At 36.9% G+C, this 72,089-nt stretch overlaps 1 protein-coding gene across 1 annotated transcript; it reads right to left on the bottom strand.

Annotated features, from left to right (window-relative positions):
* Positions 1–24,805: 24,805 nt before the first annotated feature.
* Positions 24,806–69,785, bottom strand: cbarpb (CACN subunit beta associated regulatory protein b). The gene is made up of 10 exons (XM_680490.10): positions 69,717–69,785; positions 64,432–64,508; positions 57,608–57,753; positions 50,933–51,012; positions 48,342–48,504; positions 45,518–45,689; positions 43,172–43,324; positions 40,066–40,300; positions 34,417–34,606; positions 24,806–33,484 (listed from the first exon to the last, which is right to left on the bottom strand). The coding sequence occupies exons 2-10, from the start codon at positions 64,480–64,482 to the stop codon at positions 32,053–32,055; spliced, it is 2,622 nt and encodes an 873-aa protein (XP_685582.5). The 5' UTR covers positions 64,483–64,508; positions 69,717–69,785; the 3' UTR covers positions 24,806–32,052.
* Between the last annotated feature and the right edge of the window lie 2,304 nt (positions 69,786–72,089).

Genomic DNA, 72,089 nt, shown 5'->3' with positions numbered 1-72,089 from the left:
TTGGAAATCACCAGGCGACCCCCCTTCATTGCTCCGCGACCCCTCGGGGGGTCCCGACCCCCACTTTGAGAACCACTGCTCTAGAGTGCATATAGGCACTTAAATCTGTGATACAGCGATCAAACTGTGCAGTTTTTGTACTCTGAAGAGCAATTAAAATATTTTGTACTCATTTAAAGTAGTTGTGGGTATCCTTTAATCTTTTCACACAAGTTTGTAACAAAGCTTTTTGCTAGGTCTCATGAGAAAACTATTTGACTTAGCAAAAAAAAAAAGCAACAAAAAAGAAGAAAAAGAAAAACTAAACCAACAAATGAAGAATTGACTTGTTTATCAGACAATACAAAAATGCTTAAAAAAATTTATAATAAAAAAATTCAGGCAAAAATTTTCCTTAAATCACGGTTTTGAAATTTATCATAAAAATACAGTAAGAATGGAGGACAGAAGACAATTGCTCTCATATCTAGCTGCAGCATATTGAAGTCTAAAAAACTAATTTAATATATATAGACTGTTCACAACTCTTGTAAGCTTGCTAGCTCAGACGGTCAGGACACAGTTGCCATGGCAACAAATGACTGAAGTGTAATATCCTCATGCCGAGGACTGCCTTTGAGTTAGTGTGTCTGAGCGAGAGCGCGCGCTTTTCCCGCTTCTCACCTTTCGCGCTCTCGCACTGTTTTGAGATGAAGCGACCCGACGACCTGTTAATGGTGTGAAAATCATAGACGAATTAAACGCTCTCGACTGTATTTTTAGCTCCAACACGGAATGACGGCTATCAGCACTGTATCTGTGGTTGGTAAGTGATGTGAGTGACAGGTTTTCTCCCAGACTAAATGAATGTAGGACACTTCTAGTAATGTTTTTGAAGTAACTGATATTCAATTTAAGTAACCACTGTGTGCTATTTGTATATCTTATTACCTCAGAAAGTATGAAGTGAGAACACAAGGCTTTAGAATCGCTTAAGAAAGTAAAGCTTAATAACACAAATATAAGTATGGTTTTGCTGTTGTTTAACATTTACATTGTAGGAAAGCTGCTTTTATAAAACTAATAATCTGCCAGAAGATACTGGTTTACAATAATAAAAATAATGATAAATAGAGTTACTTCTATCCACAAAAACACAATATTTGCCTCTAGAACACTAGCCAGGGAAAACTTTTGTCTTAAAAAGATACTGAATATTTCTTTCCTAATAGAATGAATGATTATGGACCAGTAAAGCAACCAGAATTGTTCAAAAGCCCTATTCACTATATCCAATCAGTTTTAGTTCTATGCAACTTCATTACCATAATACAGAATAAGCAAGGATGCAGCAGTTATTTACTGTCTCCCTCTATGAAATAAATTACCCTTCAATAACAGGGGCACATCAATAGGAGCAGGATATGAGCTAAAGGTTGGCAGAAGAAAAAAAAACTTTATAAATATTTAAACAACTAAAAAGGGCAGACGGGTCTTTAAAATTAACAGCACAGCTCCATGCAGATATCAGAGTTAAGGGGATTTACCGTAGGATGTAGGCACCATGCTGAAACATATGCATATTTAATGAATTCTTTCAGAAAACGTCCTTGTCTTGAGCTGCAATGTTAAACACAAAGATATTTTACATATGCACAGCATGTGAGTCTATGTCCTTTTTTATGTTCTTAGCAGTACTGAATAACTTGGAATATAGTCAAATCCTAGAAACGTTTCACTTTTATGGCTTTACATCCTTGTTTATGCATTTGTGAGAGTGAAATTTACATTCTGCATGATTAACATGGATCAGGTGTAGTCTTTACATATTCATAAAGACCATGATGTCTGAATGAATCAGCTGTTATCTGAATTCCTCATCAAGAAACTTTTACCTTACACCGTATTTGCATCTGTTTGGGACTGAGCGGGTCTGATGACTCACTGTGAAACTGGCAAAGTTCTTGCTGTTATTGTTGCAAGGTAATGGTTAGGGAACATAAACATATACACATTCTGTGCTCACACACACTTGTGTAATTTTGTTGCTGACGTTAAAGACCATATGGTCAGAAAATAACCCATTACCTACCTTGGCCGACTGAAAGTAAAGGCTGAATTGTTCCTCGGCATGATAATATTTCAAAATGTGACTCATTTCTGTTTATTTTCATGCTAAATATGCTAATCTGCTCTCCTCGGACTTTAGAACATTTTCGTGATTAGCTTTTCCTCTCAAACGAATCACCCTCAGAAGTTAATGACTTTTGGTTGGAGGACATCTGCTCTGGCAATCAGTTCAGTTTAATTGAGAAAACACTGCAGCTTGTAGGTTTAAACTAAAATAACTTGCGCTGTAGAGCTGCAGGATTCTGGATGAGCTCAGAATCACAATTTTCTTGTTTAATAAAGTGACATGTAGAATTTTCTATTGGAAATAAAACTAAATACACTTTGAAAGTAATCAGCAAATAAGTAAATAATATGAATAAAGATATCTTATCAAACAAACTAAGGCTTTTCCTGTGCTTTCACCTAGATTCTTTCTTGGTTAAAGGCACAAAATGAAACAATATCTAGAAACTACTAGTACTGTTTGCTGACTTATGTACTTACACTATCCCTAAGGTTTTAAAGATCCCCTAATATGCATTAAAAAAGGTCATATTTTGGTTTTGGGGGTCTTCAACAACAGACTGATATGCATGCAAGATCAAAAACACGTTCATTGTCTTATAATATGCATTTATTTTTACGTAATTATCCCAATGACTCCTATTTGATTCGTTCAGCGATTCATTTGTTTGAAACCCCTCGTTAGCGTGATGCTAATCTGCGCTGATTGGTCCGATGACCCAGTTTGTTGTGATTGGTTGACTGCGTTCAGCGTATGATAGATCAACTATCTAACTCAGGGGTGCCCAATCTCGGTCCTGGAGGGCCGGTGTCCCTGCAGGGTTTAGCTCTAACTTGCCTCAACACACCTGCCTAGGTGTTACAAGTATATCTAGTAAGACCTTGATTAGCTAGTTCAGGTGTGTTTGATTAGGGTTGGAGCTAAAATCTGCAGGACACCGGCCCTCCAGGAACAAGTTTGGTAATCCCTGATCTAACTTATCAAGTTGTCAGAATGCAGAGTAAATGTGTGAGCCCAATGCAGGAGTGCATTAAAGCAATGCAATTTAACACCAGCATATTGCTATATTGTTAACCTTAAGTAAAACAGTGACACACATTCAGTATTAATCCACACAGTGAACTATTTTAAATTTTTTTTTAAACTTGACCACTGCACGTGTATAGGAACAGCTGATGGTGGCCATAGCAATGGCAGTGGATTTAAACAAAGACACATTTAAACAAAGTTGCACGTGTCACTTTTTCACCGTGGTTTTAGACACAATACCAGATACAGTACAAGTGGTTACAAGTAACAAAAAACAATTAAATAAATAATTTGCAAGCAAGAGAAAACAATTAGGCAACCATTTTAATCACACTAACTTACACTTGTGAAATGCAGGAAGAAACTGATCCATGAACTGTGTGCTGTAAAGTTCCCCTCAAGCTCTAAGAAAGTCCCATATATCTATAATCTTTTCTGATCCTTCCTTTAACTGCCGGATCCAGATTTAACTTGTTCCAGCACAAATTAAGCCCTGGGTTTGAGTCTGGCAAAAAAAAGACTCCAGAAAGCAGATAAAACAAAAAAAAAATAAAATAAAATAAACAAGTAAATAACAGTGAGAATGTGGTGAGATCTGAAAACGGTAAAAATCATGGTCGGTCGGTCAGTCAGTCAACAGGGACCCCTGGTGGACTTACATGAGAACAGCAGGTGCAAATGGAACTCGCGAGAGGAATTTGAGATCTGAAAAAGCATACACAGCGGCCTCTGGTGGATTTGCGCAAACAAGTACTGCAAAAAACATACTTACTCGGATGTATTGTGGCATCTTCAGAAATGTATATAGGGGTATGTATCAATAATGAGCCTGGGTTGTCCCTGGGAACTGAGCCTTCTAGTGCGAAAGCCACTATTGTTTAGTTTTCTGGAAATGAAAGCTTTAGCTATAGTTCTACCAGGGAGACTGAGATGTCACGTCATTCATAATAATTATCTCGTCAGCCTATAACAACAAAGCAAGCCATGTATATAAGCCCATCTAAACAATCTGTTTCGCTGTACTCAGATGATGTCGCGGAAGTTTCTCTCCACCCCCCCCCCCTTCCCCACCACCACCAGGTCGGCCTCGTCTCCACTCAGGGGGTTGGCTTCGCCCTGCCTTCATCTTCAGGCAGGATCTGCCAGCTCATCCAGAGTTCTGCACTATAGACGGGGCTTACGCCAAAGAACTTTATGAAAGGATCGTAATGAATTCGCATTCATGCAAACCATTCACAATAAATGTTCAATCGTTTATCTGCCTCCTAAAGTTTTTCTGGTAGAAGTCAGTTTCCAGATATAAATTTCTAATTACATCATGAATGTCGTCAAAGACTGCAACGTAAGATAAGTGTAGTCTGAATCAACACCAAAATGACAATATTTCATTCCATGTGCCCTCTTTGTTTTAGCAGCAGCACAAATGCAGATCTGCTGCGAGTTTACTTGTCAACGGGTTAATAGACAAAACCAAACCATTGCCATTTAGGAAGAGTTTGTGTGGGTGTTTAAAACAAGATTGCAATCTTTTACCGTATAATTGTACAGCTGTACTGCATGTTCTTTTAAATGAAATTATTTGCCTGTTAGATGTTTTCTCTCTGGCTCTCTTTCATTCTGCTCTTTTTCAAATATACGGTATTATTAGATTTGTCCTTGGTGAGATATCTGAAAAGCTTTTTTCAGCGATCTTTGACTTTCTTGTATCCATTTGCTTATCAAGGTTTGTACCAAAGCACACACCATTTCAGACAGACATTATTCCATCATTTAACACGTAGCATCTGATTGGACAACACTTTGAGCTTTATTCACCGGCGACGAGGTAAAAGCAATATTAGTCATAGTTTGTATAATGCAGAGGGCTGGCTAGAAGACTTTCTTTGAGGTCATGACGCACGAATCGCCAGCATCTGCTGCTGGGACTAAAAAGGTATCAATTTTAAACTCTCAAGGTGAAGCTGGACATACTGTGTATATTAAAATGAATCTTTTTAATTTAGGAACACCAGCAGGGTCTTACTTTTATCTGCAGGTTGATTTCAACTGCAGCCTGGCAGGTTTTCACATTTTGATAAAACATTGACTGAATAACTGACTTCAGACTGTTTTTATGCAATAGTATATGAGATTCAGTGCATAATATTTACTTCACAGCAAAAAATCAGGCAGCAGGGAGTGTGTCAGACAGCAGTGTGTTATTTCACTGTGAAATTAAATGAGTAAGAGTCATTCAGAATCTTTTTTCAAACGTATTCACCTTTTTTCATCATGATACAAGGACAGTTGCATTTCAGACTTACTTAAATACTAAAATAATTTATAATTAAAGCATTGAAAACATGCATCAAGAGATGATGGTATTTAAGATATTACACATATGAATTTGTATTTGGACATTTTTTTTACGATGCTCCTAGTATTTTTTAAAGACTCCACCCATACCTTCCACAGTCTCTTCTAGCTCTTGCCATCAGGAAGAAGGTTTCAGAGTATTAGAGCCCCCTCGACTAGACCACTCAACAGCATCTTCCCTAAAGCCAACCCAGACTCATTCTGATTCCTTACCCCTATAAACATTTATGGAGAGAGCAAAATACATTCCAGGAGCTATGTTTTTTTGCCGTTTTTATTTTCGCGACTCAACCAGAGGCCGCTGTGTACACTTTTACGGATCTCAAATTTCTCTAGCGAGTGCCATTCCCTCCTGTTCTTGCGTAAATCAACCAGAGGCCCCTGTCAACCTACTGACTTAATGACTGACCGACCGCCAATGCCAGCACCCACCCCCTTTTCTAAACCCAACCAATTGTGTTTTTTAAAAGCACCTATTGACCCGCCCACCCCCTTCCTTAAACCCAACCGCATTGTATTCAAAAGCAATCCAGAAAAAAAGCCCTCACAGCAGCCTGATTTTCACCACGTTTTCAGATTTTACCACATTCTCACCCTGTTATTTAAATGTTAATTGTACTTTCTGGCTTTTGTTTTGGTCTTACCTGCATTCTGGAACTGTGACTTAAACCCCATCATCATGGTCAACATCTCACTGCGTCTCAAGTCCACAGACATGCATGTCGAGCTATCGGACAAACTGGTAACAGAAAAGCCGTCCATACGGAGGTAATTGGTCAGCTTTCAAGCGAGAAAAGGAACGGCATCATACTGCCCTGTAGAATTTATTTTAAAGATGAAATGCAGCCATATGTACTTAGGCCCAATCCCAATTCTACCCCTTAGCCCTTCCCCTTATCCTTATCCCTATCCCTCGTTTTACGCGTTCACGTGAAGAGGTAGGGGTGTCCCAATCTCTTTATCTCGAAGGCGTAGGACTAAAGGCTGATTTATACTTCTGCGTCAAACACAGGCGTATGCTACGGCGCTTACGCATAGCCCTTCGCCGTGGCCATCGCCGTCACTGAAGTGCACCGCTCAAAAAATGTAACTACACGTCGCAACGACGTGTAGCGTAAGCTCTGTGATCGGTCGGCTTGGTAGCGCTGATGAGTCTGGGCGGGACCGAGAGCCACGCGAATGGCGCGAGCGATTGTTTACAAGTGTGGAGTCCTGTGAAGGAGCTCCGGATGGAAAGTTTTGTTTTGTGTTTACCTCATAGTTAAAGTTGTTGCATGTCCACCGGTTCCTGCCTCAAAATGAGCGAGTTTGAGCCACTTGTACATCCCGGAAGTGTTCAGGAAAAGCAAAAAAGCAGAGAAGAAACTGGACACAGAGGAACATTTACACCTCACTGCCAATTAGCGTTTAGGAAGTGTTAATGCAGACCGACAGAGACAGCGTGCAGAAGTATAAATGCACAGCCACGCGCGTTGCATGCGCCGTGGGTTACGCCGGTCACCTGAAGCAGAGGTATAAATCAGGCTTAAGGGGAAGGGGTAGATAGCCCTCGAAATAGAGATATTTCAGGACCACACTCGAAACCAAGGAAAGAAAATTTCCCAGAATACACCAGCTACAATGGCTGCATAACAGCACCAGGAAGTAATGAAATCCACAAATTTGTATTTTTTTGTCATTATTATGAATTTTTACTTAAACAAGCACATGTTTTAATATAATTTATAACCATGTTCTTGTTTTACCATCATGCTTTGAAAAAAAATAAACTCTAAAATAAAAACCTCTAAATTTCCACTAATATAATCCCTATAATCATAACTCCTGTACAGCAGTCCCACAACATTCTGACACTCGATGACACTCGAATCCCCTGTCAGAAAAGTCTAGTGGCTGGGAATGACCTTTTTACAGTGTCTAGAATAATGATAATGTTGTTTTCGTGTGTTTACATTGATGAAAATGGCCATGGTGTAAATGCACACTACAGTTACAAGCTTTTTGCCACATTAACACGATAACATATTATTGTTGCCTTCAGTGAATTCATGAAGAAAAATACCAAAAAATAAAGCAACTAGAATAACTACAGCAATCACCATCGTCTGATCTTATATGAAGCTCACGAAGACATATAATGACGTGTGCAGGGGTTGTAGTGGTGTCCCATTTCTTAGGGGTAAATTTTGAAGCACTTCCCCTTCACACTCTGTTTAAAGGGTTAAGTGGAAGAGGTACAAAAATAGAATTGGGATTGGGCCTTAATATGGCGACATAATTTGCTATCTGCAGAAATGTATACAGGGCTACGTTTTTTAGAATGAGTCTATGTTGCCTAAAGCTGTTAGACGCCTATTACCCTCTGAAATCAAATCCACAACCCCAGCTCTCAAAACCAGGATCCATTCTTTTTCCCACCACTAAAAAAAAAAAAACCTCTAAACATATTCAATCCAGAGTGTGCCTCACACGGGCGAGTGGTCTGAACAAACCACCTGTAGAAAACAAACACTTTCACCTTTCAATGCACAAGACACTTTCTTACAATCACTGCATATCTTTAGGAAAACATTGTGCATTTCTGAGTGTGCTTCATACAGTTGAGTGGACTTGACAAACCACCCGTAGAAACACGTTTCTCTCTAAATGCACAAGACACTTTTCTTAAAGGACTTGATAAAATCAAACTTTTATTTTTTGTATTTACTTTTTTAACATTTGTTTACTTGTGAATGTATTAAAAATCGTTCTGCACGACTTTTTCTGCTCTGCTATTTCAACCTTAAATACCTCTTTTTGTACAAAATCTTGCACAATATTGTACTGTATAATGTAAAGTACTTGTATATTCTGCCTTGGGTTGTGTGTTTATCTCCTTATTTAAAGAATATGTATGTTCAATTACCACTCCAGCATGTAATGTAAGTAGAGGTTTAAAAGTTAGCTATTAGGTCCAGTTTTGTGTTTGTATTTATTCTTTTGTTTATTTATGTAGCATCGTGGTCATGCAAGACAAGATTTCATTCCACCTCAGGACGACACAGAAAGACAGTAAATCTCAAAGTCTTTTTCGTATTGATTCTACACTAATTGGGTTTTTTTAGTGTTCTGAATTAGCTTATTTTTTATATTCTTATATTAATTATAGTTGTGACGCATTTTCTCATCTGAGATTTTAAATATTTTTGTGTAGCTTTAGCTTTAGTCATTGTAAATATGTTTTAGTTCAGTTAGTTTCTGACCATTTCGAATTTTACAATTTTACATAAAATGTTTTAAAACATTTCTAAAATGTATACAATTTTTAACATCATTAATAATATCATCAAATTTATATAGATATTTTTTTAACTAACAAAATGTTATCAATAAATTATCAAAAAGTTATCAATAACTAAACTGATCTGAACAAAAAGTCATTTCTTTGACCCAAAACATTACTTTCTTAATAGATAATCTTTATAAGTCTGCTTATTTATTCATTATAGAATTTAAAATAATAAATTCAAGGTTATTTGTAAGCCGTCTTGCCTAATAAACCTCAATGTGGTAAATGGAGACCTCTGCAATAGTTCATCCTTTCAAAATGGACAAAAAAAAAATGTTAAATTTGTAGATCTCAGTTGGTAATATAACATAATGGCTTTTGAGGTCAGAATGGGCCAACCCATTAGACATTTCATTATGTGCACTCGGCTCCTAATCTAAGCTTGATTTTCTTAACAAATCAGGTTGCAGTTTTTGAAGAGTGCCATTTCCATCTGAACTGCAAGTAGGCTTGAATGATTCATTTGTTCCTCAATACAAAATGCTAACGAGACACCTAAAAGCACATTTTATTTTTGGAAACGTGTTACTTTCTCAATATCCTGTTTTGATTAATTAAAAATTCACTCTTGGTTCGAGTCACAGTGCGTAATTTAGCGTAATCTTGTTCTGCTATTGATGGTCTGAGTGGTTTATGTTGCATAACTGTTTTTAAGTGAGCTTTTACACATTCAATTGCCTGACCCAAAACTAGGTCTTATTTCTGGCTTCAGTTTTTCATGTGGACTCAAACTGGATGACGACAAACATGATGTCTGTTATGTAGCCATTCACATTAAATGAAACATTTCAATTGTAACTGTTTCAAACAAAATCCATAATCTATCAAATCAAAAATAATAACTGTATTATCAACCACACCAAGGTATGCTAAATAAGGGATAAAATGCATCAAGGGAATTGTTAACTAAACCTGAATTATTTAACAGCGTTGGGCCTGATAGGCTAATCCAACACAAGGGCTTTATTCTATGAAAACATGGATTTACTTTATCCTCCTTATGCAGTTAATTGCCACAAAACATAAAAATTAGACACAAAGATTGTACTGAGCCTTTATTGGTTCTTTAAACGCAAAGCTGACAGAAATGCACACGGCTGAAGGGAGCATACACCTACCTCAGTAACAAAAAAAAAAACAAAAAAAAACATCGGCATACCTTTTAAAGCAGGGGTGCCCAAAGTTTTTTCTATAAAGGGTCAAAAACTCGATAAAGGGCTGTGGGTTGAATATATAGAAAACCATATTACAATAAATTTGCCAAGGGGAAATTTGCTAATTTATTTAATTATATATATATATATATATATATATATATATATATATATATATATATATATATATATATATATATATATATATATATATATATATATTAAATCATATTAACTAACCCAGTATCATTTTTAACATTTTAGAATGAACTTACTAATGTACAGTACAGACATAAACAATCACATTTATGACACAATGGAGTTCAATGCTGAATACACTAGTCGAGCTGCTTCTGCCTTCACCTTGATTTGCTCGCAGGTGACTTGTGCATTGTCCTCTATCTGTCAAGTGAGGGTATTTACAGTTTAAAAGTCTGCTTCATTTACAACATTTAATTGAATTATTTCATTTCAGTTGGCTTTTTGTAGCTCAGCAATAAAACAAAGTAACAAAAGGTTATGTTAAATTCAAAATGACGATCACTGTCAAAGGCATTCGCCCCAAACAAACCCAACTTTTCAGATGGACGGTGACATCTACCTACTTTGGGCATCACTGTTTTTAAGTCTTGTCAGTTTAAACTACTAATTTGTGATATTTATAGTACAGAGATAAAGCCTGCATAAAAAGGCTGCTGTCAGAATCCTGTATTTACAGTGAAAAAAATAGGGTAACACTTTATTTTGATGGTCTGTTTGAGTATTAGTAGACTGTCTGCTTAATATCTGCTGATTCAGCTCCTTCAACAGACATTTAACTGACTATAAGGCCCCATTTACACTAGTGGGTTTTAGTTTTAAAATGGCGTTTTAGAATGAAAATGATCTGCATCCATACTAGCGTTTCACCCAGCGTTTCTGAACAACTCTCCGTCTACATCAAAACAACTGAAACGCACATCACGTGACCACACACACACACAAAAATAGAGAGCTGTGCTCGTCGGACTGCTCATCAAGCATCTCCCGCTGGATCTAATCTTACTATATTTGTTAAACGTGATATATAATTCTTCTTGTTGTCTTTATCTAACGACATATTCCCAGACTTTGGTCTTTTGAATCTATTACTTGATCTCAGGTAACATGTTTTGGCTGAGCGCAAAGATAAGTTAATAAGTTCCTTAAATCATGTTTTCGTTTTATTGGGTGATGTGAATGAGGTTATAAAGTACACTGTTCCCTTTGAAAATTTACCAGAAATGTCCTCGTGAGTTTTTTTTCCAAATAATACTTGCGAAGAACTGAACTGTGTGGGTCGGCTACATAATATTGATGAAAAGCCCTGTCTCCGTTTTCAGATGTCTCCGTTTTCCCCCATCCACACTGAGACGGAGCAGCAGAATGTTTCAGAATGAAAACGGCCTCTGCGGCGTTTCCAAAACGCTCCGTTTTCGGTGCACGAAAACTCTGGTGTAGTGTGGACGGATGGCTTAACCGTAGCAACACTTATGCGTTTTAAAACAAAAATGCATTAGTGTAAACGGGACCTAAGAAACTTTATTAACCCTAACCCCATCCTAACAGTCTACTTAAAATCTATTGAGAATTAGTTAGCATGTAGATGCAATGTAAGTCAAATTCAACAAAAGGACCATCAAAATAAAGTGTGACCAAAAATAGGACTAAATCACCTGACAACTTGTAGCGCTGCATTAAACAGAGGCTAAGAAACCAACGTAGGAAATGCTGCTAATATTGATGAAGATTTTTATTTACTAAACCTATATGAAGACACATTTAATGGGGTGAGTGGAGGGCCCTATGAATCTGCTATTATATGTCTTTGAAAACAGGTGACAGGTTAAGACAAAGGGGTCATAAAAGAGCACGAGAGAGGACTTCGGGATACAGTGAGAACCATCTGTGTCAGAAAAGCATGAAATGTATAAAACATATGTTGAAACTGTCATGTATGTTTGAAAAGACACATACTGTATGGGAGAGAAGAGTCCAGATTAGATGTTTGAATCATAGATACTAGTCATGAGTACCAAATGCGAACTATATGTGTAAAAACAGTGATGAATACATTAGATCTTTACATTTTGAGTGCCAACAAGAAGAAGGGGCTTTAAATTGGGGTCATAAAGGAGTAGGAGCTGGGAGAGGCCTGTTGAACCAGTAAACAGCTGTGAAAACACAAAGGTGGGAGGAAGCAAGGATAAAGGGTAAAGCACACTTGAGGAACATTAGATTGTCCTGGAGTGACACTGGAGATGGGTCTGCATATGAACGTCTCTGCTTTTTTGGAAAATATTCCAATAAAGTATATTCTTCTGATATTCATATATATATATAACCTCCAGACTGAGTTTGATTCATTAAGAGAAAAGCTGAAAACCATGACAATATTAGCTTATAACGTATACTAATATCAGTTTAATTAATGTCTTTTAATGTCTTTAATACTGTGCCAGTGTTTCATATTGCATGCATTTGCCCAGTAAATGTGATATTACATTACTGTAGTTCCTATTGTGTTGGGTTGGACCCTGGTTCTTGAGACCTTCCTTCAGGGTTCAGCTGCAACCTTGATTAAACACACCTGTCTTATTTACCAAGTGCTTCTTCAGATCCTACTTATTTGGTTTAATTGTGTTCGATTAGGGTTGGAGGTTGAACTCTGCATGAAGGTACAGTAGGGCCCAATCCCAATTCTATCCCTTAGCCCTTCCCCTTACTTTTGCACGTTCATGTCAAGGGGTAGGGGTGTCCTTATTCTCTTTAGGTTGAAGGCGTAGGGCTAAGGGGAGGGGCTATATAGCCCTTGAAACTCACATTTTTCAGGACAACACTAAAACTTTTCCCAGAATACACCATCTACAACAACATCATGGCTGCACATGGAAGTGGGGAGATTTACAAATGATTGAAAAATAATAATATTGATATAATGAAATCCATAATCCCTAATAATAATTCCTGTATTGTAGTCCCACAACATTCTGTCAATTGATGACACTCGAATCCCCTGTCAGTAAAGCCTATTGGCTGGGAATGAGGTTTTTACAGTGTCTGTTATAATGTTTTTTTTTTTCTTTTTTTTTTTGATGTGTTTACATAGATGAATATGGCCAAGGTGTAAATGCACAATACAGTTACGATATTATTGGCACATTATGTTGTTATGATAACATGATATAGGCCTTCAGCAATTTCCTGATAATAAATACCAAAAAACAGAGCAACTAGAATTACTACAGCAGTTGCCGTTGTCAATCTCATATGAAGTGAGAGCTCGCGATGACATTTAATGATGTTTGCAGGTATTGTAATGCTCTCTCATTTCTTAGGGGTACATTTTGAAGCCATTCCCCTTTAAACTCTGCTTTAAGGGCCAAGGGGAAGGGGTAGAGGTACAAAAGTAGAATTGGTATTGGGCCTAGATATCCAAGAACAGGGTTGGACACCCTTGGGTTGGACCCTACTCTGGAGTAGGAATGAATTTAGTTCCCAAATTGGCATTTCAAGAATTAGAATTATTACCAGTTGAACACACAAAAAGCAGGTTGGCTACTTCTGTCGATAGTTCTAGGAATTTTGACAACATTCCATCAGCTGTTATAATAAACCATCATCTGTTGGTGTGAATGCAACATAAATGTATCTTTATAAAGCCTTAAGACTACAAAAAGATCATTTTGTTCCCGTTTTCCACTGTGATGTCATCATTCCTGTTCCATATATGATCAAACACCTGTCAAAAAGTGCAGTTTGTTAGACTTTTCCCCCTCAGCGTCATTTTTGTCCAGCGCTGTATGTTGATTATTTCCGGCATGAAGCATTTTACTCAGCTCTGTCTCTCTCTGTCGGGCTGTTGAAATAGCCGATTAGAAAGTGGTGAGTGGTAAAGTTGCCATAGCAACTGTGAGTCATTCTGCGGCAAGCGGAATAGTCACACTTCTACAATACAATCTGCTCCCCTTTGTGTCTTTCTCTCAACAAGGCCACATTTCTGCATTCTTTTGTGCTTTCCGGTGTCAGGCACGGTGAGATGACTTTGCATAAACCACAGGTGCAGTGGTCAGTTGCATTTACATGGACACAATGAATGTGGCAGAAATGAGTGCTGATGTTTGTGTTAGACAGGCTAATATCTCATGGCTAGAATAATCAAGCTATTCCCCAGGATCTTATTCATTACATATGACTTGTTTGGCAGATTTTATTAAAAAAAATTGTGAGTTTAATTAATGAAGAGCTGTAGAGCTGCTTAGCTACCCTCTAACACTACAACTCTAGTGCTGCTGTTATCACAGTCGTTTACAATTGTTTAATTGCTGTTGCTTGATTTCCCTGCTGAAAAATCCAGCTTAAACCAGCCTAGGATGGTAGGCTGGTTTTGGCTGGTCAACCAGTCTGGTTTTAGATGGGTTTTGGCCATTTCCAGGCTGGTTTCCAGCCATTTCCAGCCTGGTCTTAGCTGGTCAGGTTGGGAGATGTCCAGCTAAAACCAGCTTGACAAGCTTAAACCAGGCTGGTCAAGTTGGTTTTAGCTGGTTTTAGCTGGTCATTTTCCAGCCTGACCAGCTAAGACCAGACAGGAAATGGCTAAAACCCCTTTAAAACCAGGCTGGTCAACCAGCTAAAACCAGCTAACCAGGTTAGGCTGGTTTAAGCTGGATTTTTCAGCATTGTAGGTCAATCGATTACATATGTGAGGATTCACTCTATTTTGTCTGAATGGACATTAGTTCTGCTAGGGTCATGGCACTACTGAGATCTATTCCCTGTTTTGAATGGTTGACTCATGTTGGCACTGCTTACCTTACAAAGATGTACAAATAATCAGAATAAAAATATTTAGGTTTTTTTGTGTGCTAATATAAAATGCAAAGACATTGACTTATGATGCATTAATCAGAACTGATTGTAAACGCAAACTATTTTACTTAACATGTCCTGGTTTTTTAATAGTATCTGGATGCAGCCTTGATGATGCAAGCTGCGACTGCATATCTCAGGGAGGCAATGTCAGACACAATGCACTCAGTGGAGCTAGTGACATAAAAGTGTGGTTAGGTGAGCGCATTAAAAAGGATTAGATGCAGCTCAGATTGCACTCAACTAGGTCTGCATCCAGACCCCTTTTCCTGGTTTTAGAGTTAAGCACAGTCCTTTGTTTATTTATAACATTCCAACATTGATTTTCAGTCTTAATTGTCTTAAGGTAAAGTGAAGAATAACACTGTTCTGCAAATTTTTGCTGTTTAAATTTCCCTGTGGGTAAGCCTCACTGCCTTGGCATACTAGCTACTTCTTCCGTGTTCCTAATAGCAATTGGCATGCCTACATTCTATCCCATAGTAAAGCTTTCTTAACGAGTGCACTGTCTGATGGTAGAGGATGCAGTCCTTGTTAGTGTACCTGCCTCCCATGCAACAGATGCCACTTGTCGTTGTTTGAGTAGAACTAGAGAAGTGACATTGGTGCCGTGACCAAGGTGGGAGTGAGTTTTAGGAGCAGGGGTAATGATGGTTAGCTAATAAGAGCAGTGAAATTTAAACCTCACTCATGAGGCCTTAAGAGATGTGTTACACATTGACACTAGAGAACGCAGTCTTTAGCATTTTTTTAATGCACCGGCCACCCATGCCAGCGACACCAAAATGATTCCTGCTTGTCGTAGTGTGAGTTCCAATTCTCAAGACCGTAAGAACAGAGGACACCTGAAAGTTCCTGGATGTGTTCTTGATGTCAACATAGGCTCCTTCTGTAAAAGCAGCCCTATATATATTTCTGGAGATCGCGAATTATGTAGCCAGAAGTACGTATGGCTGCATTTCATCTTTAAAATTATAGATATGGGGTGGTATGACACCGTTCCTTTTCACGCTTACCAGCTGAACGCTTACCTCAATGTGGATGGCTTTCCCACTGTTACCAGTTTGTCCAGTTAGCTCACCTCGTACGTTGGCGGACCTAAGATGAGTTGACCACAGGAATGGGGTTTGATTCCTGCAAAAAACGGATCCAGAAAGCGGGTAGCAGAAGCCAAGAAAAAAAAAAAAAAACTGAATAATAGGGTGAGAATGTGGTAAAATCTGAGAACATGGTAAAAATCAGGTGAGGGCTTTTCTTTTTTGGACTGCTTTTAAATACTGTTGTTGGGTTTAGTAAAGTGGTTGGGTCAGTCTGTGCTTTTGAAAACATCGGTTGAGTTTAGGAAAGGAGGGTGGCTCAGTCGATCGGTCAATCAGTCTGTCATTCAGTCAGTCAGCTGACAGCAGCCTCTTGTGGATTTACATGAGAACAGCAGGCATGAATGGCACTTGCAAGAGAAATTTGAGATCTGAAAAAGCATACAGAGCGGCCTCTGATAGATTCGAAAAAACAAAAACAAAAAAAAACGTACCTTCTGGGATGTATTTGAGACTCTCCAGAAATGTATACAGCGGTACGTTTTCAGAATGAGTCTAGGTTGAATATGAATCCCACATTTGGTTTTGAGTTTAACCTAAGGAATTGGTTCTGTGACCAGGAGTTTAGAGGTTGAGGTGATGGAGGTCAGCCAGTAAGAGCTGCAAGAGTAAAGCTTTCTCAAGTGGTACACTCGTGTCTGAAGGTAGAGGATGCAGTCCTTGTTAGTGTACCTGCCTCTCAAGCAACAGATGCCACTTGTTGCTATTTAAGTGCTGGAGTGGTTACATCGGTGCTGTGGCCCAGGTGGGAGTGAGGTTTTCGGGCAGGGGTAAAGAGGGCTAGCTAATAAGAGCAGTGAGATTAAAACCTCACTTTTGAGGCCTTAAGAGGAATGTTACAGCTTGACAGTAGAGGATGCAGTTTTTAGAAATCTATTTGATGCACTGGCCTACCATGCCACAGTCACCACTATCATTTCTGCTTGTCGTAGTGTGAGTAGATCCCAAGGGGGTACTTTGGTGCCATGACCCAGACGGCTAAGACAGCGTCTGAGTTATTGATATGAATCCCACATTTGGATTTGAGTTTGAAATGAGGGATTGGTTCTGTGACTAGGAGTTAAGGGGTGGGGGTAACAGTGGCCAGCCAGTAAGGGCTGCAAGAGTAAAACTTTCTCAAGAGGTGCACTCATCTATGTTGTTATAGGATGCAGTCCTTGTTTGCGTACCTGCCTCCAATGCAACAGATGCCACTTATCACTGTTTGAGTATAACTGAAGAGGTTACATTAGTGCCGTGGCCTAAGCAGGAGTGAGGTTTAGGGGCAGGGGTAAAGAGGGCTAGCTAATAAGAGCAGTGAGATTAAAACCTCACTCTTGAGGTCTTAAGAGGAGTGTTATAGCTTGACAGTAGAGGATGCAGTCTGTAGTATTCTTTTTAATTCACCGACCTCTCATGCCAGAGACACCACTATGATTCCTGCTTGTTGTAATGTGAGTAGATCCGGAGGGGTTACAATGGTGCCATGACGCGGATGGCTAAGACAGAGTCAGAGTTGCTGATTTGAATCCCATGTTTGGTTTTGAGTTTAACATGAGGGATTGGTTCTGTGACCAGGAGTTAAGGAGTGGGGGTAATAGAGGCCCGCCAGTAAGAGCTGCTAGAGTAAAATTTTCTTAAGTGGTGCACTTGTGTCTCGTGGTAGAGGATGCAGTTCTTGTTAGTGTACCTGCCTCTCATGCAACAGATGCCACTTGTCACTGAGTAGAACTGGAGAGGTTAAATTAGTGCCATGACCCGGATAGAGGAGAGAGTACCAGTGACACTGGTTTGAGTAGAACTGAAAGAGACATTCATGCTGATATGCAGCAGGTTCAAATTATGCAAAGTTGCTGCATTAATTGAACTTCATACAATTCTATTCCTTTGAAAGTACACTGTGAGCCTTTTCATCTGTGAAATTTAGCCTAAGTGATGAAGTGATGAAGAATAACTCAAAATCTTTTCATGTGAATCATTGCTTTCTGGTTAAACATTTATGTGGATAAGCTTTCTTTAGATTAGCACCATTCAACTATATTTTTTACCACAAAAGAAAGAAAATCACAGAAGAATGACGCAATTGGGCTGTTACGGAGGTGGACGCAGACAAGAGGAATCCTACGCTCATCATCTTCATAAGAGGAGGAAGAAAAGCGGAGGAGGGAGGGAGTGTGGGTGGATGTGTGGGCATGAGCTGGATCCTAATCAGCTTTCCAGGGATCTCTAACTCTATCTTTGTCGCTCTTGCTGTAACTCTCTGTCTCCCCCTCTCTTTCTTTTTGTCTCTTTATATGTCTCCATCGCAGTGGCACCTGCCCATTCATGTGGGCTCCACTCCCTATGACTCATTCATAAGCACTGGCTCAATCTCTTAACAAGTTCCCACTTTTCTCTGCCTACCCAGCCCCTTAGGAAAGCGACTGCTAAAATCACCTCGTTTCGTGCTCCCTGTGCAGCCATTACCATTCATCATGGTCAATGTAAAAGAGAGTTGAGGATAACATGGCAGGAAACATTAACATCCTGCATCTGGGGGAAAAGCACAACGCTTCAGTACGTTTAAAGTTACAGACTTCTCTGAATGTCCATCAATAACTAAGTTTCCATCCAAAGATGTGAATTAAGCTTTTGCACAAAACTGAAATATCACATAAAACTGGACTGACACAATTTCAATTTACTAGAACTTCTATGGTAAGCTGTGTTTGATACCATCTACATTGTAAAAGCGCTATAGAAATAAAGTTGAATTAAATTGAACATAAAACATTTGTGAAAAATGTTTCCATCCAATGAGTCAAATAGAACTAAACAGTGAGTTCCCGCTCGTTTGGAGCTTTTTATTTGCATTTTAAGCGCATCTTGGCTTTTCCATAAAGCAATTTTTATGTGATATTCCAAAATGCACATAGAAATAGGTGGATGGAAACATATAACATAATATAGCTGCAAGCAGCAATTAAGGGGTTAAGCAGTACTGAGCCAGAATGAGCAAAGCAGTCCAAAGGCTGAACGAGAAAAGCAACAATATTAGTAAGCAGCATCAGACTAACTATGTTGTTAGTAGATAAACTGACCCAATAATATTTTGAGGATGTTTCACTTAAAATATCAGAAAATCATGAAAACAGTTGACATATGAATGATTTATTGGTTTATAACTTTTGAGCAATAGGTGGCAGAGATACAAATGTGATGTGTTGTGGTCAGTGTTAAGGCTGATTTATACTTCTGCGTCAAACACCCGCGTATGCTACGGCGCTGACGCATAGCCCTTTGCCGTGGCCGTCGGCATCGCTGACGTGCACCTCTCAAAAACTGTAACTACACGTCGCAATGACGCGTAGCGTAAGCTCTGTGATTGGTCGGCTTGGTAGCGCTGACGAGTCTGGGCGGGACCGAGAGCCGCGCGAATGGCGCGAACCCAATGGAGTGATTGTTTACAAGTGTGGAGTCCCGTGAAGGAGCTCCTGATGGAATGTCTCAAATGTCTAAACTATGTCTGACATAATGGAATGTCTAAACTATGTTTACCTCATAGTTAAAGTTGTTGCACGTCCGCCAGTTCCTGCCTCAAAATGAGCGAGTTTGAGCCACTTGTACATCCTGGAAAAGTTCAGGAAAAGCAAAACAGCAGAGAAGAAACCCGACACAGAGGAACATTAACACCTCACTGCCTACTAGCGTTTCGGAAGTGTTAATTCAGACCAACAGAGACAGCGCACAAAAGTATAAATGCACAGCTACGCGCGTTGCATGCGCCGTGGGTTACGCCGGTCACTTGACGCAGAAGTATAAACCAGGCTTTAGGTGACAACGACGCACTTAAAGTTTTGTGTTAAGAAATTTAGGCATTGCAAAGAGATTGTTGAAGCAGCAGATGCAGTTTGGCGTTATACAAGCACATTTGTTGGAGCCGTGAACAAAAAAAATGTTTTGTCTATTTGCACAAATTTCACAACACTTGGTCATCATTGTCTGACGATGATCCAAGTCACATTTGGTGATATTTTGGTAAAGGGCCTAGGAGGAGTTTGAATTTTTTTTTAACAAAATCAATATGGTGGACAGGAAGGTTAGCCAAAAATGGCATATTTGGTATCAATGTTCTGGGCACGACCCAAGGAACAAGTTGAGTTTAATTTTTATCAAAATAAATATATGCAGTCTAAAGTTATTTGCAAATTTATAAATCATTATTGATGTTTAGTGAACGGTTTATAACTCTTGACCACTAGGTGGCGCTGTTACCATATTTATGTGTTGGGGTCATTGCTAGTTGCCCATGACACATCTAAAGGTCATTGTCAATATGTTAATGCATTGCAAAGTCGCAGCCTCAGATGTACTTTGACATCGTGCTAGCGCATTTGTCGTTTTTTGTTTGATTTCCATAACTTTTGGTCAACATGATCTGACAATGATCTGAGTCAAATTTGGTGACTATTGAATCAACGGTCAAGGAGAAGTTTTTGGAACAAAATCAATATAGCGGAAAGGAAATTTGCTTGTATATGGTATAATTGGTATCAATATTCTCAGCATGCATTTATATATAAGCATATAACCTATACACAGGGTGCAACATTGTGGCTCAGTGTTATCGCATCACAGCTAGAAGGTCGCTAGTTCTCAGCTAGGCCAGGAGGCATTACTATATATATATATATATATATATATATATATATATATATATATATATATATATATATATATATATATTCATGGTTAGTTTAATGAAAATACATTTTTAAAATGAATTTAGCTGAAGAGATCCATTGGATAACAAAGAAATACATAAGATATAAAAGAGTTCTCAATTGGGATTTATATTTCCAGTGGGAACCAGTTAATACTTGGCACTTCCATTCTTTTACCTCTGAAGTCTGGTACATCGAAAAGACCGCTAACCAGTTTTTAACATTTTCATCACAGCTTAATTGGAGAGGAGAGCCTGAATGACCTTCTGATAAAAGTGTGTCTTATCCTGTCTGAGTCACTGGTGTCTCCCACGCATTTTATCTCTCTCGCTCTCTTTCCCTCATAGAGGGGAGTGGGGCGATTGAAATGTTGATGCTGAGCTCTCACAGAGTACCATTCTGTCTGTTGATGGGATGGGGTGGGGAGCGAGTTACATTTCATCTCCATTAATTTGTGCATTGCTGGTGACTCACTGGCCATCTCTGCTTAATGGATTGCACAGGATATCGTGTTTCACGAAGCAGAGATATTTCAGACACCACTTGTTCCTACGACTTCGGTTTTAGGCTCGGGTTGACACTTCCATTTTAGGAAAATTTTGAACTGTGCACAAGTCTGGGCAACCCATGCCCTTGTCTTTGGTTCGCTGAAAGAGACAGTTTGCTCTTAGTAGGCCACTATGAAATGATAGTGTTAGAAGGCGCCTTCCACTGAAACCATATGTGCTGTCACTACGATGAAGAGAAGCACATCATATTCTGTTGCCTCGAGCAGTGCATATGTACTCTAAGCACGCTTCGCGGAGTACAGTCATCCTAATGAGTGCCAAGCTTCGAAGAGCGAGCAGAGGCTTTTTTCTTCCCTTAGTATTTATTTCCAAGTATTAAATGAGCTTTCAGATAGTTTAAAATGCAATGAATTAAATGTGTGACCATGCAGAAACTATTCTATTCAAATAAGATTTAAATAGTGCTGTTGGTGCTGGGCCATGCTAGCATATTAATAGGTAAAATGGACTCTAAGCAAGTTAATATCAAGTTAAACTGTTCAGTCTATCGAATATTATGATGTCATCCTGAACTACAGCGGTACCTTAATTAATCGCGGTAGTTACATTCTAAAAATAACCTGCAATAGACTAAATCTGAGGAAAAATATTTTCTACAATTATCATAGATGTTTTAAGGCAAACATTTTCACAATTATCTCGCTATTTTAAACTCTCTCAAAGTTTAAACTTTTATGGTATTTTTAAAGTATTATGGAATGAAACCAAAGATCAAAACCTGTTGTCGGGCGCAAACATTCATCGCTGTCAGCAAAAGGTTCATAAAGCGTTTTAGCTTTTGTGTGCGGATTCTGTTGGCATACAGCGTAATGTTCTTTTACCGCAGTCACTGATCCACAAAGGTAAAGTAGACTCCATCCTTAAAGGCTGATTTATACTTCTGCGTCAAACGCCGATGTATGCTACGGCGCTGACGCATAGCCCTTCGCCGTGGCCGCCGCTGTCACTGATGTGCACCTCTCAAAAAATGTAACTACACGTCGCAACGACGCGTAGCGTAAGCTCTGTGATTGGTCGGCTTGGTAGCGCTGACGAGTATGGGCGGGACCGAGAGCCGCGCGAATGGCGCGAACCCAATGTAGCGATTGTTTACAAGTGTGGAGTCCCGTGAAGGAGCTCCGGATGGAAAGCATGTTATCTCAAGAGTTCACACTTAGCTGATAATTGATTATAAAGCTTGTTTGGCATGCTGTCCCAGGAGAAAGCCCTGAGCTCATAAGATCCTTGAGCCCGGAGCTCACTCCAGTTGCAAGGCGAGAGGGGAGTTTGAGCTCAGGTAGATCTCGAGAACTCCCTTGCTGTAGTAGCTAATGAACAGAAAATGATTGCTCTCATGAGATAGGAGCATGTCTATGGTGCAGATTTGAATTAGTCAATTAACTTAAGTTGCATGGATGGTGGGAAGATAACCAGGGGTTATGAGCCCACATAAACCACATGAGCACAGGGAGAATATGTAACTTACACCATGTAAAACGTTGACTGGCTTGGTAAGGACAAAAACCAGTGACGTTCTTGCTGTGAGGTAGCAGTGCTAATCACTGGGCCACCGTGCCACCCCTCTAGGAAAGGAGGAGGAGTAGGGGTGGAAGGGGGGATTCTTCAAAACGAAGATGACTATTATATGGAACTTAGGGTATTTATGGTGACTTCGGAATCGTCTGATTGGAGAATCATGATTTGGCTAATGATGGACCAGCTGTGTTCAATCATAAGTACTTGATCCTCTCGTAAATTAGTTTATAAATAAACTTCACCTAAAATGAAATTATTCAGATGGCACTCTGTGGCGCGCCAGAAATTCGAACAGTGTCCTAAGTCTTAGCTGGGCACTGCAGACACCCGCCGACTTGCGGTGCCTTATGCATACCCTAATATAAACCTATGTTTACAATTCTAAAATGGATGGAGCTGCGTGGTGCGGCGCATCCGGTGTGTGACCCCCTTTACAATGGTCTTACTGCAGACAGTTACAACCCTTTTTGCATCCTTGTTGGAACTCACATTGCTAGTGATTAAGGATTTATGTTAATTTGGCAAGCTGAACGCATTGTGTACTGTACAGGAGACATGGAGAAGATTGATTGACGAAGGTCTACAGCCAATCAGGACACAGAACACAATGCTCTGTAATAAAAAGAATGTCAAATTGCACTAAAATAAATTTGCGAAACTTAAAGTTCACAAAAGGTGAACTGCGTTATAACGAGGGAACACTGTACATTGCTTTTTGTCCGATCAACTGCTATCTATACTTACAATGCGCCGCTTCCTACTAACACTTGCAACTAACAAGTAGTAAATCATGTTTTATGGACATTATGGAATTCAGAGATACTATTCTGTTCACATACTATACAGTACGGAAGTATGCAATTTCCGACGCAATTTATTTTTTTTTGTCCAATCAGATGCTGTCTAGAATTAGAATGCCCCCTCTCCATATTCACCAACCTGATTTCACCAAGTAGGTTCCTGGATTAGCGTCTGTGTTGATCCTGGAACAACATTCCAATCAGCCAATCAGAATTAAGATATGTTTACTGTTTATGTTAAGTTTAGGTATTTGGTTAGGTTTCTGCACTTCTACATGATTGTTATTCAACTATTAATCCCCTTTGATTTGTAAAATAATTTACAGTTATGGTTGGGTTTAGGGGTAGGGAATAGGTATGGGTTAGGAGGATTCGAACAAAAATGATGTTCCAGGATCAACATAGATGTTAATCCAGGGCCGCATTGTACTTGGCAGAATCATGACGTACTCTTCGTATTAACAATTCCAACTACAAGTAGCAAATCATGCATTGTAAAACCCAACAGTCAACTTTATCAAATGTAAAAAGTGTAGGTAAGTCAAAATTTACTGAAAGTTAATTCTACTCATTTGAAAAGAGTTTTGAACTCAGTGTTGAAGGTAATGAATTAATTAAATACAGCATTACTTAAATGGAGTAAGTACTTATATCGTTTAGTTTTTTTAACTCAAATGGTTTGTTGCAATCGGTTTCTTCAAACAGTTTGAGCTGCCTTCACTTTTTGAGTTTTACAGTGTGGTATAATTTGTAGCTAAATGTTGTTGGATATTATTGTTGCTTTCAGTAATGTCCTATTTCTAAAGTTGAAATGATGGGTAGGTCATGTTCAAGTGATTTGTTTCCAGAAAAAAAACAAAAACCATTTGGATCCCAATTGGAAGATGAATCTCTAAAGCCTATGACACCCATAGGGTGGGTCATCTTGAATTCAGATGGGGAACATTGAGTACAGCACAGGGACATGAATAAATAGGATGTGTCAGTGGTGTCTTTGTTCGCACCGTCATGCGAATGATTGATGGAAACTATCACAAGAGTAAAGGCCCTTTCCCATCCTCCCTGGTTACCAGGGGTTGCTATTGATTTAGAATCATAATGACTGTACAGCCATCTTTAATTTATTAGCTTGGCTGATATGAATATTTGATGTACCCAAAGGGATATTTCAGCACCTAAGATGGAGAACGGTGGGACGGAGCATAGACAGGTGCTGATTTGCTGAAAATCTCACCATCTTGAGATGGTAAAAAACTAACAAAACAAACTCAGGCATAGTCATAATGCATCATTCTTTATTGACTAGTTGAAAAAACATAACATGAAAATAAATGTTTAGATTGGTTGGTCCCTCAAGGCTCAGTAGATCTAGAACAAAGAGATCCAGGTAAACAAACACATTCAGAAAGCTTCCCTCTTTCTCTCTCTTCTAACTGAGTAGTTAGTCGAGCAAATTTTTACAGATTTTGTTTTCTACTTGGAAATTTGCACATAAATATATTTTCTCTTTCGTCGAAATATACCCAGCAATAGAAACGATACTTTTTAGTCCATGAAATATGCAAAGCTTCTAAAATAACAGACTGCTTCAAAATACTTTACAATATTTTAGTAGCAAGTCTATTTCTCTTCATTCTCGGATTCACACCGAAAAAAAATATCGCTCATTTAGTGCTTTGTTTTGGATCTGCGAAACAATAATTTGTCATCACATGCAAATCTATACACAGTAATCCATCAACCCACAGGCTATTTGATTGTGCACATATCACCCAAAAGGTCCCAACTAGATTCATGTCAAATCAAAGACAGACTATTCTAGTGCCTGCAATGGGACATTATTGTGCTTATATACAAATCTATGCTATCCTTTGTACAGATTTAGCTGTCCCTGACATGTTCTGGATAACGGTTGGTCAAATCTAAGACAAAATATGCAACGGGTAACCCTTGTGTTGTACATGTGTTTAATAATGCCATGTAAATGCACTACATTTCAGACTTCCATTTACGCAATGTAATAATGTTTCTTGAATGGGGTATATGCACTGAGACTTTTAATTTCAATCAGCCAGCCCCTGGGCTGTCATCCCATACAAAATTGCTGCGTTTAAGATTTGATTTCTTTTAAAACAGTGATCTTCACAGCCTGGCTGAGATGCAGTATTTCAAGAGTTCACACTTAGCTGATAATTGATTATAAAGCTTGTTTGGCATGCTGTCCAAAAAGAAAGCCCTGAGCTCATAAGATCCTTGAGCCCGGGGCTGCCTCCCATTGCAAGGCAAGAGGGGAGTTTGAGCTCAGGTAGAACTTGAGAACTCCCCTGCAGTAGTTGCTAATGATTGAGTGATTGGCGATTGCTCCTAAGAGATAACTACTTACTAGGAGCATGTCTATGGTGCCGATTTGGATGAGTCAATTAACTTAAGTTGCATGTTTTTTGACGTTAGGAAGAAACGGGGAACCTGGGAGCACAGGGAGAACGTGTAAACTCTGCACAGAAACATCTGCTGGCTTGGTAAGAACTAGAACCAGAGACGTTCTTGCTGTGAGTTAACAGTGCTAACCACTGGCCCATCGTACCACCGATCTAAGAAAGGAGGAGGAGTAGGGGTGGAAGGGGGGATTCTTCAAAATGAAGATGAGTGTGATTTGGAACCTAGAGTATTTATAGTGGTTTAGGAATCGTTTGATTGGTGAATCATAAATTGGATTATGCGGGGCCGGCCGCATGCAATCATGAGCATGTGATCCTCTGGAAATTAGTTGATAAATAAACTTCACTAAGTGTGCCTCAGACCAAATGAGAAGCACTGCAATAAATAATTTTTTTCTGTGCCATGTCTTTAAAATATGGAAATTTATTTTACCCCAGCATTTTCAATGGAATTTCTGCTCTAGCCTGCGGCTAATGATGTCGCTAGCGTTCAAACAGTGTTTTGTCTCTAATTACGCTTTAACAGCCAAATGAATGCATAAGTCTATTTAACTGATTGTATTTGGATTACATTACAACATCAATGCTGTCAAATGAACCTTATGAAACTGAAAATAGTAACATAAAGTTCATCACCGACTGAAAAACACTAGCTGTGCATTTAGCCCATTTGTATTGTAACTTCTGTAAGGTCATTTTGGCTATTCGGTTACGTATGATCAAACTGAGTTTTACGAAATAAGTGCTCAAAAAACAAAACAAAAAACACTCAAAAATTTTAGTTACTGTTTGACATTTGGTGAAATAGTAAACAATTCATAAAATTCATTCGCTTTTGAATGAAAATACACAATTTTTAAAAACAAAAGGGCCCATATTACAGGGGCAAGAACAGATTGTATGAAAATGTATGAAAAATGCATACGAGTTAAACACTAAATTGCCAAAGTGTATGATATTTACAAATTACCACAAGATTGCATTAGATCTCTAATGCAATAACGAGATGAAAAATTTGGCATCATTTACTTTATTAACGTCATTTACATCATTTACCTTATGTCATCGCAAATCCGTAGGATTTCTTAGTGAGTATGTTTACATGGACACTAATAATACAATTTTAATATGATTAAGACAATGCTCTGATTAAGTGCTTGTGTAAACAGCTATTTTTAGATTAATTTTATCCGATTAAGGTCATAATCAAACTAAACAGAAATCAGATTAAGGGTGGTTCGGTTCATTTGGTCTGGACCAAGGGCAACAAATGATACATTGTAGCAGTTTTCTGCCATTTTGGGGTCCTTTTCACGCCACACTGCTAGCTTTGGTGCGAACCAGTTGAAAAGAACCAAAATGCAGTCATATGACAAAATCAACATCAATTATTGGCCAAATGTTATTGAACGTATTTCCTAAACTGCTTTTTGATTGGTCAGAATAAACGTATGGGAAAATGTCAATGGAACTCTCGCAAGTAAACAAACCGGCAGACACAAAGTTATGCTTTTTACTATGGAGGGACGACTGGCTGATTGGTCATAGTATACTATATAGTTTGTATAGATTACTTTAGACAAACTATACATTTTGAGAATGAAGCACGGCTGGATAACAATGTTTTAATGCACTGCAAATGGTGGCGGCAAATCACAAGTCACTCCAGGAAGAGACGTGAATTAATTTAGCTACTGCGACATGGTCATCTTCCGGAAATATTTCCAACAATCCATCAGGCAATGTTTTTCCCTCTCTTTCTCTCTCTGTTGGTGAATTGCTGTCAACAAATATTTTTCCTCCACATCCCATAATGCACAGCGCATCGCACTATAACAGCTGGGTTAGTCCTAAAAGGCGCAGTGCTTTTTGTGGTTGGGTCTGCTTTAGTTCGGATCGTGTTCTCACCACAATGGAACTGCTCAAGGGTTTGTTTGAAAGCGTACAGAGACCACTTTTTTAAGGAAGTCTTGGTACGACTTTTTGGTCCACTTTTGGTTTACACTCGAGTGCGATTGCTACATTCACACCTGCCCAAACAAACCGCACCAAGAGGGAAAACAAACTAGTGCAATTCAACCGAACTAAATAAGGCAGGTGTGAAAGCACCCGAAGACATGTGGAGTAAGCCAATTTAATCACATTATTGAAGTGCAGTACAGACATGTAAACACCTTCAACTATTACCGTCATTTAGGATTTTCACAGCGTTTTGCAAGAGAATAGTCCATACATACACGCCTGTTTGACACTATTCTCTGCACCTACCAACACTCTTCCAGCAATTTATAGTCATAACCAATATCTCATTTGTCACGGGGGGCATGCATGAAATGTTCCCGAATGAAAGTGAAAGTACCAAACAGCAGATAAGTTCGACAAATTAAAAATTAAACACGCTAAATTACCTGAAACTCCGGAGGAAATTTGGATAGCGCTGTAATGACGATTAACGAATTATGTGCTATAACATGTAAAACTGGATCAGGAACGGCACATTCAAAAAGCAACTCATGTAAACACCTTCATCATATTATTGTCTTATTCAGATTAAGGCAAATCATTCGATTACTGATGTCCATGTAAACGTAGTCACTGTAATTGGTCACTCAGTGTAACAAACTAAAAATTAAACAACATAATGACCTGACCATAAACATTTTTTGAATGTATAAAATAATGTAATGCTACCAAATTTTTATAAATATTTTTGTTATAATAAATATGTAAAAGTCATTCCTTTAAATAACGTCACATTCTTCTAATAATAAAAAGGGTGCCTAAGAATTATTTAATAAAAACTTTAATAATAATTTATTTGAACTAAATAAAAAAAGAGTTCCATTGACTTTCATTGTACTGATATTTTTCAGGTGAACTATCCCTTTAAATGTTTAACAAACAAAGGCAGCACATTAATCACGTGAGATGGCCAGTAGGTTTCATTTAGCTAAAACCAATCAATCAACAGTATCAGCTAGTCTGAAGCTCTGTTTTCTCTGCCATTGTTAATTACTCCATGCACATCACTCATTGTTCACCTAGATAATGAAGGCCTTTTATTTCTGGACAGAGCACTTCAGCTGCAGACTAAATAGGAGATGTGGCCTTTAGCGTAGTACACAGCAGCTCAAACAATCATAGACAAAGCCTACGGATGCTACAAGCTTCATTAAATCAAGGGCCTCTATATGTCACCAATGGCCTTTTCTCTCACATTTTGCAATAATAGACTTTCTAACACATAACAACTAAATATCCGTCTTTTCTTTTGCACGCTTACACAAAGCCACAGTGTTCGACACTGAGCACAACCCCTCTATATCATCAGGAGTAGTTGTTAGTAATAATAACAATATTATTAATTTTAGTGATAATTTGGATTCATAAAACTTAAGGGGGCATTTGTACTAAAATATACAGTGGCAGAGAGAGCTTAACGCACTGCAATTTAAGAAAACGCGTGCAAATACAACAAATGCCAGCAAATGGAGAAAAGATCTTCATCAGTTTGATAGCACACGCGCTGCAAATCCTCACAATGCAAACACATTTTTAAAAAACGCACTGCATTTTCTCACAACGCAAACAATTCATTAAAAGCGATGCATTTCTTACAATGCAAAAAATTTATAAAACATGCTGCATTTTCACACAATGCTAACAATTTATGAAAACGCGCTGCATTTTCTCACAACACAAACAATTAATAAAATGTGCTGCATTTTCTCACAATGCAAAAAATGAATAAAATGTGCTGCATTTTCACACAGCGTAAACAATTAATAAATTGTGCTGCATTTTCTCACAACATAAACAATTATTAAAACGCGCTGCATTTTCTCACAACGGAAACATTTAATAAAGTGTGCTGCATTTTCTCACAACGGAAACAATTAATAAAGTGTGCTGCAATTTCTCACAACGCAAACATTTTATGAAAACGTGCTGCATTTTCTCACAAGACAATAGAAATGTTTCAATGAGACCCTGAAACGTGATAACCCGGCTATTTAAGCTATTTAAATTAAGATTATTAAGGCTTAAAATATTAAAGACACAGGAATCAAGAAAATAAAACAAACAAACACAATCTCACCTTTTAAAGATCACCTGCAACTTCACTGAGCAATAGTCATGGCACAGCGGTATCTGTCATGTTTTTGGGTCTCCTTAAAACATTTCCGCTGTGTTCTGTTCTTTTTGTGTTGTGAGAAAATGTTTTTCGTGAATCGTTTGCATTGTGATAAAATGCAGCATGTTTTATTAATTGTTTTCCTTGTGTGAAAATTAAGCACGTTTTTGTAAATTGTTTGCATTGAAAGAAAATGCAGTGCATTTTATTATTGTTTGCATTGCGTGAAAATGCAGCCTGTTTTCGTGAATTGTTGCATTGTGCGAAAATGCAGCGCGTTTTCATAAATTGTTTGCGTTGTGAGAAAATGCAGTGTGTTTTATTAATTGTTTGCATTTTGTAAAATGTGTTTGCCTTGTGACGATTTGCAGCATGTGTGCTGTCAAACTGATGCAGATATCTTTTCAATTTGCTGGCGTTTCTCAATTTTTGGCTCACACTTGCATTGAATAATACTCTTACACAACTCTAATAAATAGTAATAAGCAATTTAAATAAAATATAACAATGATAGCCTATGAATAAAAGGTCGATCAAGTGGTTACGATGCCTGTTTGCGGCACGTTAAGCTCTCTCAGCCACGGTAAAAATACAATAATGGCTAATACTGGGAGGTAGGATTTACTCTAAATTACTTGACGTGACTCTTCTGTTCAAAGGCAGTTGTCCATCTAGAGGGATTTTCATCTTGGCCATTCAAAGTTATGCCAATGATCACACGAAGCTCATTTTGTGAAAAACATATGCAAGAAAAGGAACGCTCTTCTCACTATTAAATATATATAAATGTCTCAGGCTTGATTCAAACCCTTAGAGAGAGATAGCTGCGGTCGTTATTTTGCAAGGATGTTTTTCTTTCCCAGTTTTTTTCCCAACTGTTTGGTATTACCTTACATAAATTTGGCACTGTATTCTTGTAAATTGTTCACTACCCTTTTCAATATTAACAATATGGTCAACGATACAGAACAGATGATAAAGGCAAAAGATGAAAAGCACAATAATTATAATAATATTTCAATGGTCAAAAAATTACAACATCTCACAAAGAGGCAGTTTTATCACTTCAATGATAAGACAACACAGTTAAATGACAAGGACACCTAATAATGTAATGTGAACATGTCGGTGGGGAACAAGCTACCATCTAGTGCTTTAGTGCAACTAATCTCATGTCGTTTAACCCTAAATTACAAACACTGGGAAGTTAAAATGTCAAAGGTTTGACATGGAACCTAATAGTTATTGTGGAGTTTTAGATAATTCAAGACATTTAGTATTAATAATGTTGTTTTGAAATATAGGTTGTGACATGTCTACACAAAGACTTATCTACCATTTTCCCCAATTATTTTATCCTGAAATTCTAAATCTGATAGCAAATTTAGCTATACAACAAAACCCCAGATGTTTTTAATAAATAGTATGTTGTTCCATCACAACTTCCAAAAGAAAACTAAAGTAAAACACAGCAACTGCACAGAGAGCGGAACTTGTAGGTTTTAAAAATAGGTAGAAGAAAGTAATATTAATTTAGATCATCATCAAACATCCCAATAGGCAGCACTGCGTTATAATTGATGCACTTACAAATATAATCAATCTTTAATCTAATAGCACCCAATTTCACAGTGGATTACCTAGTGCAGAGAAAATATTGGCTTTTGAAGTCAACACGTAGCTAAATGGAGAGCTTTAATAACAGACTTTGACATTTCATTAAAGACTTGGTGCGTCAAACAATGTGAGGTATGAGCCTTAATTGCCATTTATTTAACACTGGGCATGGAAGAAACGTCTCTACACCATTGGTATAGGACATAAAAACAAAGATTTCAACGTCTTTAAAATGACCAGAGCAAACCTGTTCCAGATCATAGCCAATGCCAAACAAAATTTTAGACCTGTAGTTGCCATGAAGTACGAGGAGATGAAGGGAGCCACATGCTACACTGGACTGTGATCTGGCGATGTGTGAGTCATAGTCACTGTACTGCACTCAGGTGTTTCCCTGGTCCTGCGAAGATCCGAGTATAGGCGCTCTTCAAGAGTAGCTGCTAGCTTGTCGCTGAGCTCTTCTGTGATTGTCTGTGGTCCGTAGCTTGTACATTCGGGGGTAGGTTCATCAGGAGGTGGCAACACTTGCCTAGAGTTCTCCCGACCCACAGATTGCTCTCCAGCAATGTCAGTCATTGGCAGGGGCTTTGATGCCTCAAGGAATTCCTTCTTATGGATGATTCCGCTGCTTTCGCTGCTGGAAGATATTCTTGTCTTGTCTGGATCCACATCGGTAGTGGCATCCTGGTCTCCCTTGGGAATCTCTGGAGTACTAGTTGCACCTTCACTGCTCTCTTCATCAGGTGCACTAATGATTCGTGGGAGCGTGCTCTGGTAGCTAGTTTCTAGAGGATAGTTGACAGTTTCACCACGTCGGAGTGGAGTGCGATACCGGTCAAAAGAGGTTTGGAAGCGCTGGCCGGGGTCACTGTACTGCTTGGAACGCTGCCACTGCTTCCGCAGGTGCACACGAGAACGATGCTTGGAGCGTAGCGGAGACTCCTGCTGATCAAACTGTGGGTCATGCCTTAAGAACTCATGGAAAAGTGCTTCAGTTTTCTCATCAATGCTGTAGTCACGGCGGGAAAGAACTGGGGGATGAGGTTGAGCATCGCGTTGAGTGAACATTTGGCCATACGGGGACCAAAGCATAGTGCTCTCGCTTGTTTCCACTCCATCCACTCCACCACTGGCACCCGTGGGCTCCTCTTCAAGTTCTTCATCTAAGATGTCTGTGTCGAAGCTCTCACACACGGTCCCTTTATGGCCAGAACTGAAGAAGTGCCTGCGCTCCATGGCGGAGCCATCCTTGCTGCTGCTGCTGCTGCTTCCAAACAGTCTCAGCTCTTCGGGAGCACGTGAAGGTGCTTCAATTGAGGCGTAACCACTGTCCATTTGTAGAAGCTTGCGGTTTCCTGGCTCCCCATCACTTCCTCTTTCAGAATCAACACTATCCTGTTTACGACCTTTCTCAGAACTCTCTTCTAAAGGCAAGTCTGCATCTCCCTCCATTTCATCACCAATATCCTGCGAAGGGTACCTAGGAAGCCCTCCCATTTCGTACTTACCCCCGAGAGAACACACGCTCTCTGCGTCACTACGGACTGAGTCTCTGTCATTGTTGCTGCTCTGGTCGGATGAGACATAACGCTCAAGAGAGGCGCGAAGAGTCCATATATCACGGTATAAGGTCTGAGGTTCTAAGCTTTCTTGATGAAAACCCATTCCAAGACTTTCATCTGGGGGCTCGGAGGTAAGGCCGATCACCCCAGGACCCAACGCTCTGCTGCAACTGGGCTCCACCATCACCTCCACCTCTAACCTGAAGAACAGCACACATATATAATTAGACAAGCTGGTATTCCTAAATACATTTAGCATTGCTTTAGCCACAATGTAGCATATCATCATGTTTTATGTCAGTATGGGGTTATCAAATAAATTGCTTTTCATGTCCGTTAAAGCTCTGAGTCCAAGTTTTATGTATTTTATATAACATTAGAAGAAAATTGCATGATTTTTTTATTCTAACTAAAAAGCAATTTTCTCAAAAATGCAAAAACCTCAAAAGCTCAAGCATCTCACAAAAAGCATGATCATAGTAGCACTATGAATATATACATAGTGAAAATAAAATATCAACAATTCTAAATACCTCAGAAACTAAAGTTATCTACACAACCTAACTGCCATACTAGAATTCAGAAGTGGCAGAACATTCATGCAATGTTTATTCTATAGAGAGTTCACTACATTTGAACGGCAGTGCATGCCAATTATTTTATGTTTGTTAATTTCTTCTTTTCTGTTAAATCTTTGAGCCCAGATTCAGAGATGTTCAAGCAGATGCCTCCATGGCTGCACAGATGGTTGTGACTCACTCTGTGATGGTTAATTTGAGAAGACCACTACACAGTTACAGATACAGGAAAGCCAGCTGTAATAAGTAAGCAAATATAAACAAATAAACTAATATTCAAAAACATGTATTGACCTTTCTGGATCATTTTACACAACTAATGCAAATAAACGGTGAAAATACTAATAGGTATGCCTGTGCTTTTTCAGACATTCAGGGAAGAAACTTTCATATTCTGAAGCAAAGCTGCTTGCACTGTAACCTGATGATGCCATGATAAGGCAATGCGATCAGCACATTGAGGTCAGTCCAGCATGGAATGGGGTCTATTGTATGAGGCATGGTGAGGCAGATGGTTGCAATAGCAAATGCATGGGTGAGGCAATTAAAGATACCTGCCGAGGGGGGGTGGGGGTGTGGAAGGGGGGGATAGAAGACGTGGACTGGCTCGGGCCGGGCAGTATGTAATATCCTTAGTGCGAGCGATGTACTGGATGAGGTCAATGTGATGGGCGTCATGCTCTTCCTGGTCCATACTCTCGCTGGCTGCGCGCTGCCGCTGGAACTGCCTCCGTTTGGGAGAGCCTGTAGGGACAACATCAATTTTGCATCAATAGTCTCACAAAGCAATTTTCATTTGTATTTCTTCAGCTTAGTCTATGATTTATCAGAGGTAAATCATAGACGAGGTTTCGAAAACGCTGGAGAGGTAGTTTTTATTATAAAACGCTGCTGGTCCGTCTCAGTGTGGATGATGGAAAACGGAGACATCTGAAAACGGAGGCAGGGCTGCAGACATTCGCCTATCTGATTGGGGCTTTTCCTCAATATTAAGTAGCCTAACACACACAGTTCAGTCCTGCATCCTCTCCTTGTAAGTTCAGACTTCACAAGTTTGATCAAGGCTGCAGTCTCTTCTTCTCAGTTTGATTTGGAAAACAGACTATACCGAGGACACGGGTAAATCTTCAAAGGGAACAGTGTACTTTATAACTTACTTTATAACTTTATAACTACGTTGTTTCACTTTCTCAACAATAAAATGTAAACATGATTTAAGGAACTGCCTATTTTCATTTTAATATTAGCAACAGACAGCAGACATGTTGAGACGTCAGGCTGCATATATGAGCGTCATCTTCACTGTGTGGATATTAATAACAAAACGGAGCCTATAACAACTGCCTCCTTTCAATTTCAGTGAAAATACGAAACATACCCTTCTTTGCTGAATATCAGTTTTAATAATCGATAATGGCCATTATAAAAGTATAACATACAATACGTTTATACATTATAGGAAATAAAGGCAAGCGATCGGTCAATATACAGAATGTAGGCTACGTGGTTACATTAATCATTAACTTATCTTTGCGCTCAGCCAAAACAAGTTACCTGAGAACAAGTAATAGATTCCAATGACCAAAGTCAGAGAATATGTCGTTAGATAAAGACAACAAGATGAATGAAATATCCCGTTTAATAAATATAGTGAGATTAGATCCAGCGGGAGATGCTTGATGAGAAGTCCAACTAGCAGAGCTCTCATCTGGGTAGATGGGCTGCAGCGCTTGCCCGAGAGTGTGTGTGTGGTCACGTGATGTGCGTAAAACGCAAGTGTTAAAACTAAAACGCACTAGTGTAAACGGGGCCTTAGATTGGTTCGGTCCACTTCGTGCTTTCACTTATCTCACCTACTCACACACACGCACACGTCGGGTGTGTGACTGCGGCTGAGTTACTGTTGATTTTAAATAAGTAAGTAGGGTTTTTTTTAACCCACCTTAAAGCGATTTTCCTCAATGTAGTTAATACAGACTCTTGCATGAATTAGTTGTGGCAAAAAATGCTGATTAAGGATGTAATTGTCCATGAATCTGCTGTATTAGCGATAAAAATTACTTATATAGCTAGCGTTAGCTTGCTGCTAACGCTAAAGCCGTTTCCCATGCATTGTTTCATTTGTGACGACTTGGCATAATGTTAACTTAACATTAACAACCACAATTTGCATATTATTAGTTGTGTATTTGCCAAATGAGCACTGCTACACTGTGCACACTAACCCCACTGTATTTTTTTGTATAATCAGTTTCTATTCTGTTTTAAGTGACTCAAATAATTTGAAATTAAAATGTTAACCTTTTTTAATTGTTTGTTTTTATTGTTGTGATTATTTTATGATAGTTTTGCATTCTTTATGTAAAGCACTTTGAATTGCCATTGTGTATAAAATGTGCTACAGCATAAATAAACTTGCCTGGCTGTGTCATGTATTGGATAAAATGACAGTGAAAATAGACATAATAATTTTTCAGTGCAGCTAAACGCCAAGTACAAAAACTTTACATATTAAGCAATTTGGCTTTCAGAATGAGTGCTTATGAAAATACTAATGTCACATTATTAATCACAGGCAAAGGAGAAAGAACTGATTGAGGAACAGGCAGAGCAGGGTCAGTCAGATGTACAGTGTCAGGTAAGGGTGTTGTGCTTTATTGTGCTGTATTGGGAGTTGTGACTGTTTACCAGATTTCACACGCTCACTGATTTACAATATGATTGGTTATTTTACGTTTTAAAGTTAGTTATTATGATGGAAAATGTCTTTTCCTGCATTTATTCTGCTTCAGGAGTCAGTCAGTTGACTGTAAACAACACAACAAACAATGCAATAAATAGTTTTGAAGAAAAATTTGCTGTCATTGAACCTGAGAAAAACTTTGACAATAATCATAATGATGAAGTCTCCATGCTATATTAATAATTATAATGAAACCATTTTTAACTGCGGGGACATATCTTTATTAGTAAAATTCGGCTGTATTATTTGTGTCCCCTTCAAAAAAATGCTCGAAAGAAATTTTATATTTATTGTCCCCCCCTACTGTTAAATCAGATTCACGCCCATGCTTATTATTGCAAATACTTCAGTAATTTTCACTTTTCTGCACTAAAGTTTAACTACTTTAGTGCATGTGATTATTGCATTGCATTTATCATTGTTTTAGCAAACCCCATTTTGCCTACCTCCACTTTAGTATATACTAAGTGTGTTAAGTTTTAATTCATTCTTAATCAACATATTAACAATACAATATGTTTCTCATTAGTTAATATGCGCTACAAACAATGGAAATCCATTAGATGGAGAGTGTGGCTTTCATCATGACCGCATTGTTTCACAAAATAAAACACAGAGTTTTTAGGACGCTCTTTTCAAAAAAATTGGAATGGAACAATCTTGCATCAACCGGCCATCTGTTTAAAAGCGAGTCTTGGCACAGAAATACAGCTCCGTCTTGGCTCAGAGAATATATTCTATAGTCTGCTCAACACACACACACACACACACACACACACATACACGCACTCACACACAAGCCAAACTGTTTCTGACTCTGCTACATGAAGGCACTAAACCTCTATTAAGGTCTTCAATCATTTTCCAAGGTAATACACAATACAAGAGCTAAATGAAAAGCAAAGAAACATTCAATATTGCTTTGCATCCCCTAAGGCAAGGAAACTGATCGCTTCACAGGTTCATAACACTGTCTGTACTTTCCACGGCAGCATTATCTCGCTTCACACTAACAGACCTAAGAGATAAATCAAAAGATATTTACAGTAACTTACATAATCACACAGTTAATCTCTTCATTATAAATTCATTAAGTCCCGTCATTATGCACTTCTCGCACATTTATATTATGAGGCAGAATAATATCATACTTAAGCTTAAAGAAAGCTTTTCTTTGCCATGTTGATGACGGAAAACGAGATCAGCCAAATTCGCGGTGCCTCAGTATGTTGAAGCACATTTGCCAAGCACTAAGCTATGACAGCAATGTGAAAAAAAAGATATATTCTCCATGGATGCATGAAATACTTTGAAAGTTACAGTAAATGTGCACCTAATGATTTTTCTTTCAAGTAAATGCTGTTCAGGTGGAACTTTATATTCGTCCTTAGAAATAAATTCATCAACATTTATGTACATTAAACTATTAATCAGTAATTCCACTAATATATAATCAGCATTTTTCAACATTGATAAGAATAATAAGAAATGTTTCTAAAGCATTAAATTAGCATATTAGAAAAATTTCTAAGCGATCATTTGACAATGATGCTGAAAATTCAGCTCACCACCACAGTGGGGATATGCACATCAATGCTCGAGTATCGATATCAATACTCAGAAGCTTTTAATTTGATATTAATATTTGTTTAAAAGTATCTAAGTAACTATAACTAAGTAACTATATTTTTATAATTTCTGCATAACTAAATGTTTTAGCGCTGTGTACAGGATTGTCAGTGACACTTTGTATATAATCTGCGGCGGAATGTGATGTGAGCGTTCATGTGCACAGTAAATAGTAAATATAGGTATAAATAAATAAAATAAAATAAATAAATAATAGTATAGTATTATAAAATATTGTAAAATAATGATAACAATAAGAATAATAATCAAATAAAAATACAAGTAAAAATAAATAAATAAATAAAATAATAAGGGTGATGCAGTGGGTAGCACGTTCGCCTCACAGCAAGAAGGTCGCTAGTTCAAACCTCGGCTTGGTCAGTTGGTGTTTCTGTGTGGAGTTTGCATGTTCTCCCCATGCTTGCGTGGGTTTCCTCCGGGTGTTCCAAAGACTGTGGTACAGGTGAATTAGGTATGCTGAAATTGACCATATTGTATAAGTGTGTGTGTGAATGAGTGTGTATGGGTGTTTCCCAGTGATGTGTGGTGGCTGGAAGGGCATCCGCTGCGTGAAAACATATGCTGGTCAAGTTGGCGGTTCATTCCGCTGTGAGGACCCCAGATTATGAAAAGAAAATGAATGAATGAATAAAATAATAAATTTGATTAGTCAGCTCTCTCTCGTTACTATTAGGTGAGTAAGATTGAATATAAAAGTGTGTGTGTCTTTACATGTAATGATCTTTTTTTTTTAATTAACATTTAAAAAAAAACCATCACATTAACATTTGTAATAATTAGTGGTATCCTTATCGTAAAAATCTTATTAAAAATATCAGTATCGTATTATAAAATGGTGGTATCGTCCATCCCTACACCACAGGAAATAAATTAAATAATAAAATGATTTTACACTCTTATTATTTATTGCATTATTTTTAAATAATTGTGTTTTCTTAATTTTATTCCACCATTTATGAACATAATATACTATACAAATATATTAATGATCATGCCTAAGGATTTTATTAATGTATTTATAACATTTCATAACTTTTTTCTGGCTTACCGATTTTTTAGCGTCGCACTTCGACTCAGTTTGGTTGTTGTTGGCTATCTCCGAGATACCCCCGTCAGGCAGTATCAATACAGATGGCTATGGATTATGTCCTGATTTAACGTTTTTTGGTGTTCTTTTAAAGTGAATATAAGATCTTTAAATACGTTCTGGTTATTTTTCAGGGTTTTTTCGTTAATATTTAGCAGCAAGCTCCGATTGTGGATTGCTTCAGCTGCATGTCATAACATTTTATACATTTTCATAATTACTTTTGCGAAATAAACATGCATATTTTGTAAGATCATTGAGTCTAATAAACAATCATAATACAAAAAGTAAAATACAATAAGAACAAGTAAAAAATATCAGCTAGTTTATTCAAGATTATTTTATTTAATATTCATTAATCCAATTTCTGTCAATAAGCTTTCACTTCAATTGAAAATAATGTATATATATATATATATATATATATATATATATATATATATATATATATATATATATATATATATATATATACATATATATATATATATACACACACACACACATATTTTTCTACTACATATAAATAATGCAATTATTGTAAAATATGTAGTTGTTTTTATATTATAAAAAACCCCACTTATCTATGCAACAAATTCAGCACAAGCGATATAAGATTCGCTTTCATTAGCACCGTCTTTTCATTCCTGATGAAATTAACACCCCACATTCACAGCGGATGGTTTCTTTAATGCGTTGCCAATTCCTGGATGTGTGACTGACCTCTCATGTCGAGACTTGAAGCTCTCTGGCTGCTGTCAAACTTCCACTTCTTGATCTTGAAGTATGGACTTGCTCCCTCCAGACTGGCGTGACGGCGGAGCTTAGTGAAGAACTGCAGCATTGGACCCTGTGAGACCCCGCCAGATGAGGACAGAGCCGTGGCTGAGGCCGACGCAGCCTCTCTACCATTACCCATGATGTCTGCGCCCCTGCCGACTCCCCCTCTGACCTCCAACTGTTTTGTTCACAAGATCACATTATTAAAACACATTATTATTAGAGATTGGCTGTTGCATAATTAATTGGTTTTTGCACTTCAGAATGTAAACAACTATAGCCGCCATATTGAAGTGTCATTCTAAAGCAAAGTGCTCACTTTGAAGGGGCTTTTGGAATGGAGGATTTCAAGGAGTATAACTTATTGGCTGTGTCCGAAATGGCCTACTACTCAGTAGATACTGCATTTGAATTTAATCGCACTACTCTGCCGTTTTATACAGTATGAATGTAAGCAGTATGAAAGGAACTCAGACGTACTACTTCCACCATTTTGTAATGATCACATGACCTACCCACATGAGTTGTGTTGCTTCACTCCCATCTTGTGGGGCATCATTGGATAGCGCAGCATATGGGATGCACACTTCAGAATATTGCCGAAAGTAGTAGGTCATCCGGGTACTTCTCGCATACTTTTCTTGAATTCTATGAATTCGGTCACACTACTCGGCTCGCACACTGTTTTTAGCCTACTATATAGTATGGAAGTAGGGTTGGGCGATGTCGGCCAATTTGGCATCGTACGATGTCTAATGTGAAACATCGCGATGAACAATTTATTAATAATGAATTAATTCACAACTAATTAATTATTTTTAGCCTACCTTTTCAACCAAATCAAAAATAAAGATAAGTTACCACCTGTTACTTTTTTCCACGGGATCCTGGCATGAATCAGCAAGTGATCTGTGTCATCATAATGGTGTCGACAAACCATTATATATATGTATTTTTCACGAGCAGATTGCTGATGCGAAGGCGGAGACGGAGGATTGCGATGCCGGCTCAGCATTGTGATGTCTATTGGTCATCAGCGATGGACAATGGCATCGTCTTTCGACTCAACCCTACTTGGAAGTATGCGATTTTAGACTCAGTGATAGACACTTCACGACCCTATGATGCTTTGCGTGGGGGAAGATGTTTGGTGTCACACACTACGTTCCATTTGGAAGGGTTCATCCCAATGCCCTAAACCAGGCGTGCTCAACCCTGTTCCTGGAGATCTACCTTCCTGCAGAATTCAGCTGCAACCTTGATCAAGCACACCTGTCTTTAATTACAAAGTGCTCATTCAGATCCTACTTAGTTGGTTTAGTTGTGTTAGATCAGGGTTGGAGCTGGACTCAGCAGGAAGGTAGATCTCCAGAAACAGGGTTTAGCACCCCTGCCCTAAACCCTTCGAATCTGGAGAATAAACTCTTCGGAGAGATTAGGGTATAAGGATGAGCCTCTATGAATGAATCAAGGAATATTTGTCACATCTGACCTCTAATAGACATTGAAAATGAATCTGTCATCACTAACTATGTTTTCTAAGATCATGGCACAACCTTAAAATGTAAAACAAACAACATTTAAAAACCCAAAGAAATAAGATAACCTTTCACAAGTGAGAATATGTTGGTTTGTGTTTTTATATTCATTACATTTTATAGCCCAATTAGTCATGTTGCTAGCATTAATGAATTATGACATGTTATTATCATGTTTTTAGCAGGATTTTGCCATGTTGCTAGCATGAATTAGCACATTATCATGTTTTTAGCAGGATTTTGCCATGTTACTAGCATGAATTAGCATGTTATTATGTTTTTAGCATGTGTTGTCATGTTGCTAGCATGAATTAGCATGTTATCATGTTTTCTAGCATGTGTTGTCATGTTGCTATCATGAATTAGCATGTTATCATGTTTTTAGCATGTGTTGTCATGTTGCTAGCATGAATTAGCATGTTATCATGTTTTTAACATGTGTTGTCATGTTGCTATCATGAATTAGCATGTTATCATGTTTTTAGCATGTGTTGTCATGTTGCTGGCATGAATTAGCATGTTATCATGTTTTTAGCATGTGTTGTCATGTTGCTATCATGAATTAGCATGTTATCATGTTTTTTAGCATGTGTTGTCATGTTGCTATCATGAATTAGCATGTTATCATGTTTTTTAGCATGTGTTGTCATGTTGCTAGCATGAATTAGCATGTTATCATGTTTTTTAGCATGTGTTGTCATGTTGCTTGCATGAATTAGCATGTTATCATGTTTTTTAGCATGTGTTGTCATGTTGCTAGCATGAATTAGCATGTTATCATGTTTTTTAGCATGTGTTTTCATGTTGCTTGCATGAGTTAGCATGTTATCATGTTTTTTAGCATGTGTTGTCATGTTGCTATCATGAATTAGCATGTTATCATGTTTTTTCGCATGTGTTTTCATGTTGCTTGCATGAATTAGCATGTTATCATGTTTTTAGCATGTGTTGTCATGTTGCTTGCATGAATTAGCATGTTATCATGTTTTATAGCATGTGTTGTCATGTTGCTAGCATGAATTAGCATGTTATCATGTTTTTAGCATGTGTTGTCATGTTGCTTGCATGAATTAGCATGTTATCATGTTTTTTAGCATGTGTTGTCATGTTGCTAGCATGAATTAGCATGTTATCATGTTTTTTAGCATGTGTTTTCATGTTGCTTGCATGAATTAGCATGTTATCATGTTTTTAGCATGTGTTGTCATGTTGCTTGCATGAATTAGCATGTTATCATGTTTTATAGCATGTGTTGTCATGTTGCTAGCATAACTAGATTTTTTTTTTTGTACTATTGATGCCGATGACTACCAGTTTTAATATTTTATGTTCAACACAAAATAAAAAGGGATGTAGAGTGTGATGAAGGATCTCTGCATGAAATATGAACACAAGTAGTTACAACAGATGCTTTTGAATCCTTGTTAATACCAGGTGAAAACTGCTTTTTATGTTATCACACATGAACAAAAAAACCCACACATGCCAGGGCTTCAGTAATCGTGACTCACCAGACATGGGCTTGAGGGCTCAGCGCCGGCTTTTGTGATGCTTTCACAGAATGTTGTGTCCACAGTGGAATTGAGAGTGTCTCCAGGAAGGGCAGAGCTGGGACTGAGAGTCCGGCTGGTCAGGGCAGTCTGGGGCAGTGAACATACTGGTGGCTAGTGACAAAAACAACCTGTTTAATATTTTGCCAGTAGTGAGAAACAAAACCTAAACAAACATAATTAGGCAGCTTGATTCAAATTCAGAAATGTTTATTAAAATCTTCAGACTGAGCAGCATTTAAAGACATTTGTAGCATGTCCTAAAAACATGTGATTTTACATGTTTTTAAATCAGACAGCCAGTAAAATTACACTGTTAAATTTTATTGTAGCACATGAAGTATCCATTCCTTGTGTTCTTCATTACCTAGAAAATGAAGGATGCATTTTGAGTACACAATTAATGGGTCTTCAAACTTTAACATGAATTAGCATGTTGCTAACATAAATTATGATGTTGTTAACACAAATTAGCATGTTGTTATCTTGTTTCTAGCACAATTTGTCATGTTGCTAGCATAAATTAGCATGCTATCGTGTTTTTAGAATGATGTCATGTTGCTAGCATGAATTAGCATGTTATCATGCTTTAACGTGTTTTCATGTCGCTAGCATAAATTAGCATGTTATCATGTTTTAACATGATTTGTTATGTTGCTAGCAATAACTATCATGTTATCAAATTTTAAGCATGATTTATCATGTTGCTAGCATGAATTAGCATGCTTTCATGTTTGTAGCATGTGTTGTCATGTTGCTAGCATAAATTAGAATGTTATCATGTTTTAGCACGATTTGTCATGTTGTTAGCCTGTTTCTAACATGTATTATGATGTTGCTTCCACAAATGAGCATGTGGTTATCATGTTTTAGCACAGTTTTTCATGTCGATAGCTTGAATTAGCATGTTATCATGTTTTAGCATGATTTGTCATGTTGCTGGCAAGAACTATCATGTTATCATATTTTAAGCATGATTTGTCATGTTGCTAGCATAAATTAGCATATCATGTTTTAGGATGATTTGTCACGTTATCCTGAATTAGCATGTTCACGTGTTTTTAACATAATTTTTCATGCTGCTAACATGAATTAGCATGTTATCGTGTTTTTAGCATGATTTGTCATGTTGGTAGCAAAAACTATCATGTTATCATGTTTTAGCATAATTCCTCTCATTGTTAGCATGAAATAGCATGTTTTATGTTTTTAGCATGATTTGTCATACTGCTAACATAAATTAACATGTTATCGTGTTTTAGAAGGATTTGTCATGTTCCTAGCATGAATTAGCATGTTATTATGTTTTTAGCATGATTTGTCATGTTGCTAGCAAAAACTATCATGTTATCATATTTTAAGCATGATTTGTCATGTTGCTAGGATAAATTTGCATATGTTTTAGGATGATTTGTCATGTTAGCCTGAATTAGCATGTTCTCGTGTTTTTAACATGATTTGTCATGTTGCTAACATGAATTAACATGTTATCTCATTTTTAGGATTAATTGTCATGTTGCTAGCAAGAACTATCATGTTATCATGTTTTAGCATAATTTGTCTCGTCGTTAGCATGAAATAGCATGTTATCATGTTTTAGCATGATTTGTCATGTTGCTAGCATGAATTAGCACATCATCATGTTTTCTAACATGATTTGTCATGTTGCTAGCATAAATTAGATATTTGTTGTACTATTGATACCGATGGCTATCACTTTCCAATATTTTGTGTTCAACAGAAGAAAGATGCTTCAATTGGTTTGGGAAACTTATGAAGGTGAGTAAATGGTGAACTATGTCAATGTCAATGTCAGTTTTATTTATATAGCTCAATTGTACACAACCAAAGGTTGACCAATGTGCTAAACAATACAAATCACAAACAACAAGTTTAAAATTATAGCTAAAACAAACAAATCTCACAGATAGTTATAATGGCTAAAATAAACAAATCTCACTGATAGTTAATATTGCTAAAAACAAACAATTCTCACTGATAAAATGCCAAATCAAAAAGGTAAGTTTTCAACCTAGATTTAAAATCAGACAGAGATGGTATAGACCTAATAAAGAGGGGGCAGAGCATTCCAAAAGGTAGGACCAGCTACTGCGAAAGCTTGGCCACCCCTGAATTTTAGCTTCGACTTTGGGATGTATATTAATCTCTGGTTAGATGACCGAAGAGATCGACCAGGCTGATGTTCAGTCAACAGGTCTGACAGGTAGTAACTATCTATCCTTCTAGAAGGATCTATAAACACACACTCTGTTTTATTGTCCTGTTAGCAGAGCAAGCGTATGTCACCTGAAAGATGGACAGGCTGGATTTGGCGACGGGACGCGTCATCATGGCGAGGCTGTTCTCTGAAGACTCACACTCATGGATGGTGAGGATCTGGAGGGCGGGTGGAGGGAGGTGGAGGTGTGTGAGACGCGCATTCTTCAGGTGGTGGAAGTCGCCCTCAGTTAGTGTGTACCTGAGGTGAGGCAGTAAAAAAACACACAGGCTGTCAACACCTCATTATAGATTACATCACAATCCTATCATCCAGCAATGTTTGTTAAAAATGTTGGGTAGATAGTTGGAGATCAGCAGTTTAAGCACACTGCTAAAAGTGTGTTGGGTAACACTTTACTTGAAGTGGGTGTACATAATTTGACGCAGTTATGTCCTTTTAAATGCAAAGACAACATTGTTTGAGATGTCTTTAATGACATAAACAAATACATCACAACCTGTCTTTTTCAGAACATTTCCATGACATAACTTGTCACAAATATGTTATAAACATAAGTGTCATGAGGCCATTGTAGTTGTATCATGAACATTTTTCTTATCACTTTTTTTCATAATGGAACAAAATTAATTTGTCAAGAAAATCTCTGTCAATACTCAATGTCAAATGTCAATGTCAAATAATTTTACTAAAGCATCATTAATATTTAATGACATTTAAATGACAAATATAATGTGTAAAATATTAATTCATGAAACAATTACAATGGACACATGACAGATCATGTTTTTGACAGATTTATGACAAGGCATGTTATCGTGCTAATGTCAAGTTGTCATGACTAAGGCATCTTAAACAATATCATCTTCGCATTTAAAATGACATAACTGAAAGAATGACACTTGCATAAAATCCGTTCATATTCATAAAATGTTTCATGTCATGATTATAAAGGTGTCGTGACAGTCTCATGAACACTACCTTTAAGTTAAGTGTTATCAATTTTTGCACAATTCATCTTATATAAATAACTACATCAATATTTATATACAAATACCTAAAAAGGAAAAAATATGAATAGTTTTATAGTTTAGTATACATCATATAACGTGTATTTTATAGTATAAGTATTGATAAAGTACATTTCAACCAAATGTTTAAAATACTGTTTTAGATTAACCCTTGTGCACTGTTCAAGTTAACTACCCTTTCGTTATGTTTGGAATAAAAACATCCACTGAATTAAACTTCTTTAAAAATGCATCAGATAAATTTTTTTCACAATTTGTTTTGCATAAATCTGTTAATCAACCTCAGTCCTGATCAAAGCTAATAAATTATTTAGAAAATGACCTAATTTTAACTCTTTGATTGCCAAATTCACAAAAGATGTCACTGGTTTAGTAAAAAAAAAAAACACAAAGGGTCATATTTTTTAATATAAAAAGTAATTGTGGGCCGCATTTTAAACCTTCTATCACAGTCTTGGACATGTGAACGATTGGTAACAACACTTGCTTAGATGCATTGTTAGATTTTCATTTTTTTTCTCCCTAGTTTACTATTGGTGGCTGTTTTGCCCCTTTGACTTACATTATAACCACATTTGATGGTTTATAAATACACAGTCTTTGTTTTTGTTCACTCCATGTAGTTCTGAGAGCTGAGATTATTTTCTCAGACACATCAAGGTAAGTGCACAAAGGTCACTCTCACACACTCACAGACACAAATACACACACTTTAAATTGGTTACACTCCATATAAAATCCAGAAACTAAGCTTTTTGCACAGACCTATCTAAAGGGTTAATGGTGCCAACTGTAAACAGTAAAATTACTAATTTTTACCTTTTTCAAACAGGGAAAAGCTCCAACAATCAAAAATGTATGATTATATGGTGTCATGATTTAGAAATAAATAAAAAATAGGTTATAATAGAAGGCAATGGGGCAAAAACAGCCACCAATAAGTAAATTATGGAGAAAAAATGTAAATCTAACAATGCACCAAAGGCAATGTGGTTTCAAGGTAAAACTGATTACACCAAATCAGTGACATCATTTATGAATTCGCCAATTAAAGAGTTAAAATCATGCAATTTTCGAAACAATATATTTGTTTTGGTCAGGAATGAAGTTGATTAACAGATTTTTGTAAAAAAAAATTTAAAAAAGTTAAATATTTATCTGATGCATTTTTACAGCAGTTTAATTCAGTGGATGTTTTTATCCAAAAGGGTGGTAAATTTGCCCAAAGCATTTTGTCAAAATATGTGTCAAATTTACATTTGTCATCAAAAATCCTTCTTCTAGTTGAAACACAGAAAAAAGTTATGGCTAAAGACCTAAAATCACCCCAGAGTGGATGGAAACATCCCTAACAGCACACGAGGGTTAAATAGATCTCAAATATATAATATACAAAGATCTCTGATATATAATAATATAACGAATATTTAAGGAATATTTTACAAACTATACACATTACCAACAGTCAGAAATGTTGCATAGAGTTGTTAATATAGTTAAATAACGAATTACAGTTAAATTCAAAAGAATTAAACTTAATTAATTCATGCTTTTTTATAAAAAATGTTTTATGTATAAAAACGTTAGATGAATATTTAAATGACTTTCCTTACTTCAAAAAGTAAAACGATGATTAATCTTTGCCTACGCTCTGCCGAATTTGTCCCCAAAATCCTAATGTTGACAAACAACCGAAAACCAGTATTATTCATCACCAGCTCAAGCGTCTGACAAGCTCAGATGTAAATGTACAGCACACACATAAATATGTGCTGGAAGCAGCAGTCTGCCAACAGAGCTCTGTCTGTATATATGTACGTGTGTATGGACTGTGGGCGGCGTGACTGAGTGGGCGGCTGACCTTCGCCCTTTCTCCTGTGTTTTCTTGCTGTGATCGAAGAGTGCGGCTTCGTTGAAGGAGACCCGGCGGCCGGTTGTGCCCGTTGAGAGGAAACGCTCCGTCTCCATGTCGTGGGAGCTGGCAGCCGACAGGCAATCTGACTCATCCACACGAATCGTAATCTCTGCGTGTCGAGAGACAGATTAGACCACAGAACGCGTTTGTTTATCGCCCTCGCCTGACTGTCTAAATGTCACCTAAACTTGACCTTGATGCTTTACCTCAAGCTTGAATGTAAATACGCATGGAAAAGCATTATGTCTTTTCTTATCTGCTATTTTCCTATGCCCCATTGTGCTCTGCATGAATTATGGGTGTAATGTGTGTTAAACTGTAAAAAATCTGTAAAGTTTTTTTCAAAGAAATGGCTAAATGTGTACATTTCATCTATCGAATATTTAAAGAAAACTTGTTAGATATTAAGATTTACTTTCAGCAGATCATGAATGAACAAATAAGCTAACTTAATTCCTTCATGTAGTCCTAACACAAATCAGTTGTGTAAACCCCAGCATTTTATACAGTGTAAAGTAAATCCAGGCAGCTCTTGACTGCATTACAGTGGTATATCACTACACAGAGCATTATCAGTTATTTCAAATAACCTCACATCCTGCTAAAGCCAAAAATCAAAAAATAAAAACTTTGCAGTGATATAAGGACAAAAACCCGACAAATGTGGGTGCCGCAGTAAAAGGACAGTAAAAATTGATGACAGGCCATTGATATATTAGAAAAGAATGCACACCCAAAGTTTAAAAGCATCACTACCTTGTTTATACATCATTTTTTTAACAAATCAACAACCTGTCGCCAATTATTAGTTAAATAATCCACTTGTTAAGTTGATGACGAGAATCAGGGAGAATATGAGGACTTCTTTGGTTATTTCTTTAGAGAATTTTGTAAAAATTAATCTACAGATTTATGCAGAATGATTTCGGGAGTATCATAAATGAAAGCTAAAACTAAAAAAAAATAGCTTTTTACCTTTTATTTAATGTTTACAATGCGAATCTAAAGGACAAAAAAGACTATATTGTAAATAAATCATATGAACATTTTTATATTAGTCAATAATATTAATGGAACTTATTAAAAGACCAAATAAAAATTAATTTACACACATTTACACAAGTAAAATAAATGTACTCAATGTTGGCCTAAAAATCTGCGGAAATCTTCCGATTTCTGCAAGCGCAGATTCTGATTCAGATTCTAGTTATGACATAGCCTATGCAATTTCCAAGCCTCTACCCTGAAAACTGAGTTTGTTTAGTTGTTAGTTACATCACACATTACGTAAAGCAAATCTTTTGGTGTTCTCTACAGTCTCTGCATCTAGCCGATGTGAATGTTATCACTCGATTGAATGGGCATTATCAATGGCAATCAGCTGATAGATATTTGGCCAGTAGGAGCTTTCTGCACCAACTAGTAGGCTCAGAAGGCTGTTATCATCCATCCACATGGTTAATCAGCTATAGATCACATACGGCTGTGGCTGGAAGTTAACAAGAATTCTATATATTATTTATTAAATTTCCCAATAATTGTATTTTATTAACATCTACCCCAACCCCAACCCTAAACCCAACCGTCACAGTCAGTGGCGCCTGCAGTCAAACGGATTATTGTACGGAGCGCGTCTGTCAGTCAGCGCTTATACATGCATTCACTGGTTCAGAGGTTGCATATAAAAAGGCGACGGTCGACGCACAGCTTTAATGTAAAGAAAGTGGGATAGAATGGCAAAAACGGGAGGGTTTACATGAATGAAGGGAACAGAAAGTGTTAGTGGAGAAACAGTTTTGCGAGATAACGCAAAACATCTTTGCGAGGGAACGCAAAAAACCTTTAAAATAGCTGTTTTCCTATCACTCAGTTTTTATTTCCACCCAGTTTTTTTTTCTTCCACCAATTTTTTCCCCACCATCACGTCCCTTCCGGGTCTCTGCAATAACTCGACTGTGCGGGTGGATGATATTCGATCAGTGTAAAGTAAGGATTCAATTAATGCTTCACTAATTGTACTGTGACACAATCTTCTGTTATATATGTTGCATTTTTTTAATATGTCATAATTTTAAAGATTACGTCTTGCGCATCTGATTTTCCTTTGTGCTGATGTGCTTTGTTACATTTAGATTTCAAAGACAAAATAATAATTTTAAAAAAGAAACGAATAGATGAATGTCATAACGGATATCCTTATGTAGCCTTTGAAAGTAAGCATCAGTGTTTCTTGATATGATTGGGGGAAGGGGGCGGGGCGGTGCTAGATTTGTGCGTACCTTTGAATAAAATCCTGCAGGTGGAATAAAATCCAAATAGATCTGAATCCGGAGTCTTCTATATTAGTATAGCTGACTAATCATGTGGATGCATGATAACGGCGTCCTCTGCCTACTATTAGGTGCAGAAGGCCCCTACTGGCCCATACCTATCAGATGTCTGGATCCAGGAAATGTGATGTGCGGTGTCAGGCTTAACAAGCGGATTATAACTGGGAGTTTGACTTTTATTGTGGATGTAAAGTTTAAAGATCTTACCGTGCACCGGCTGGGCTTCTTCAATATAGGTGGTGTTACTTTTCTCGGTGTCATCGCTAGCCCTGAGGCAAACAATGAACCTTCAATGCAAACACGTAACCAAATCAAATTTGCATTTATGGTAAGATCAGTCAGCACATGCAACATGTTGACAAACCAAATGGTGACAACATTTATAATAAAGAAAACCCATAAAAGGCATGGAAGCCTAACATTTCATATAAAATGGTTTGATCATTTTAATTATAACAAATGGACGTAAGTAAATATTATGTTTAAAAAACTTTTTGTTCTATTTTGCAAATTTATTTTTAATTACAATATTATATTATATTATCTTATATTATATTATATTATATTATATAGCTCTGTCTGGTTCTCAAATCTGATTGGCTGATAGCTGTGCGATATTCTGCAATATCTAAACTCTTACAGCCTCCTCACCCTTCTGTATTACTCCGCCCTCATAGAGTGACAGTAGATTAATAAACTCAATACATGTACTTTTAAGGCTTTTTATGTAAGAATGTGGTTGTTTTGATTGGATCTATGCAGTTTATTCATAAGGATAGTGCCTATTTTAATTATTTATAATTTCTGAGATACAGCTTCTTGGCATCCATTATCCTTTCATAGGAGCAGAGCAAAGACAGTTGATGTTGTCCATCCACAAGATGGTGACTTAGACAGCATAATAAGTCCTTAGAGAAGAAAAGATTGGCATGTTTTTTAAACTACGGCTGATCCAAACATTATAAAATTGTTGAGTGACATTTTAAGTCGAGCTCACTCTTTTTATGTGCTTAAATTGTACCATAGTAATTGTATTCTATTGAGTGTTAGATGGTACACACATCAGGAATGTATGTATTTTGTGTTGGCCATTCTTTGTATAACCCTGAGTTACTTTTTAGTTACCCATCTGTTTGTTTCTAATGTGTCTCCTGTTTTCATTACTGCAATCTAGTTCAGTAAAAAGAAAGAAAGAAGAAATGCCTGCATGTGTTTAGCGTTTTTCCTTATCGCAAAGACAACAGTAATCTGGTAGTGTTTGCGCTGCTTTGGCTTTTTCAGGGTTAATTATTGTGATATTCCAATTGCGACAAAAAAATAGTGGGAAATCTCTGTAGACTGATGGCATTTTATACTGTTCAGCTTTATAATCTTAAAATGTAAGCAAAATCACCTGTTTTGTCATCACTTTAGACATTACGCTAGAGAATCATTCAAATACTCGCTGTAAAGTGACATTGGTAAACTAGTAATGGTTTCTGCTGTTCTGACGTCAGCTGCAGATGTTAATGAATGGCGGAAGAAAGTAGTTCCTTATACAAAAGGATTTTTAGAATCTCTAGATATTTGATATTTATTGATATTATATTATATTATATTATATTATATTATATTATATTATATTATATTATATTATATTATATTATATTATATTTATTATATTATGTTATATTATACTTAGAGCAGCAAATATATATTAAATTATAATGTAATTGTTAATAAACACTAAAACAAAATCCTAAAATATATATTTATTGATTTTGGTATTCATGATTAGTGATCCTACACTACAGTCATTTTTTTTCCAATCAAATGATGGATCGAAAATTTCTTTTGAAGCTGCAACAAAGCAAAGAAAGAATACTGGAGTGCATTTACCAAGAAAACACTATTTCAGTCTTTCTGCATTTAAATGTCATGTTTAATTCAGTGTGTTCCTTCGTACTGATTTGCAAAATGTAGCAATGTCTGAGTGATTTTTTAATGTTATCTGCAATCAGGCAACTGGTAGTAAATCGCAGTTAATGTCTGCAACGTAATTAAAACCAAATGAGATGTCCTGCAAAGACATCCTTTTCCAATATGATTTTATGGCATCTTGTGACATTGAGTTTTTGAAAGACTTAATCCACAAATGTCACTTGTGAATAACTCTCTATTATATTGACCTGCGTTGGCATCTAAATAAATACCATATGATAGCGACAATAACAACACTGTCTTTATTACGGCAATACACAGTTTCATTCGCCATAAGGCACTGTGGGTAATGAGAAATTGGAAATGAGTTTCCAGTCCTGTAACCACAAAGCACGATGGCACACTGTGAGTGTGTCTCTGTGTGTGTGTGTGTTAGTGGGTGTTGGCTAGAGTGCACTCTCTCCCGCACCAGGAGTGATTTATCGTGGCTGATGGCTGCTATGAGATCTCATTATACTCGTCATTTGTGTGAGCCTGCACTCCTCCAGGCTGCCTGGAGAGCAGACAGACTCTACACCTCTCAGCAGCCACTGAGAAATACAGCCAGCCTGTGACGAATGAGCACAGAAAACATTTTCACTGCTGAGCAGCCTTGGCTTCACGGCAGGATCAGGTTATTCCAGTTGAATCTCTGCCTCTTGCTTCTATTTGATGTATAATTTAGTGAGAAACATAATCATATGCATCATCTGTCAGAATTGTATGGTATGCGCCAATCTGCAAATGTGACGAAGGCAGGTTTGTAAGAGGGTAAATATGAGTAATGTGGGTAAACCTCATTCCCTTGCCCTTCATAGACACACTAGCTACTGACGCTAGAGGCGCTCTGCACTGACCCTAGAGGCTGTCCGCCTGCCTCACATACTCAAAAATAAGTTTGAATTCTGAGTAAAAAGTGCAAGTAAAATGAGGGATACTAGCAACTGATGTTACAAGCTGCGTTTTTTTTATGTCCTTGCTAGTGCCCTTGGTTCCCAATGCTAAAACTGCCAGTTTGAATCTTTCTCAGAGTCGAGCGAGTACAACTGGAGGGGTTACATTGGTGCCATGGCTGGGATAGGAGTAATGTTGATGGGGGAGGGGGTGGGGAGGGGGTCAAGTCTAACGGAGGACAGCTTGTAAGATTATGCTAATGACTGATGTTAGAGTCTTCGATGTCTTTGTTAGGGGGCATTTTTAATCCCTCACAGAGTGTGGAAGTGATATACTGTATTGGTGCCGTGACCCGGATGCAAATGAGGTTTAGGCTGTTTGGAGAAAAATTCTCCTGGTCTCAAAGGACTTACTAGCAACTGATGCTGGAATGCGTTTGCAAAAGATGCCTATTCAGATTCCACTTGTAACTGGAGTGTTTACATTAGTGAGGTCTTCAAGTAAACCTCTTGCTCTTAGATTCAAAAGGACAGTTTCTCAGTCAAGCGAGTACAACTAGAGGGGTTACATTGGTGCCATAGCTGGGATAGGAGTAATGTTGATGGGGGAAGGGGGTGGGGGCCAAGTGTAACGGAGGACAGCTTGTAAGACTATGCTAATGACTGATGTTAGAGTCTTTGGTGTCTTTGTTAGGGGGCATTTTTAATGCCTCCCAGAGTGTGGAAGTGATATACTGTATTGGTGCCGTGACCCGGATGCAAATGAGGTTTAGACTGTCTTGGAGAAAATTTCTCCTGGTCTCGAAGGATGTACTAGCAACTGATGCTAGGATCTTTTGTCAAAGATGCCTATTCAGATTCCACTAGTGACCGAAGTGTTTACGTTGGTGAGGTGTGCAAGTAAACCTCATGCTCTTAGATTTAAAGGGATAGTTTTTAGTTTAATGTTGATGGGGGAGGCTGGTGGAAGGGTCAAGTGTAATGAATGACTGCTAGTAAGATTATGCTAATGCCCTATTTAAATTCCACTAGTGAACAAACTGTTCACATTGGTGCAAGTAAACCTCGTGCTCTTAGATTTAAAGGGTAGTGAAAAATTCTGTCATCATTTACGTAGTTTACATTTACTACATCATTTACAAAAATATGTATAATTTTTTTTGAATGCTGAAAATCTGTAGTCATTGACATACATAGTAGAAAAAAAAACAAATCATATAGATGTCAATGGTTACAGGTTTGCAACATTCTTCAAAATATCTTCTTTAGAACAAGTGAAGGTTGAATAAATAATGAAAGAATTAAAATCTTTGGGTGAACTATACCTTTATCCCTTTAACTGATTCTGTGTGCGCACATCTCAGGTTTAAGTCGCTTTGATAGTGGGAGATGTGGAACCTGTCATAATAATGGATATGCAAAATGTTTTAAATTTCATTTTGCATTTCATTGATACCATTTTCATTTGTTTATGTGTTTTATTATGCTTATGTTGTATTTAAGTTAGAGCTATAAAAACACAAATATCTAAACATAAAAAGTGTGTCCTAATCTAAACCTCATGCAGTTTTAGTCATGTGGTGCGACCATCTGTCTGACAGTGCAAAAATATTATGGAAATAAAAATACAAATAAAAAATGATAGTATTTAAATATAAAAAAGTAAGTCTAACATTAATCATTTACTGTTCATTTTGCATGTTTAAAACAAAAACACATTTATCAAATAAAAAAGTGCATATTGACTGTACTATCAGTGTTAACAAACTAGGGAAAATGACAAAAACACAAAATAAAACTAAACATTGATCTTAAATTAAAATGAAAACTGAAAAAAAGATCATTAAAATATTAAACGTTTAATTGTACTAATATCATTTATAATATAAATTCATATAAATATCATCACTTATATGAACTCTGCTAAAACTACTGCTAATAACCAGTTATATTTTTAAAATGGCAAGATACTTCTGTAGTTTTTTATGAATAAAACTTTTTTTATTTTTGTATTTTCTGTAAGCAATTTTTTTTAGGTTTGTTATTATTGTACATTTTTAAGATTTGTATCTTTTCATTTATTTTGTCGGAATAATTTTTTTTTAGATGTAATTGCTGTTAATTATGGTTTAACATAGAAATTAAACCAAATTAAAAATGAGACTGGAGACAAGTGGACTGGAGACTCTTATGTCTTGCCTGTCGGACGTGAAAGTCTGGTTATCTTTGAACTTTCTAGATTTTATGAGAGCAAAACTGAAACAATTGTGTTCGACTTGTCAAATTATTCTAGGACATCACCAGCTTATCTTGGTGAATTGGGTGTGTTATCTTTGATGATGGCTAAAGATTTGATAAACAGATTAACACAGTGGTCAAATTCTGCTTTTTTCAGCTTCAACTTTTAAAAACAGTCAAACCTATTTTATCTAGAAAAAAAATTTAGAAAAAAAATTAATGCTATTATTACTTCAAGATTGGACTACTCTAATGCGCTATATTTTGGCATCAGTCAGACAACTCTATCCCGCCTACAGCTAGTTCAAAATGCTACTGCAAGGCTTTTAACCAGCACCAAAAAATATGACCACATTACACCAGTTTTGCGCTCTCTGCACTGGTTGCCTGTGCACTATTGTGTCACTTTTAAAATTCTTCTCCTGGTTTTTAAATCTCTAAATGGCCTAGCTCCTTTCTACCTGTCAGACCTGTTGACTGAACATCAGCCTGGTCGGTCTCTTCGGTCATCTAACCAGAGACTAATTTAAATCCCAAAGTCGAGGTTGAAATGCAGGGGTGACCGGGCTTTAGCAGTAGATGGTCCTACCTTGTGGAATGCTCTGCCCCTCTGTATTAGGTCTATACCATATCTGTCTGTTTTTAAATCTAGGTTGAAAACTTACCTTTTTGATTTGGCATTTTATCAGTGAGAATTGTTTGTTTTTAGCTATAATAACTATTAGTGAAATTTGTTAGTTTAAGCTATAATTTTATATTTGTTCTTTGTGATTTGTATTGTTCAGCACATTGGTTAACCTTTGGTTGTGTGTAATAGAGCTATATAAATAAAATTGACATTAACATTGACATTGGCATTGACTAAATAAGTCAATATTATTTAATTATTTAGTTGCGATTTTAGCTATACCATTGCTACTATATATATATATATATATATATATATATATATATATATATATATATATATATATATATATATATGCACACACTGATCTGCCACTTTATTAGGTACACCTGTTTAACTCATGGCAGTCACAAGGCAGCAACTCAATGCATTTAGGCATATAGACATGATCAAGACGACCTGCTGCAGCTCAAACAGAGCATTAGAACAGGGAAGATAGGTGATTTAAGTGGCTTTGAACATTTGAACATTTTCTTGGCGTTTTTTGGGCCCATTAGTACCAACTGAGCATCTTGTCAATGCCACGGCCTACCTGAGTATTGTTGCTGACCAAGTCCATCCCTTTATGACCACAGTATACCCATCTTCTGATGGCTTCTGATGATCTTTTTAAACATGACAATGAGTTCACTGTACTCAAATGGCCTCCACAATCACCAGATTTCAATCCACTAGAGCACCTTTGGGATGTGGCGGAACGGGCGATTTGCATCATAGACAAGTACCTCAGAAATCTGCAGCAACTGCGTAATGCTATCATGTCAATATGGACCAAAACCTCTGAGGAATATTTCCAGTACCTTGTTGAATCTTTGCGACGAAGGATTAGGGCAGTTTTGAAGGCAAAAGCAGGTCCAACCCTGAACAAGTTAGGTGTACCCAATAAAGTAGCCGGTGTGTAGATGTATATGTTATGCATACACCTATATTTGTATTATATCCCACCTCCTAACATTTTTTCCAGACAAGAACTAAGCAGGAATACAAAGCAGGTTCAATATTATTCAAGGCCCTAACCCTAAAATCTGATTGGCTGACAGAAATTTGTCCAGGAATATGTATGAGGATTCAGACAATGTATGAGTTACAATGGATTCGTCTTACCATGCATGACGTCTGTCTCCTTCACAACAGCGGCGACAGACAATCAGAAGGACAGAGAGCAGGACCAGTGTCCCCCCGACAAAAATGGACAAGAGGACCAGCAGGAGGACGTAGCCATTCTGTGTCTCTGACGACAACGTGCCATTCTGCAAAAAAAAAAAAACCCAGAGAAAAACCCAACCAGTCACAATGGACATTCCTACTCAGAGTAAAACCGCATGACTTCAATTTTCATATTACATAGGTTTCTCCAATTCCACTGTGCTAATTTTTTGTGTCTCAAACCAGAAAGACTTTCAGTTTTGTTTGCCGGAGACATAAGCCAGAGATTTTTTTTTTGCATAACAGGCTTTTGTTTCAAAATTGGCTCCTACAGTGACATTACATAAAGCCTGGTTTCTGGAGACGAAGACTTTCAGGTGTGGAGGCTTTTGTGTCTGAGTTGAGACATTAAGTACAGTTTTCACCAAACCAAAGATAGACCTACAGCCACAGAGACAAGAACCATAGAGACAGAAGGTTTCATCCTCAAAGACATCAAAGCACAAAGGCATACAACACCTTTCACCCTGCCACCTGCTTCATTGTCATCTTCATTCATGCATCCGAAAAGGTGTGCAATGGAAAGAATGCTAACTAAGAGCAGAAGAACAAAGGCTGATCGAGCCCTTACAATAGCTCTTACCTTATCCCATGTTTCAATTGGTGGAGAAGAAACCCTAATTAACTAAAAGCCATTGTTCGCTTGAAGATCGAAGAAGTTTATTTATAGCCTCTTATCTATAAATTTGCAAATGAAGGAGTTCGGAAGGCCATTAGCCCACATTTGCGTAGCGTTTCTTTTTTAATAGAGGCACTCACAACTTAAGAACCAGGCACGTGCACACATAGGGCTCAACCTGTGCAGTGCACATGCCCTTTTTAGTCTTGAATAGAAAGTGCCCTTCCAAAATTATCTGAAGTGCTTCCGCGACAACCCCTGGTAAGAACAGTTTTGGAGTTCCTAGAACTATTGACAGAAGTACCTAGGTCTGGTTTGCAGGAAAGAAATTACTTTTGAGGGGAGTCAATTAGCTACTACTTCAGGGTAGTCTAACCAAGAAACTATATAGGAACACAATAGGAACTATAGTGATGTAAGTGTATGTCGACTGGGCATATGCATGTAAAAAAAATGGTGCAGTATTTTTTTTCTACATTTTATAAACTTTCACAAGTACGAGGTAGGGCATTTACTGTGTAAACCATGTCGGAATAGTTGGCGGTTCATTCCGCTGTGGCGACCTTTGATAAATAAGGGACTCAGCTAAAGGAAATTGAATGAATGAATGAACGAAGCTCCACAATACATACATTGGGAATCTAATGTGCACTTAATTTACTTGTCGCTATTGTCTGTGGTATTGAGCTCATTTCTAAGCCTTGATGATTAGCAATACAGGTTGTCATAGGTGATTTCACCTCTTAATCAACTTGTTATTCGGCACTTGATGTCACAGTCGGCTGCCTTACGTCATTCCTGCATTCTAGTGACTAAAATTGCAACCAGGGGCATTTTTGTTCTTGAGAATCGTTTTGTGGCTAGGTCCTATAACTAAGTTCCTACGACTACAAATGGGTTGAAAGTCTTTCTTTGAGAACGTGGAAACTGGATAGTGCCATCATGGTGGTCTCAATAAGAACAAAATAAAGACATGGATTAACAAAATAGACAAAATAATCCATAAAAACAATAATTATTTACTTTTCCTTCACACGTTACCTTTATCAAAAATTATGTTAGAACCAAATATGCAAAATTTGTCCAGTAAAAGCTTGTTGCTGAAAAACGTTGCTACAGCTTGGGTCCCAGTGTACTTAAAGTGAAATCAAACAACGAACTGATTCTTGGATGTCATTTTGAAAACAATCAAGCAAAAGTGGATATTAAGATTGTTTTTATGAGTTTTTAACTGCTTGTCAAAGCAAATTTTTCAGATTTTATTTTAAAATTGGGTTTTAAAACACCTTTAAATTACATTTGGTCTGTGGAAATAGGAAGGTGTGGCTCTGGGGGTCCGCCTTCTTTGACACGAAAGGTGCGTCTGACTCAGGCCCGGATTGGCTAATCGGGCGGACCAGGAGAATTCCCGGTGGGTCGGTCTGTTTTTTGGCTACAAGGGCTGGTGTCCCTAAATGCTTGCGCTCTCAGCAGTCGCACTGTTTTCATTTATTTATTTTTTTGACCAAAGCCTCACTCTTTTTGTACATTATTTTGCCGCAGCTCCACACTTTCTATTTATTTTCTCGCAGCCCCATGAAAAATGCATCATTAATGATGATATAACTATCATCTGACCCCAAACAGTGGCACCTTAGTGAATATAAGAATTCGAATAATTACACCTCCTCAATGAAAATCAGATTATTCACTACATTAATGAATCTAACATAACTTGATCAGAAATCTAAAAAGGGGTGAAAAAGATTAAGCCATCAATGGAAAGTAATACTGCGGTTAAGAGTCTTGCAGGTAACAGTGCAATACTTATTTTTTATTCCAAACACAGCAGCAAAACAGCGCCATTGTTGTCCAGTGGTCAGCAAGTTGCATTGCGACACCACCGACCAGAGTTCGACCTCACCTAAATAAATTTATTTTATTTTTTTCATTTTTAGTGTTAAGACATATAATACTGTTTGGGTTACTTATGTAGGTGTACATAATTTATTTTTATTTTTTTGTGTGACCACCGTTACAAAGGAATAGATATCTATAAAGAATTTTACACAGAATATATATTCAGATATTGCAGGAAAGGACATTTTGATTCTTTAAAGAATAGTGTTGGAGATTTATCTACCCTTTAATTTTCTCATATTTATATAAAAAATAAACATTTTGAAGTTCTAAAGCAGCTTTTTCTTTGAAAATTGAGAAATTGAGAATTGATAGAATCTGAATTGGAAATGACCTTGTTTCAATACAGTCAGTCGTGAACTGAGGTGGGCCGGTCTAAGGCTTGAAACTCAGGGCTGAAAAAAAGTCCCACTCCGGCCCTGGTCTGACTTGAACCACAGCTACAATCGATGGTCAATGAGATTAGCCGAGACACTTGTAGGGGTTTTATGAACACATTATATTAAAAATCAGTACGTTTGGAATTTAAGTTACTCCATTAAATTGATTAATTAAATAGGTTATAAAGCTCTGAAATATAAACAAAACATACTTTGATCACAAAAAATTATTTAAGTTAGGGCAGCACGATTAATCTCGATTTGACCCTCCACATTATCTTAATCCAGCATCTCTACGATTCAGCCAATTATATTTTTAATTTTAGGAAAAGCATAAAGGAAGCCTTTACCTTGTTTTACATGCATTGCTCAGCAATGTGGACACCTCCAAATAGTGTTGAAGGAGTATTTATGTATTTATATACTATAATTCAGCCAAAACGTATTTCTGTCTTAATGTAATGATGTATTCACAGCTGCGAATGAAACATGAGGTGACGCACTGGTTGTTTACTACTGAGAGGACAAGGACTTGCCCACGAATGATGTATGAACAGAACCTGCATTGTGAATAGCAGGTAATAAAGTTGTTAATAAAGATCAGTTTGTTGCACAGAGCGATTGTTTGAGAGCCAGGTGGGAATTATGATTTTCATGTATGTTTTTTTTCTTCAAAGTGACGGCAGCCAATGCATACATGGGACATATATGTTTCTGACATTTATATTCGACATATATGTGTTTTACATACAGTTGAAGTCAGAATTATTACTCCCTCTGAAATATTAGCCCCCTGTTTGTTTTTTCCCCAATTTCTGTTTTAACGAAGAGAAGATTTTTTCAACACATTTCTAATATAGAATGAATCGCCAACAGCAATTATGCAGCAGACGCCCTTCCAGCTGCAACCCATCACTGGGAAACACATACACACTCATTCACACACATACACTATGGCATAATTTTAGCATACCCACTTCACCTGTACAGCATTTCTTTGGACTTGTGGGGGAAACCAAAGCACCCAAAGGAAACCCACCAGAACATGGGCAGAACATGCAAACTCCACAAAGAAATGCCAACTGACCCAGCCAAGGCTCAAACCAGTGACCTTCTTGCTGTGAGGCGAATGTGCTACCCACTGCACCACAACGTTGCGATACAGTAGTTGTAATCTCTTAGTTAGCATCGTTTATGGTTATTTGTTTTGGAAGTCCATAATGAACTCCAAATACATGTGATCATTATCATTCATGTAATTGAGTTACTTTTTTTTGCCAAACAGGACAGTTACATGGCATCTGCTTTGTCTAAAGTCGGACAAAATTTCTTACTAAAACCATTTTTAATTCATTCACTTAATTCAGTTTGTAAAAATTAAACATCTGTGAGTAAAACAGTTTTGTAAAAAACAGTTTTAATACAGTTTTAGTGTTTAGACACAGAGTGTAATGCAATATGAGGTCATTCATTAACAAACTGTGTTTACACCGAACACAAAACAAATTCATCCCTGAATGCAACCTAAGTTCATTAATTTATAAGTATGTAAGAATTCTCTGTGAAAATCGATTAAAATGTGTGATGATTCAAATCGGTAGAAATGTTGAACGAATCGTGTTACATTTTTTGAACAGAGGGGGCGCTGTGTTCACAGGCGCAAACTCGATTTACCAACTTATCAGCGGCGAGCAAGAGGTGGGGCAGCAGAGTAAATTGACAGCTGTCAAGTGCGCCAGACAAAACACAAACAGTGTGCAAAGAAGTTTACTTTAACAGAACAACGAATATAGCTACGTTTCCATCCACTTATTTTTATGCGCATTTGGATATGCACATAAAAAACGGTTGATGGAAAACCTAAAATGCGCATTTTGAAAATGCACATAAAAAACATATGCGCATAACTGAGTAGGATAAACTTTGTATTCTATAAGAAAATATAATGTATAAACTGCAATGGGAACACTTTTACCAAACAAATTCCAGTATATGTATTAAAAAAGTCATGTGATATGTTATAAGGGATCATGTGATGACAAAAATGTGTGTCTATGGACAAACCAGCAGGCTGACCGCATTGTAAAACATCCGAAATGTTGTTTTGGCCTTTCTAAAAAGCCTTAACCGTCTCAGTATTAGTGTTATATACAGAAGAGTGTCTGTGCTCTTATAGGAGCGCTAGCATTTACAGCGAGGGAATGACAATCGATGCAGTACAGAGTTTGTTGTTGTATCAGAGATAAGTTATATTGATTACATATTACATATGTTATTTACCTAATGCTTTCAGCGTATTATAACAGCTTGTCACCCAGTAATAAGCAGAGTTATTCAGCAAAATTAACGTTAAAGTGAGCTTCATTTGCGATAAATAGCAACATTCCAATGGATATTGGATAGGACGAAATGGCCAAGCATCCAGCCTAAAATACACAACTATGAAACTCCAAGTGATTCTACAAAAGAAAACTTAAAGGCCTACAAGTCTTTGGATGGCAACAATGTTGTTCTGTGTGGTCATGTGCAAGAAATAATGTTCCATGATTACCAGATTCAAAAACCGAGGTTCTGCCTAGCCAAAAACAAGGAAAGAGGACGGAGCTGTACAAGGTCTGGGTAATCATCAACAAGCAAAACAACTGCATTCTGACAGCAAACTGCACCAAAGTGGAAGGGTATGTGAACGTACATTTTTACATTTCATTCTAAGCATTCAGTGTCCGCAGTTTAATTCACCAAATTTAACTGTTTTTGCTAAAATCATTGCTGCAATCAAAAAACGAGTAATGTGCATGATTCAGCATATCGAGAACTTACCTGATATAAAATGAGAACTGCCGAGTCAAGCATTTTTAATTAGGTCAGCTCTTACCATGGCTGTTAGCCAAAAACGTCTGCAGTTGGCATTAAAAGCAGTGTGGTGTATGGTAAAATTTAGGTTTTCTATTTTTGGACTATCGAATTTGGCATCCTACAACACAACACGACATGTTTGCTATTACAACTGGTCTTTTATTGCAACCGGTATGTGCAATTGAACATGTGACGTCATGCTTGACGTAGCTTAGAAATTTCCCTATTCATTTATTACATTTCCTTTGGCTTAGTTTCTGATTTATCAGGCGTCGTCACAGCAGATTGAATCGCCAGACTAAGTTCAGTTACCCAAATTTAGTTATCAAAACTTTCTTATTTAAACATCGCTCAACATTTTCTTTGTACTTGCTGTCAGTATTTACTCAAGTTCTGAATGAACTGACTCAAGAATGACTGATTCACAAATCAGGTATTTCTGTTCCTCACAAAGCAATCATTACACTTCTGATGATTAGTAAAATATATTGACATTTTTGATGCTTTTATAAATCTTTTTTGAAGGAAGCAAGAACACTCTTCAAACTATCTCTTTTTTATAACAAGTTTAGAACAGCATAAAGGTACATAAACAAATAATTTCTGAATGAACTTTTTCATTGACCTTACATTCAAGATGCAAAATCCCTGAACGTCCTTTAATTAGTGGCTGTTCCTGAATAAAGGTCTTCATTCTAATCTAATCGAATGATGCCGCTTATGCCGGTAATTGAAGTTCCTGACAGTAACTCAGGGGTCTGATGCTCTTTCACATCGTCTGACGGAGCGATGGATTCGGTCTGACTCAAAGTTCTCTCGCAAGGGCTAATTTGCTTAGATGTTGCGGTGGATCCAATTATGAGGGACGCAGAACAGGATATTTTTCGATTGGCATGTCTGGCGATAGCACTGGGAATGGACGTAATGAAAGTAACCAGCACAGGAAGGAAAAAAGCACAAGTACTTACGGTTGGGGGTTCTGCTGTTGAGTTTGTCAATATGGCAGAGTCATTGCTCATGGTCCAAGCCAGAGAGAGTGTCCCCCCTGAGGAAGACATTACAGGAAGTCAGGCAGCTGCTTTGAAGCCGGTTACAGCTCTTTAGAAGGATTCGACTTTTACAAGGAAAATAAAATGAAAGCATCCCTGAACAGAGAGTTTTTGTTTTTTTAATGAACATGACGTACTCAAGTTAAAGAATGAATAGAGTCAAAATTTCAGCTACAGGTTTCATCAGACATTTACTAGTTTATAAATGTCAGTTAATCAAAGACATAAAAAAGTGTCATACAGCTTAATTGTTTGACCTACACATTAGACGGTGCCTTGTTTTAAAAGATTTGAGCAAAAAATGTATCACTTTTACACATTTTTATTTTAAATTAGGTTTTAACCTCTTTACAGAAAGTATTTAATTATTAAAAAAAAAAAATTGTTTGTATTCTAACATATTCCAAGTATTTTATTTTCACTTTACATAAATGTTCTAATGTATATTTTCACATTTTATTTTTACAAAAGTTTTTAAAACAGACAATTTTATATTTCGTTGGTAGTCAAAACACTAATACCAATCATCTTAAATCTTCATATTTGGCCACTGTGATTCAAACCAGGTTTTATTCAATTGACAGAAAGTTTTTAATAATAAAAAAAAATTGTTTGAATTTTAACATAGTCCAAGTGTTTTATTTTCACTTTACATAAATGTTCTGTTTATTTTGACATTTTATTTTTTACACAAAAAAAAACCAGACAATTGTATGTATTTTATGATAGCCAACATGCAACAAAGTCTTTTGATTAATATTTTTATATATAATTTATTTTTAGGGGTTTTTAACCAAATAAAGCAAATATTTCATCGTTACTGACAGCAAAATGTTTGATAATAGTTAATTTTTTTAAATATGCAAGGATAATATTGAATAATTTGCATATATTTGCAAAAACACAAATAAAATAAACTTCTTTTATTATGCTCACATATTAAAGATTTGAGATATCTGTTTTTATCACTACTGTAGATAACAAAACATTTCCAACAGCCAGGAATAAAATGCTTCCCATGAATTTACAGTTGAAGTCAGAATTATTAAATAATTATTATTATTTTTAAATATTTCCCAAATTATGTTTAACAGAACATGAAAATTTCCACAGTATGTCTGATAATATTTTGTCTTCTGAAGAAAGTCTTATTTGTTTTATTTCAGCTAGAATAAAAGCAGTTTTTAAGTTTTTAAAAACATTTTAAACATTTTTTTCATCATTATACAATAACTTGCCTAATTAGCCTAACCTGCCAAGGTAACCTAGTTCAGTCTTTAAATGTGACTTAGAAGCGTCTTGAAAAAATCTAGTAAAATATTATTTACTGTCATCATGGCAAAGATATAATAAATCAGTTATTAAAGATGAGTTATTAAAACTATTATGTTTTGAAAAAAATCTTCCCTCCATTAAACAGACATTGGGGGGGGGGGGGGGGGGGGGAATAAACAGGGGGGCTAATAATTCTGACTTAAACTGTAAATAAAACTCTAGGAAACCAATTTTGAGAAAGCATATCCTATAAGGAAATTCATTGTAATATAAATGCATGAACAAATAGATAAATAAAAACTAAATAAACAGATCACCCAAAAATGAACCATCTGTCATCTTCCCATGTCTCTTGGAAACATTGTGCATTTTAAATTGTGACTCATTCAGGTGAGTAGGCTTGACAAACCACCTGTAGAAACACTCTTCTTATGCACCTGACACTTTATCCAATCTTACAAGAACTCAATAATGACAAGAATGTTTACTATAAATGTACCCCAATCATGTTACACTGCTTGCCACAATATTAAATAACTCTTGCACAATATTAAACCTTAAACACCTCTTTTGCACAATATTCAGCTTTAATACCTTTCTTGCACAATATCCGGCACATTATTGTTCAGTCTTGTGTAAAAATACTTGTATAGCCTGTCTTATGTGTATAGTTAAGTGTCTTATAGTATATGTCAGTACATGTATGTTTTTTTTTAATAGCTCTTATGTCAAGTGTTGCCTTTGTATTTATGATTCATTTATGTAGCACCGTTGTCCTGAGAGACTTGACATTTCGTTCCTCGTTCCTCCACACATGTAGCGGAATGACAATAAAGCTTTTGCTTGTTCCAAAACAGAGTATGTTTTGAAGAGATGTTTTGAGGAATCCTCAAACCATTGACTTCCAAAGTATTTGTTTTTCCTTCAACAGGTTACAGGTTTCCCCACATTCTTTAATACATCATCTTTTGTGTTCAACACAATTAAAAAAAACTCAAACAGGTTTTGTACAAGTCAATGGTGTGTAAATGATGAGAAAATGTTCATTTTATTGGGCGAACTATCCCTTTAAATGTATTCCCAGTGTTTTCTTTTCAGATAAAAATATAGAAGCAAACACCTTATACCTTTTAAACCTTAAACAACAAACCCTAAACATATTTTGTGATCAATACAAACAAATACTTATGCAATTTTGTGACAAAACGTCACCCTATTCTTCCACGACAACCTTTTTCATTTCCTTGTTTATCATGCTGGCTGAGGCCCGGCAGCATATGCTCTCTTTAATACCATTAACGCCACAGCTTTTCTGCCTGAAACCGCAAAAAAAAAAGCCTCTCTCGCTCTCACACACTCATGCACACTCACCTCCCAAGAAGTCTGCGTTTCTTTAATGCTGCGACGCTGCCTTTTCCCCCATATTCTGAAGGCAGCGTGTGTTTGTGTGCATGAGATGCAGAGATAGCAGCGGGTTTAACGGCTTGGACTGCAAAGCCTTGAGCTCCTGCTGCAGCTTCTGCCCACCTACCTGTTCTCAGAGCTTCTCTCTCTTTCGCTTTCTCCCTCTCCGGCTCTTTAGCAATGTGCATTCCTGAGATCATTTAAGCTCAGTTGTTGCATTAGTATGAAGCTATATTGTCCTCATGTATTGTGTTATTGGATATTATAAGTATTGCGACAAGCCATTTGAACTATTAATGACTACTCTATTAGATTACTTTATCATTTTCCTAATTTTTCAATGTAAAAAAACACTTATTTTTACTATATCTAAGCTTTAAAAAATCTACTTTGTTGAAATAATCAGAATAGTCTCATAATAATAAGTCATATATTGGATTAAATTAGATATCTAAACACTATTTTTGTTTAACATATTTTACAGTCTTATTTAACAACCAACTATCACCAATGTTATGCAACATATGTCCATGCTGTCATGCCTGGCAGACTCTGCGGAGGTGTAGCACGTTCAAAAAAAAATCTTCTCATAAGCATTTCTTGGACTTTTTAATACAAATGCCTGTGTTTGTGTTGCTAGCAGTTATTTTATTTGAATAATACAAAGTATTATCCTCATCGTCAGTTGATCGTCAGTTAGGTTAGTGTAGCTATTTCATCATTGGTTATTAAATATTCAGAGGTAATATCAGTGGTAATAACGTGTAAAAATCTCAATCAAATGTGTACTTTATTCAGATTCAGAGTACTTCAGTTATTGCTGCTACTTTTGCCACCTTAATTGGTAGCCTACTAGCAACAAAATGGTTTTCGATTTAATAAAATAAAGCTATTTTTTGCTAAATATTCCATTGTTACTCGTAATAAATTGCACAAATCCAATATATATATATATATATATATATATATATATATATATATATATATATATATATATATATATATATATATATATATATATATATATGTATGTATGTATGTATGTATGTATGTATGTATATTTATACGTTGCTAATTATTATTGTTATACAGTACTTATTATTATTGTTATTCTGTACTTAATTGAGTACTTATAATTGTATTGTCGCTTCTGTTTATCCTATTCCGTTTTCATTTTTCATAGTAGGCTACTTACTTTTAATGATTTATTATCAATTACATTATACACTTAACAGAGATAAATTGTAATTTTATTGGTAATTCATATGTTACTTATTTAGACAAGTGCTATTGTACTTAAACGGTTTTTGCTATTCCAGCTTTGCTACTTTCTAGTTCTAGCAGCTACTAAATACAATAGCTAAATAATACTTTTTAATACAAATGCATGTGTTTGTGTTACTAGCAGCTTTATTTTACATATTACAAAGTATTATCATCACTACTGATCGTCAGTTAGGTTTGTGTAGCTATTTCATCATTGGTTATTAAATATTCAGTTGTAATATCAGTGGAAGTAACGTATATAAAAATCTCAATTAAATGTGCACTTTATTCAGATACTTCAATTACAGTACATCAGTTATTGCTGCTATTTTTTTAAGCTTTACGTTTCATTGGTAGACAAGTAGCAACAAAAATATTTTTGATAACATGATTTTTTTTGGTAAATATTTCATTGTTACTGGTAATAAATTGCACGTATATATATATATATATATATATATATATATATATATATATATATATATATATATATATATATATATATGTGTGTGTGTGTGTGTGTGTGTGTGTGTGTGTATATTTTCGATACTTATTATTATTGTTATTCGGTACTTATTTGAGAACAACTGTGTACTCATAATTGTATTGTTGTCGCTTCTGTTTATCCTATTCATTTTTCGTTTTCATGGTAGGCTACTTAACGACTTATTATCGATTACATTATACATTTATTTTAACAGAGATAGATACTATGTTATTGGGAATTCACATGTTATTTATTTAGACAAGTATTATTGTACTTAAACTGTTTCTGCTATTCCAGCTTTGCTACTTTCTAGTTCTAGCAGCTACTACAAACAATAGCTAATAATTAGCCTACTAGTAAAGCTGGAATAGCAAGTTGCTTAATTGAGATAATCACTGTCGCTAGTAAAACTAGTCAGTTTTTGGTTATGACTAGACTACAACACAGTTAGTTAAAATATATGAATGTTTAAACCGCTTGCCATAACAGCGTTATGTGAGCATCAATAGACGCTCGATAAACCCAAATACAAGATGGATTTAAATATCACTCCCAAAACAAAAGAGTTCAAGCATTTACAATAAACAGATAACCCGTAAAACGCAAAGTAAATCGGTTGTGTGCTTCCTCAGACCAGCAGAAACTCGTTGGCTGAAGATGCTCTCTCCACATTTCAGGCTATCATCACCCTCCAATAATAAAGCGCGATGTCATTCAAGACGCTGATCGAGGAAACAATAACTGTGTGAAAGACAGGCGAACCAAAACTCACCGAACTCTAATTCACGTGGTCCATGAGACGAAAGAGGGGAAGCTCGCGAACGATTCCACCGGTCTTCTCCTGAATTTGGGCTTTAAAATCTTTTTGTATTTATGAATGAAGCCCCCCGTTAAACACACCCACTCGCCCGTCGCCCAGTGAGAGGCGCAGACTGTGACGTCAAAAGTGAGGTACAGCGTTACTTATCACAAGTGTCTATCACGCCCTCGTCCTCTCATGATGTTATGGAAATGAGGTAATCCCCCATTTGAGTCAGTGAAAAATCTTCAGAAACGGGCATCCCCAAGCGGCCTGGGCGCAGTGCAGGTTTGGAAGAACATAGGCTATGGATCATACTTAACATAAATATAATAGCAGAGTAAATTGTAGGGAACAATTTTTTATTATTTAATGTGAATCATTAATAATTTCAACCTTATTTTATACTGGAAGGACTGTGAGAATGAATTAAATTCGTGCAATGGATATTTTGAAGTGACATAACGCCCCCTGCTGTTTGTAACGATCATTACACCCTTAATTTAGTCAGTGGGTTTTTCTCATTCAGTCATTCATTTATTCATTTTTCTTCGGCTTAGTCCCTGGGTCAGGGTTCGCCACAGCGGAATGAACCCCCAGGTATTTCTCATTGTTTTATATATTTCTTTAAAAAAAAAGGTTAGGTCCCTATCAACGTTTATTTTACTAAACACAAGATGGCTTTTAAAGATGGCCATAAATGAACATAAATTAAATTATTATTTATATTTTAAGAAATTACTATTTAATTTATTTTCTTTTTAGCTTAGTCCTTTTATTCATCAGGGGTCGCCACAGCAGAATGAACCCCCAACCTATCAAGAATGTTTTACACATGGATGCCCTTCCAGCTGCAACCCAGTGCAGGAAAACATCTATAAACACATTAATTCATACACATACACTACACGTCTAACTGTCAAAATGTCAGTTAGACCATACACTAAATGTCTTTGGAATCTTTATGTATAATTATGGAGTGTATTGTGTGTGCAGATGTGTATATATGTATAGAGTGTATCATGTGCCCATATTTATAGTGTGTATATGTATAGAGTGTATCATGTGCCTATATTTATAGTGTGTGTAAGTGTAAGGGGTGCATCATGTGTGCGTATGTATAGAGTGTATATATGTATTGTAAGGGGTGTATCATGTGTGTATTTGTAAGGGGTGTATTGAGTGTGTATATGTATGGGGTGTATAGATGTATAGAGTGTATCACGTGCCTATATTTGTGGAGTACATATGTATAGAGTGTGTATATGTAAGGGTTGTATCAAGTGTGCCTAAGTACATATAGTGTGTGTATTTGTAAGGGGTGTATCATGTGTGCGTATGTATAGACTGTGAATATGTATCAGGTGTATCATGTGTATATATGTATGGAGTGTATCATGTGTGCATAAGTATAGAGTGTGCATATGTAAGGGTTGTATCATGTGTGTATAAGTATAGAGTGTGTATATGTAAGGGGTGTATCATGTGTGCATAACTATAGAGTGTGTATTTTTAAGCGGTGTATAATGTGTGCATATGTATAGAGTGTGTATATGTAAGGGGTGTATCATGTGTGGGTATGTATAAAGTGTGTATATGTATGAAGGGTACCATGTATGCAATGTATGCACAGTATGTCATCATCACCTTCTAGTAGCTGAGTGGTAATGAGACTACCCCACACACCAGAGACCCAGGTTCTATCCCAGACCCTGACAGGGGTGTATCGTGTGTATGTAGTACTGTATATGTATAGGGTGTTTCATGTGTATATGTGGTGTATAAAATGTATCATGTATAAAATGTATCATATGTGTATTTGCAAGGGGTGTATTATGTGTGCACATATATAGAGTGTGTATATGTATGGGGTGTTTCATGTTCGTATATGTCTGCCTAACCTTTCTCACCAGAGACCTGGCTTCTATTCCAGCCCGACAGTGTGTGTCTTTATGTATAATTATAGAGTGTATTATGTGTGCGTATGTGTATATATGTATAGAGTGTATCATGTGCCTATATTTATAGAGTGTATATGTATAGAGTGTATCATGTGCCTATATTTATAGTGTGTGTATGTGTAAGGGGTGTATCATGTGTGCATTAAGTATAGAGTGTGTATATGTAAGGGGTGTATCATGTGTGCGTATGTATAGAGTGTGTGTATATGTAAGGGGTGTATCATGTGTGTGTATGTATAGTGTGTATTTGTAAGGGGTGTATCATGTGTGCATATGTATGGAGTGTGTCAATGTATAGAGTGTGTATATGTAAGGGGTGTATCATGTGTGTATATGTATGGGGTGTATTATGTGTGTATATGTCTGACTAACCTCTCACACCACA

Source organism: Danio rerio, chromosome 22, assembly GCF_049306965.1.
Source record: "Danio rerio strain Tuebingen ecotype United States chromosome 22, GRCz12tu, whole genome shotgun sequence".
Lineage (NCBI taxonomy): Eukaryota > Metazoa > Chordata > Actinopteri > Cypriniformes > Danionidae > Danio > Danio rerio.
This window is presented reverse-complemented; position numbering and strand designations above follow the sequence as displayed.

What these genes read in the sequence shown, in the direction of transcription:
- cbarpb (XM_680490.10), bottom strand. Translation starts at nt 64,482, where the DNA reads ATGAGCAATGACTCTGCCATATTGACAAACTCAACAGCAGAACCCCCA. An exon ending in AGAAGCCCAGCCGGTGCACG is followed by an intron (nt 48,505 to 50,932) that starts GTAAGATCTTTA and finishes CTCGACACGCAG; the next exon opens with AGATTACGATTCGTGTGGAT. An exon ending in CCCCCACCCCCCCTCGGCAG is followed by an intron (nt 33,485 to 34,416) that starts GTATCTTTAATT and finishes GCTGTTCTTCAG; the next exon opens with GTTAGAGGTGGAGGTGATGG.